At 45.1% G+C, this 72,089-nt stretch overlaps 2 protein-coding genes across 2 annotated transcripts; one reads left to right on the plus strand and one right to left on the minus strand.

Moving 5' to 3' along the window:
• Positions 1-10,949: 10,949 nt before the first annotated feature.
• Positions 10,950-12,375, minus strand: LOC124699660 (zinc finger MYM-type protein 1-like). Its single transcript, XM_047231924.1, has 2 exons — positions 11,529-12,375; positions 10,950-11,020 (listed from the first exon to the last, which is right to left on the minus strand). The coding sequence occupies exons 1-2, from the start codon at positions 12,344-12,346 to the stop codon at positions 11,017-11,019; spliced, it is 822 nt and encodes a 273-aa protein (XP_047087880.1). The 5' UTR covers positions 12,347-12,375; the 3' UTR covers positions 10,950-11,016.
• Positions 12,376-28,977: 16,602 nt separating this feature from the next.
• LOC124699661 (putative F-box/FBD/LRR-repeat protein At2g05300) lies at positions 28,978-33,763 on the plus strand. The gene is made up of 5 exons (XM_047231925.1): positions 28,978-29,160; positions 29,254-30,172; positions 32,318-32,479; positions 32,570-32,765; positions 33,348-33,763. The coding sequence occupies exons 2-5, from the start codon at positions 29,282-29,284 to the stop codon at positions 33,374-33,376; spliced, it is 1,278 nt and encodes a 425-aa protein (XP_047087881.1). The 5' UTR covers positions 28,978-29,160; positions 29,254-29,281; the 3' UTR covers positions 33,377-33,763.
• The last annotated feature ends 38,326 nt before the right edge of the window (positions 33,764-72,089 follow it).

Consider the following 72,089-nt stretch of genomic DNA (forward strand, 5'->3'; position numbering starts at 1 on the left):
TGATAAACTTGTTAAGGATCTAGATGATCTAGACAAGGCCCACAAGGTCTTGGAGAGCGAACACTCTATCCTCACTAAGTCGCATGAGAAACTTCAAGCTTCCTATTTAAAAGAGCATGCTATGTTACCATCTCTTCTTACTATGTCTTGTGATGATGCTTGTGCTACTAACTCTACTTCTTGCGAAGCATCTATCTTGAAGGAGAATGTTGAGCTAAGGGCTCAACTTGAATTGCTAACTAGCAATTATGGGAAATTGGAAGAAAATCATGGAAAGCTTTCTAGCTCCCATGAGGATCTTCTAGCCTCTCATGATAGGCTAAAGTTAGCTCATGAGGCAATCATATCAAAGGAAACACCTTGTGAGCCTCATGTGGATACTAGCACTACTACTCAAAATGCTATATTGCAATGTGCTAGTCCTAGTAATTCATCCACTCATAGTATTGCTAAATATTGTGATGAATTATCTTCCTTGCCTTGTTGCTCTAACAATAAAGGTTCTACTTCCTCTAGTACTTGTGTTGTTACTAACCATGTAGAGGAAATCAAAGAGCTCAAGGCCCAAGTCACTTCCTTGAAGAACGACTTGGTAAAGAGTCATGAAGGGAAATGCAAACTTGACAAGATGTTGAGTGTGCAACAATCCCCCAATGACAAGAGTGGACTTGGATTCAACTCCAACAACAAGAACAAGTCCAAGAACAACAATAAGAAGAAGGGCCAAGTACAAGTCAAAGACTCGGCCAAGATTGTTTGCTTCAAGTGCAAAATTGAAGGGCATCATGTTAGATCTTGCCCTTTGAAGAAGAAGCAAAAAGGGAAGCGGCCTCAAGCTCAAACTCACATTCAACTTCAAGTTGAAGAAATGCCACTTCCCAAGAAGAATCAAGCCAATGCTCCCATTGTGGAGAAATCTAGTGAGAAGAAGGAGAGGAAAAGAACTTGCTACATATGTCGTGAGAAGGGCCACATCTCCTCTTTTTGCACTATTGGTACCTCATCCAACTCTATCTCCATTGATGATGTTTATTCTCTTCGTAAGGATGAGGGTGGCAATGTGTTTGCCAAATATGTTGGTGCTCAAAGTGGTGTCAAGAAAAGAACCATTTGGGTTGCCAAGCCTATTGTGACTAACCTCTTAGGACCCAACTTAGTTGGGGACCAACAATCCAAAACTTGATCAATAGGTGCTTGTTGGAGGGCATTGGAGACTTGGCTACATCATGAAGAATTAAGGGATCTTCATCATTTATATTATCTCAAGCCAAGTCTTTTGGTTATCTTACTTCTATCATACACCCAATGTTCCTCCTTGCGGTAACATGTGCTCAACTCATTTATATTGAAAGTTACTCGCCCCTTTGCATGTGTTAGTTTTGTTCCTAACATGTGTTTGTATATGTTGTGCTTCCTAATAGTTTTGCTTGAGAAATCAAGTCTATGCTTGTTGGGTTTCACACCATGTATTTGTGTTTGTGTTGGAGCCTCTTTGCATCTTGTTGTATCTTATATGGCTCTTATGAGCGATTAATGGACAATCCCATTTTGGGGGAGTGATATTCCTTTGGGAATTTCATGATCCTAAACAATGTGTGTACATGAGGAATATCACTTAGAATTGATATTGCGAGATTATCTAGTCGCTATGTGGTATGTCATCTTCATGAGAAATTCAAATTCTAATGTCCATTAATATCTCTAGTTGGATCTTATTTGCCTCTTGTGAAAATATATTCCTTATCACATTATGGGGGAGTAATAAGCTTTGTGCATATTACAAGCCTAGAAAATGTGAACATTTGAGGTTGTGTCACATAGAATTGATACCGTAAATTATCTCTCTCCTATGTGGCATGTTTGCTCAAACAAGCTCCAATTTGCTTAAATGGCTTCATTGCTAATATCTTTATGGATCTTATTTGTGAAAGTTTTTCTTGGCATGGTTTTTCACAACGTGTCCCTCAATACATTTTTGGAAAACCATGTGCTTCAAGTCATACTATTAATTGCTTTGCATGTTGGTATGAATACTATTAATTGCTTTGCATGTTGGTATGAATACTATTAATTGCCTTGCATGTTGGTATGACTAAATGAAGCTATCAAGAAACTATCTTTGCATGATGGTTAACTCTTATCTTTTACCATATGCTTTGTTCGTTGTAAATATGATCTTATGTATACTTACAAACTACCACCGGAAATATTTCCTAATACCTCTTGTCCTAGGACAATTGGTAATCAATTATGAGGTAGATATTTATTGATCATATCTACATTGGCTCTTGTGTTTAAATTGCCTTACTCATTGCCATGAATTTGTTGTGCTTTGACTCCCATGTGTCTTCCTTGCATCTCATGGATCTAATTTGTCTATTCAAACTTTCTTAGCATTTTTAGTAGATACGAGTAGCGTGATGATCCTAGTTTTGTGCATTTTGTATCCATATTCTAAATCCTAGATAATGCACTAATCTTGGGGGAGCTCTCCTATATTTTTTATAATGCTTAAACTTCTCTTGATCATTATCAAAAATTTGGTTTTGGGAGACATAAATTTTCTTTTTGGTACTTTGTGCCATCATAAAAAGTGTCGAGGGTTTGGTTTATTTGTTGGAACCTTGCTCTCTTGGGAGTTGGTTATCTCATTCCTTTGTGTTTAGGCTTAATTAGCTTCTTATTATGAGATAAGTCTTTGGAGTAAATCTTGTGTTGATTTGATCCTTTGATATAATTTGGGCAACCATTGTCTCTTGATTTATTTGGTGTTTTGTCCAAATTGTATCTTCCTTTGGTTCTTGAAAGTATTGTGCATGCATATTTAATATATGTATATCTTATGACATGTGTTACTTTCTTTGATCCAATATATAGGGTAAACTCCATCAAATCCTAATTTGATTAAGATGTGCATGAAATTCAATTTCATATCTATATGCACATAGTATTGTGGAGTTTGTCCTATATGTTGTAGTGTGTCTAACTACTTCGGACCCAATTAGTTTGGGGACCATTTTGTACTTACCTTTGTGTTAGGTACAATGGATATGCATTGGATGCTTGTCTCACTCTTGGAAAGAAGTGGTGACTGAATGGTAACTTGAGGCAAGCTAGGATGGTCAACGAACACATATCTACTACATCCACACCAATGCTATTTTGGTAACAAGTATCTTCTCATGCATACTTTTCTTGTATCCAACCTTATGGTTGCATCTTGGCATGAATCTCTTGATTTGCAAATGTTGTGCTTCTTGCAAAAGTCTTTATGAAACCTCTTTATTGTGAATGTGAGTAATTTGAGATGAGTGCATTTGTTGGGAAGTATTTTAAATCATGCTCATGATTCATCCATCCCAACTATGTCTATCTAGCAATTTTGTTGCATATCAATTCCTCAAGGCTCTCACATGTGCAATATAGATGAAAGTGCAAATTTAGTTACTTCTTTTGGTATCCCCGTTTGTGATACTTGTTGCCTTTCTCAAATGCATCCCAACTATCTTCTATCCCTTGTTGATATTTGTGATGTATTTTAGTTGTTTGTGGTTGAAGTTCATGAATAAGATAAAATTGAGCCTTTGGCCATGCTATTAAGCAAAAATTCTTATTGGTATATTGCATGACTTTGTCTTGGATATCATGCTATATTTCTTGTGTATCTATTTTATGTGTGCATGTTTCTTTGTGGATAAATATCTTTGTGATATTGCTCACTTAGAGAAACTTATACACATAAGAGATGATACATCTCCATTCGATATCTTATTTATTTGTTGCGTGTTGATTGGTCATGCTAAGCAATATAATTCATTGAAGACTATGATGATGCTTTTTGCTCATCCTTGTAATAGTCTTATAATATGCTTTATCATGCCTTTCACATATCCTCTTGGTTGAGCCTTTTATTATGGTGCCTCTTACTTGTTGCTCAACCACTTGTTTGTTGCAAGTGGTAAGCTTAATTTTCTATCTATGATCTATTGCAAATGTTTGTGTTTTAAATGAGGGAGTGAGGATTCCATGTTATGCATATTGTATTCAAATGCAACATTTTATTTTATGCATGTACATTGGGGAGCTTCCTCATTTGATTTAGAACACTATCTTGTGGTGATCATTAGAGTTTGATTCACTTGGTATCTTTTGTTTTTGAATGATATTATGGGAGTGATGATTCCATGTTTGTGCACTTTATACTCCAATGCAAATTGTCTAGTTTTGTGCACAAACCTTGGGAAGCTTCCTCATATTATTTAGAGCAATCTTCTTGATCTTATCATAATATCTATCTTTCTTTTGGTATCCTCTTTGTGGTTCATTTGGTTGCTTGCTTCATTTGTTGAAGCTTCTAGACTTTGTTATCTTTTTGCAATCTTTGATCCTATCTATAGTGTGATTCCTTCCAAATATTCATCATTGGATATGTGCATTTGATTCCACTCAAATTATGAGAAATGCACACGCTATGGAGGAACTCTCACTATATTGGCCTTCTAAATTTTTCACCCATTTCGGCAATTGGTGCCAATGGGGGAGAAGTTTGGAGGGTTTAAGGGAATTTGGTTATGTCTTTGCTTTGTGCTTAAGCATGTGCCTTTACTGCATTGCATCTTGTTGCTTTGCATAGTTGAATATTTAGAGGAAACTCCACTAGGCTTTAAATGCCAATATATGCAATGAAAGTCAAGATCATTCACACATGCATATATTATGGGGGAGTTTGCTCTATATATTCAACTTATTTGTTACTTAAATTCCTTATATAAACCCTCTCAAAGAGATTGTCATCAATTACCAAAATGGGGGAGATTGAAAGTGCATGGAGCCCCCATGTGTGGTTTTGGTAATTAATGACAATCCCTATGGACTAATGTTTGCATTGAGTTATATTTGTAGGAGTTGTCCATAGGCAATTCTTGAACCATATGTTGGCTTCAAGGTTGCAATAAGAAGAAATTGATGAAGGATATCAAGTGTCAAGTATGTCTTGAAGATGAAGATGAAGTGAGCCCTCAAGTTACTTCAAGACATCAACATGATGAAGAATGAAGAAATGAAGTGCAAGTTCAAGATGATCCATCTCGAAGAGATCCTTTCCTTGAGTCTTGCCATCCATATGGTGATCATGGATATGTGAAGATGCGCCGAAGAAGAAGCTCTCCCATGGTAGATTATGGGGGAGCAATCCACATGGTGGTCATGGTTATGTGAAGATGCGCCGAAGAAGAAGCTCTCCCATGGTGGATTATGGGGGAGCAATCCACAAGACTTCGTCAAGCAAGCACAAGCAAGAAAGGCGTTCCATCTTGTTGAGGTCAAGATCGTCGTCATCGAGCTCAAGTGGAATGCGCAAGTATAAGGTTTGCTCTTGATAGGGTTTGTTTCTCACCGGTCTCATAGTGTAGTTGGAGACCGGTTTATAGTTTAGTTGCCGTACTATCAAGAGGGCTCTCGAGTGAGTAACTCGATCGTATCGTTCGGAGAGAGCTCAAACCTTTGCATCCTTGCATCATCTTTCTTGGTTGTTATTTGGACCTTATCCATGTGATGTTTTAGAGCTTGTGCTTATTCTCATGACAAGCTTCTAGTTCATCGAAACGGATTTCGCATAGATCACTTGTTGCGTTTTCGAGTTTGGTTCATCATCTTTCTTGGTTTTATTTGGATCTTATCCATGTGATGTTTTATAGCTTGTGCTTATTCTCATGACAAGCTCTAGTTCATTGAGAATGGTTTTTGCATGGGCAACTTGTTGCATTTTCGAGATTGGAGGTTTTACCGGTATGTCTTTTTTAGATAGGTCAAACCTTTCATCATTTGTTTCTATACTCCCTTGTTGGACTATGATGGTTTCCTGCATGGTCTTGTAGAGCTTGTTCCTAGCTTTAAAACAAGCCCAAGATCATTAAAATCGGAGTCCGGATGCTAAAGTTATGCCCGTTTCAGTTTGATGTTTCTGCCAGTTTTCAGGGGGGGCGGATATTCCGGCCCAAGTTTGGGGCGGATAATCCGGCCCCCGGAAAAATCCGGTTTTTGGACAAATCCGGGCAAATATCCGGCCAAATGTCCGGCCCCCATCCAGGGGCATGTTTTCTCATGGTCCTTAGCCGTTTTTCGGGCCCCGGATATTTTGCAAATATCCGGCCCGGAAAATCCGGCCTGAGCTGACCCAAACGGTCATATTTCGATGGGAGGGGGTTTTAAGCCCCCTTCTTCCTCCTTGGGCAGCTACCTCTTCCCCCAAGTGCTCTCCACCATTGTTGACCTTGAGAGCTTCCCTTTCCCTCTACTCCTCCTATGCTTCTTGAATCTTTTTGAGGGAAAAGGAAGAGGAGATCTAGATCTACATTCCTACCAATCAAATCCCTCTCTTTGTGAGGGGAATCCACTAGATCTAGATCTTGGAGAAATTTGGTGTTCCTCCTCTTATTTGTTCTTCCTCTCTTATTCCCCCAATAGCTTTTGTAGCTTTGTTGGAATTTGAGAGAGAAGGACTTGAGCATCTTTGTGGTGTTCTTGCCATTGCATTTGGTGCATCGGTTTGAGTTCTCCACGGTGATTCGTGGTGGTGAAAGCAAGAAGGTTGTTACTCTTGGGTTCTTGGAACCCTAGACGGATTCTAGGCCTTTGTGGCGATTTGTTGGGAGCCTCCAATTAAGTTGTGGATGTGTGCCCCAATCTTTGTGTAAGGCCCGGTTTCCGCCTCGAAGGAAATCCCTTAGTGGAACCGTGACCTAGGCCTTTGTGGCGAGGGTCACCGGAGATTTAGGTGAGGCGCCTTCGTGGCGTTCGGTGTGTGGTGTGAGTACCGCATCTTGGGGTGAGGCCTTTGTGGCATTGGTGTGCATCGAGCAACCACACCTCAAGGTGAGCCTCTTGTGGCGTTCGGGAGCACTAAGCAACCGCACCTCTCCACCGGAGATTAGCACTCGCAAGAGTGTGAACTCCGGGATAAATCATCGTCTCCCGCGTGCCTCGGTTATCTCTATACCCGAGCTCTTTACTTATGCACTTTACCTTGTGATAGCCATCGTGCTTGAAGTTATATATATCTTGCTATCACATACTTGCTTGTATTGCTTAGCATAAGTTGTTGGTGCACATAGGTGAACTCTTGCTTAGAATAAGTTGTTGGTGCACATAGGTGAACCATAGTATATAGTCTTTGGGCTTGGCAAAGTAAACGCTAGTTTTATTCCGCATTTGTTAAGCCCATCTCGTAAAAGTTTTAAATCGCCTATTCACCCCCCCCCCTCTAGGCGACATCTGTGTCCTTTCAACGACAAAGGTCCATTTCTCTCTTCTTCCCCGCCATTTCTCTCTTCTTTCTACCTGTTTTTTTCCCGCCATTTTTTCCATAGAAAGGCACATGGCAAAGGTTCTTTGCCGTGTCGTTTTTCGCCGTCTGGACTTTCGTGTGTTCCGCCACACGGTAAAGGCTTTGCCATGTTCGGAAGGATCTTTGTCGTGTATTTTGCCAACACGGCAAAGCCGTGTTTTCCCGTAGTGAGAGGGAGATACAAAAATCGTGTAGGATTTACTTGGGTTCCAAATGCACGACATCCATTTGATCATCCCTTCCGACACAAGCTGACAGTCTTGTGCGGCTAAGTGCTATGTGTAGAACTACTTAATCAAAAGAAAAATCGGTCACCAGCTGCACCGACAAATTTCTATGAAATTAAAGATCTATAAGATGCAACTCGTGAAAAATTGGTCCGATGATGACACCCTCGCAGCGGCTAGCCCCGTCCTATGATGTGCTCCCGGCTAACATTGTACAACAAAATATTTTTTTAAAACCACCAGATTGGAAATCCATGGTTGATGTATGATTCTAAAAATCTACAAACAAAAAGAAGAAAGCAAGAAGCCAACTGCATTCACAAGAACATGTCGATCTGGTACCATGCTTGCTCACGCATCCCTGAAATGCACTTTAGGTATCATCCGTTTGGTTGAAACTGCTGATATGTTCAGTTTGTAGTTTAACTTTTATGTAACAGGCAGAGAAAACTCTGGACATGCACCAAGCTCTGTTCATGCAACTATGCTAGGGAAGTGCGGAGAATGCAATCAAATATTTTGGTGATAAACTGATAACAAAATTCGTCCTCCAAAAGCAAACAAATACTGAAGCAAAGTGGTAGTATCGGAATTCATTCATCCATTCAGTAAAGAGGAAGAAGCAGATGGAAAACGAATAGACAGTCAACTACAGGAGATATTGGGGAAAAAAACAACAGAACGACCATCGTCAGTTCGTCACCATCACTTGGCCGCCTCCCCATCTGACATCAGACCAGCGGAGGGTGTGCCGCGGCTGGACGGGAACGGGAAGGGAGTGCTTGGTCTTGGAGATAGGGCGGGGGGCGGGGGCGGCGGAGCTCCATCACGTCGCCCACCCTGAACCGGTTCTCCAGGTCGTGCGCCTTGTATTTTTTTTGTTGATGCGCTCCCGACGGTAGTACTTGGGTTGCTTCGCCGCGAGATCCGAGCCGGCCACCTCTGCCGCCACCACCCGCCTTGGGCATGATCAGGTGGAGGCGGAGCGGGATACTGTTTGCGGTGCGCGTACCCTTGCGTCCTGGTGCAGTCGCAGTCATGAGGGATGACCCTCTCGGCTCTCGTGGCTGCGTCGGCGACGGCATGTCCAGGCTGCCGGAGCGGTGGCGCTAGCAGCCGGGCAGCGGAAACGGCAGTGCCGTGTGATGGCACAGCGTTGTTCCCGGCGCCATCAGGATCAGGTCATCGGAGCTGGATTCACTGGTAGGAGGAAAAGACGTCCACGCCGCGGCGGCTTGTCCAGGTAGGAGTAGATTCTTTTTCAGTTGGACGGGACGGCTGAAACGTTTTTTCTCTGACTTAGGCGGTGGCAGGATTTGTAATTTCGACAGAAATAGAGGGGTATAGAAAAACGGACGACGGAAACCCTTTTTGCTTTATTATTAGGTAATAGATAGGTTTTACTTTTGCTACCATTAATTCAGAGACAAAAACGAAATTAGTTTTGGCTCCCGGGTGCATCTACACCTGCATCCTGGACCAACCTTCAGTTGACAGATGGAAGCCAGTTCGTCCGTATTCTAATGTATAGCCGATTTGTGAATAGTACAAGCAGGCCCACTGTGTATACAAGATGACGGTTGGAACAGACAGTAGGCTTCGTCTTAGACTAACGCATACTTTCCTGGACCGTGTCTGGCTTGAGGTACAATGGCTGGTGACACGCGTACAGCGGATGCGACCCAGCTGTCCAGGGATGTCTCTCCCTTTTTAATATCCTGCAACTCCATGTCCCTCGGTCGGCACCTCCTCCTTTTTCTTTTTTCTTCATCTGAATCTTGCCCAGTACTAGTTCGCAGCAGCCCATCGCCGGCGTACGGGCGCCGCTCCCGGCTCGGTCCTTGCAACTCACTGCTTCCGCCGCCCATGGAGCTTGCTGGAGCGAGCGTGTAGATGATCGTCACTGCCTCGCGCAAGTCCGAGCGCGACCGCCGGCGAGCGCAGCATGGGCGCCGCCGCCGTCGAGGCGGTGCGCATGCGCGACCACCTTCAAGGCGAGGCGCGGCGACTAGGCTCGGGCAGGGATAAAAAAAGGACAAGCCCAGAGCGTACGGGCGCGGCTTCCTACTCGCAAATCGCAATCCCATGCCCCAGTGGCGGAGCCAGGAATTGAGACGAGGGGGGTCGAACATATAAGCTATAATTTTTTTGAAGCAGAGAAAGAAGTCTGTACAACAGAATACATGGCTTCGAACATTCAGTTTTCACAATTCAGGAAATACAACTAGCAAAAACATGAAAATAATAAGAACTTAAAAACTAGGCAACTAGTATCATACCATCAAGTTGTATCTATGCCAGGAAGACGAAATTGTCGAGGTAGATGACCTCGACGTTCCTTGTAGGAATGAAAACGCAACATAATTTTCTTGTCATCAACTTTTGTAAATATCTCTTTCTCAACATAGCAAATCAGCAAGTCATTGAGCCAATCATCACCCATCCTGTTTCGAAGATCTGTCTTTATAATATTCATGGCTGAGAATACTCTCTCAACTGATGCTGTTGCCACAGGTAATGTCAATGCAAGTGTAATGAGGCGATAGACCAATGAAAATATCAAATGATGTCCATTTTGAACCAACTTGAGAGCAAGACCATTTAGACTATCACAAGCTAAGAACTCGGGGCTTCTCTTCATTACATCAATGTATATGTTCAGTTGGTCACTTAGGAGATAGCAATCATGTGAAGAGAAATCAACAGAATACATACTTGCAAGCTCAACTAGCTTGTCATGATCAAATCTGCTAAATGAGTCTCTAGGATCAAGGCAAGCAATGCACTTTAATAAGCGTGTAGAAGTCTCACCAAATCTGTTGTTCATCTCAACAATGTTTCTATCAAGCACCTCATTGAAGATTTGTATCTTGTAATGATGCAAGCAAGTAACCATCTTGCGTGAGCTCCTTGGATAACCCCTAGCATAAATGTTATCATCCATATTTGGCACTACAATATTTCTTCCACCACAAAAGTTAGTAGCGGCCATCAAGAGAGTCTCCCATCCATCATCTCTCAATTTCTGCATTAGACTTTTCACAGAGACAATCATGTTCATAGCGCAAACTATATTCTGATCTTTTGTTGCAATGCGTATGATAGATCATTTGTTAAACCAAGCACTCGAAGCATCAAATAAAAGATAATAAAAAATTCAAAGGTTTCCATATATGTTGATCATATAACCTGAAGTCAAACCTCTCTCCTCAACATCTGTCCCATCATGAGAAATGCTATCAAGCACGGAAATCACTGAATCCCACATTTGATGAATCCGGATTAGAGTTCTATGGTGTGACCCCCAACGTGTATCACCTGGTCTTGCTAAACTTGTCTCTTGATGTTGGTCTCTTCCTGGCAAGATCTCCCCATTCTCTAGCAGTGATACCATATGATCATGATGCTTTTGCAACAACGCATATTTCTTCTTACAAGAGGCACTCACCTACAAAAAAATGTCCATTTAGAAATTAGAATGCCAATTTAAGTGACCAATGACCAATCTTATTTAAATGACCAATGTACAGGGACTAACCATGCTGACAATCTTATTTAAGTGGCCAAAAAAATCACCAATAGCTAGAACACCTTTCACAACAGCCACAACCACCAACTGCAATTGGTGGGCAAAGCAATGGACATAAAAAGCTTGAGGGTTTTCAGCCAACACCAAGGTTTTTAAACCATGTAGCTCCCCGCGCATATTCGATGCACCATCATATCCCTGTCCTCTTAATCTAGACATGGATAAATTATGCTTAGCAAACATTACATCCAAAGATGCTTTCAAAGAAGCCGATCTAGTATCAACAACATGCATAACTCCAAGCAATCTTTCCAAAACCTCTCCTTTTCCATTGACAAACCTACAAGCAAGACCATATATTCAATAAACTAGCACACTAGCATTTCCATGTTGAGAAACTAGAAATGTGTAATAACAAGTAACTAACCTCACCATCACGGCCATTTGCTCTTTAACCGATACATCACGAGACTCATCAACAAGTAGAGAGAAGCTAGCATTTTCAACCTCACTCATTATGACTTCCATAGTCTCTTCCGCACATGCTTGTGATATATCTTGTTGGATTTCATGAGATGTCAATTGACAATTGCCAGGAGCATTTTCATTGATCACATCCGCTACCTCCTTGCATCTTGCGCCATACCAATCCAACAACTCACGGAAATTACCCTTGTTCCTAGAAGTGCTAGACTCATCATGCCCACGAAAAGCTAGACCTTGTTCAATAAGAAACCGTACAACACCGACAACAGCCCTCAAACGAATTTCATAATCAACATGTGATTTCTCCTCTTGAGATGTGATAGCATATGCCACACTTTGCTTCTTATTTCTGAAATCTTCACAATTACTTCTTGCATTGTTGTGAATACTAGATGGTCCTCCCACATGAGACTTGAAATTTTCCGATGCTTTCTTCCAATTTCTAAACCCCGACTTTGTGAAAACATCATGTCCAAATTGTGAACTGTTACTTGAAGATTTGAAAAGAAAACAATAAAAACAATATGCAGCATCCTTCTCCACACTATACTCTAGCCAATCGTATTTGGTATACCATGCATCTAGAAATGACCGCCAATCCGGACCAAATTTGGTTTTGCGAAAATTATGACCAAGCAAACGACTCGGACCTCTCGACAAATATGCCCATCTCATTTTATCTCTAATCTGTGGGGTACTAAATTCATCAATTGCTCTTCGCATTCCAGGATCTTTCTTTACATTTGCTAGATCAAACATTTCAGTTTCAGGAACATTTGCTTCTTGAGTGTTCTACAAACAATGAGCAAAATCATACATAATTATAACTTCCATAGTTTCATATAGGCAAAATTACAAACAATGAGCACACCGAAATCGGAACCGTAGCTAGAATTTTAACTCGTCGGTCCTCTTCTCCTTCCTCGGCCTCCCTCCAGATTCTTCTTCCGCAGCCTCTATCTCTTCTTGCTCCAGTATCCAGGCCGCCAGTGCCACCTCGTCCTCGGCGTCCATCAGTCTGCGACGTCCGAACCGAGAACAGGGCGGGACGGAAGAGGACGCGCGGCGGCCTGGCGAAGGGAGAGGAGCTGCAGCGGTCGAGCGGACGGAGAGGAGGAGCGGCGGCCGGCCGAGGGACAGGAGGCGCGGCGGCTGGGCCGAGCCGCCGATGGGCAGGACGACAGGACCGCAGGACGGCAGGAGGCGCGGCGCCGGGAGCTGAGAGCACGCGCGGCGGCTTGGCGGAGGGAGAGGAGAGCACGCGGCGGCCGGGCGGACGGAGAGGACGAGCGACGGCCGTGCCGAGGGGCAGGAGGCGCGGCCGCGGGAGCAGAGAGGACGCGCAGCTGCGGGTGCGGCCTGCGGGAGACGGGGAGAGGACTTAGGGATTGCTCCCGATGCTAGTTCTTTTTTTCTTTCTAACTGACCGATGCGGTCATGCAGGCTGCCTGGCTGGTCGACCTGGGCCTTGGTATCTGAAGTGTGTATCCTGGCGAGCCGGGTCGGCCGACCAGGCTCGACCCCCTGGTGGCGCCGCCGTTGGATGGAGATGTGCAGAGGAGAGAGGACGCGCTGGGGATGGAGATGTGTGTCCTGGACCATGGTCCAGCTTAATCCTGAAGTCATGTACACCCGGTACAGTCCCTCCGTCCCCATCAATTCGGCCGCCCACCGTTGTCGCACCGTCCCGTACGCATACGGCGTTGAATGGTCCACCCTCCGTATATGCTTTTTCCAGCGAGTTGCAGTCAGATTTGTGGTCCAGCAGCACACATCTCACAGCTGCATCCAATGGTCCAGAAGGTGGGTGCAAATAGACTCGAGAGACAAAACTGCACTCCCAGACAAAAAAGGCTATACACACACAGCATAAGCACGTACCGGTAACTTTTCACTATAATCCAATTGACCGGCTATACGTGCATAATTTCATTTCCCCTAGAAAATAAAAACTTTAGTTAACAATTCAAATTCTGCTACGTATTTTTCAGTTTATTAAACAAATTTAAAGTACCAATTGGCCTGAGACCTATCGGAGGACCAAGCCATGCGATTTTAGTTGTTCCGGCGCTTGGTCGCAATGTCCAGCGGAACAATCTCACGATTGGATGGCTTATATCTACCCAATTGTATCGACACTAGTGGAAAACAGGCCTTTAGCACCACTTGGTAAGGGACTTTTTTACTGGTTGCCCAACCGGTGCTAAGTATCCGGTGCTAAAGGTCCTCCCCTTTAGCACCGATTCAGTTACGAACCGGTGCTAAAGGGGCACCACGTGGTGGCTGCCGAGCGCACGAGCGAGAGGACCTTTAGCACCGGTTGGAAAACTCTCCAAAACGCTGTAGCGGTAGAACCCCGCTACCGGTGCCTTTTTTTATATCCAATTTTTTCGAATTATTTTTTCGCTCCCTTTTTTCTTTTTTCTTCTGAATTTTTAATATTTTAGTTATTTCACAAGTTTAGTCTCTAACTGCACTTATCTCTAGTCGTGATCAAACTTCCCGCTCGTTTACCCATCCTTCCACTACTCCAGCACTAGCACGCTTAACTTTCGAGTTCCTTCCCGTCTCGCATTCAAGTGCTTCGCGCATATGTATGTGATATTAGTATCATATCAATCCTACTAACATGTTGGTCGATGTCATATTTCTTTATTGTTTGAATTTAAAATAATTCTTTTAATAAACAAAAGTAATGATGTAATAATAATGTTGAATAAATAAATAAACATTAACTTTTTAATTTTTATTAATTTTTATTAATTTTAATTATTTTTATTATTTTAATATTTCTTTGCTAAAACTAAAACCTGAAAATTTGAAAATCATATAGTTTGCTAAAAGTAATAGTAATATTTATGCAGATGCAATTATTAATTTTTAAAAAATAAAAATATAAAATCCTAAAATTTCTAGCAAAAACTAAAATCTTCCTGCTTTCATATTTTAATTTGAAATTTTCAGAATCTTAAAATTGGCTAACCGGGTAAATTTTTTCCACGATCATTTTGATATATTATACGCTTTTTTTTCGACATCGTATGCAAAAGTTAATGCTATTTTACCATTTTCTAAACTTTTTATGCAAAAAATTCAAAATTCAAAATTGTTAATTTTCCCTAATAGTAGGTTGCATGACATACAGGAATCTCGAAAGATTTTATTTTTTTTGAATTTTCTATAATTTTTCTTTTCTATTTTACATGGTTAGAAAAGGCGATCGGGGGGGGGGGGGGGGGAGGTGCGTGGGGAGCAGAAAACTTTAGCACCGATTCGTGGCACAAACCGGTGCTAAAACTCTGGTCTCTCGAACCAGTGCTAATGCACTCTTTAATCTGGCTTCGTAGCCGGTCCGGTACTAATGCTCTTTGAAGCAAAAAAAGAACCAAAACCTCTTTTTCTAGTAGTGAGAGTTCCTAGATATCCTCTTCGTGCTTGAGTAGATCGAAATCATTGGTTCTGCTGTGCAGCGTACTCGTTATGGACTCATGGAACCAGTCCAAGGGGAGGCCCACTTCCCGGGTTGACAAATCTATTGTGGACTGGACAGACAAGGAAAGGATTGGCGGATAGAAGAAATCCAGGCTCAGCCCACAAAAAACGTCTAACTAACCCGATCGATGGGGATACAGATGTACGAACCGTTTTATTAGACTTATCGTGGCATATGCTGTAATTTGGCATAAAATCAGTGGCAATAAAAAGTTGGATCAATAAGAAACTCTTTTGCTTTTATTATTAGGTATAGACTAGCACAATACCCAGCGTTGCAACGGTTTAACAAATAATAACTTTTTTTTCTTAAAAGCAAAAAATAAAAAAAATGGGAATCGGATTTTTCCGATTGGCTAGCACCATCAAAATATATGTGCGTTGCTACGAGTTGATTTTTTTTTATCATAGCATGGGCTTATGTAGTACTCCCTCCGTTCTAAAATATAAGACGTTCCAGGTGTTTTCCGACCAGGTGAAAACACTGTGAAAAGACATCCCTACCCCCGCCTAATTTTGGATCTCATCGTTCTTGATTCATCGTCGTCTTCCTCGATCCCGATCTCGGCGGCGGCGTCCTCCGCCCCCAACGCCCTAGCCAGCACCTCCTTCCCCTGCTGGATCCAGCCACGAATCGAATCCATCCGGCATGCGCCTCAAGCCTGCAGAAACGAATCCATCCCCGCGCGCGTCAAGCCAATCCATCTGCGCGCGCCGCCGAAATCCATCCGGCAGCTGCAGTCACTAAGCTGCACCTCTCGGAGGCTGGCCATGGGCCCCAAGCAGTAGCACCAGGATGGACCCCAGCCAGTAACTCGTCGGCGTCCACGCACGCCGAGCACCCACCTAGCAGAGCGCCGTACAGCCGGCAACGGTCAGCATCATAGCCAGCACCTCCATGCTCGGGGCACCTCCAGGCTTCTGCCCGGCAGCATCGTTACATCTCCTTGGAGATGTCGGCGGCTCCGTCTCAGCTCGCTGCCAGCTCCGCCCGCTCCCAAAGTCGTCAAGGCGCCCAAACCTGAAACTGAAACTGAAATTTCGGGTTACTTGATCCATACAGAAACTAAGAACATGCCAGACATACTATCTCAATTTCAATTACACAAGGTTCCCCTAAAATATTCTAGACCTCTTGTTTCCAGTAGCAGCGGCAGGTGCAGCAGCCCTCCTCTGATCACTGCTTCCCAATCCTTTCTTCTGAAAAAGAATTAACAAAGCCAGTCGTTAATCCTTCAAACACAACTAATCGTTGATGGAACTTGCAGTAAGGACCATTGAACAATAAATCTTGCAAAGAAACAGACAAACATATGCACCTTGAGAAGCAGCCAAGCAGGGGGCACCTCGCTGAGAAACTCCCACACCACTGCCGCGCCTCCAGGACAGCAGCTTCACCGTGATCTCCTGCCGGCCCTCTAGCACAGTCTGAAGCAAAAGCGAGAAGGGCAAAGGAGGTGCGGCATGTTGCGAGGTGCTTGCTTGCCTTGTAGACAGGGCGGAAGCCGCCACGGCCAAGCAGATTGTGGTCCAAGAAGCTAGCCTCCGGTGGCGGCCTCCAGCACGGATAGGTCTACGGCTTCACTGGCCTGCCCGTCGCGACGCGCCTGTGCCATACGTCGGTGTTCCCCGCAGACCGAGCGCATAAAATTTTCACCTTTGACCTTGAAAGGAAGATGGGGATTCCTGGAGGAGAAAGGGGGCGGTGGGAAGGGAGAGGAAGATGCCGGCCGAGATCGGGAAAATAGGGGCCGTGGCGAGGCGGGCCATGGAGGGCGGCGCGGGCGACGGAGAGGAAGCGGGCGATGGGGGAGAAGGGAGCGGGGGCGAAGCGAAGGACTGAGCTGTGCCACGCGACCATGGAGCGAAACCTGCGGGCTGCGGGAGGGTAGAATGGGAAACGCGGAAAAAATTTGTTCGTGACAAAATTTCAACGTGAATTCCCCAACGTCTTATATTTCAGAACGGAGGGAGTAGTTGCCTCGTAGAATGCTCGATGAGAAATAGGTCAACCCAGTTAATCCTAGGACCAGTTGGACCTTCCCCATTCTCTCCTTGAGCATACCGCGAGTAGTAGATTCTCTCTTGCTAGCTAATTTATCTCTCTATGTGTACACTTAGTACTCGTTTGGATATCAAGTTTGTAGAGAACTAGTTTCCCATAAACTCAGTTAACAGAATAACAGTCTAAAATCTTGTTTGGCTGGAGCAAATAAAGTGCGGATTAGCAAAAATTAGTTTCCCCAAAACCAGGAAAATGCGTTTTGGCAAAAACGACTATTTCACGTTTTTGTGAAAACACGATTCCAGATAACTCATCCCAACTGCCTTCTCTCATACCGCTGATTCCTCCACGAAGGTTGGGGCATAGTAGGTCTTGGCCGTCGGAGGCGGCAAACAGCCGTCGTTGCCTTTCTTGACGCTGGCGCGGTGGCCGCCTGTATGACCAGAAAACCTTCTTGCTTGCGTTGTAATGGCGTCTGCAGGTGAGCGCGCGGCCGTCGGCTTGCCGTAATACGCCTCGCCAGCCACGCCGTACTGTGGTCGTCGAACAGATTGAGGCTACCGTTGTTTTGCTCATCCTCCGAAGCTCGAGCTCGCAATGACCCAATGGATAGTATCCACGAGTCCACTCCCAAGATAGCAGCAGGAAACGAGATGGCCGCGTCCTCCTCCTTGGTTACGTCGAAGACTGCTCGCCGGCTTGGGAATCGGCGCTGGCCGCTCACCGCGAATCCCCACACCACCGCTCGCCGGACTCGTTTCCGCCCCATCTTACACGACCGACGACTCGCCGGCCGCCGTGGCAAGCACTGCACACTACCGGAGAATTCAGGTGCGCGGCGTGGACCTTGCAGCTTCTGGGAAACTGACGAAGACGGGGGTCAGCCGATTCGGCTGCTCTTGCTTACCATCCATGTCCGTCAACGAAGTAGGGCGCTAAGAACATCGGCAACGTCTGCTGCTGCGGTGGTATATACGCACCAGCAAGGGCGGCGGCTACCGCCATGACATGCAAAGGGCATGTGGCCGTCGAGCGGAAGGCCATCCTGGAAAAGCAGAGCTTCAAGAGGCATGTGAAATAGTAGTATGCATCTAATTAAGGAATCGTATTTGTTCAAAAAAAAAAAATTAAGGAATCGTATAACCCTGTTTCAGACTTTTGGAATCCGAACATGGTTTTCGATAAACTGATTCTTAACTGAATAATCCCTAAAACCGGTTTTCCAAAAAATCTGCGTAAAACTTGTTTTCCGAAAGCTGGCCGATAATCTTCTGTATCCAAACAACCAGAGTGCTTCCTTAAAACTTGCAACTAATGTTTTTACCGATATTTTGGTAGAATCTGAAATTTTCTCTATAGATATATTGCACCGATATATATATTTCTAATTTTTTAAAATACCAAACTAATAGTATAACACAACAATCCACATATCAAAAATAATAATTCATATAAAATAAAATTAGATCATGAATAATTCGAATATTTTCTAAATTGATTTATTATTAGTTGCACTATTTATTATTATCTTTTTGTTTGATCATGTCTGCACAAGAAGCATTGATGTTTCTTCGATGTACATTTTTTAGATTGGTGTCCACTGCCCGGCAGGGCCAGATGCTGTGATTGCAATTTTCCATTTACCAAAACCAAAGTCTGGATATTTAGACCGAGCCATACTATTGGAAGATACTGTTTCTGAAAAGGAAAAAAGAAAAAAAAAAGAGGCCAGGCTGAACCATTCAACAGGCTTCAATCGGTAGCACAACGCGCATATACAAACTTACAAAGCAGCTGCCAGTCTGCCATGCAGTGGAGCCTGCCAGTCGTGCGCAATCACGCCATGGCTTCTTGCTCTGCGGCTCAACCGTACCGGTGGGTAGGAACCGAGCTCTAGTATCGCGACTTTGAAGATGGTGCCAACGTTGGAGAGAGTGCCTTCGCCAAGCACCTCAACCGTCATCCTCGGCACACCGGCACAACCGCACACCGGTATGTGGAGACTGATGAAACAATACAAACTGTCGGCCTGAGCCCTGATGCACTCTCCTTTGCATCAGTCGCGACTGCCTTGCATCAAGCACCGCTAATAACAGCAGATTTCTCACGTCCAGCGAGCCGGCGAGTCGGCACTGCCCTGGAGTGATTCCTCACGTCCAGGCCCTCCCCGCCGGTGTCGCAGCGATTCCCGGCAAAGAGCGGACGCACGCAGCCGCCCTGCCGCCTGGAAAGATCGGCGTCCGATCTCCACCACCTGCCAGATTGTCCCGTCTAGCGTAAGCGTGGGCAGGGGATGAGTTGATTTCTCAATCGATTCGGACGGAGACCGGAGGACACAGCGCGTGACGACCAAAGGGAGCGTCATCGGAGCACCAAGGAAGGGGAGAGGAAAGACTTCCTCTCGGCAGAGGAGGGCTAGGAAGGGCGGCGGGCAGGGGAATAGAAGGTCGAGGAAGATGTGGTTCGTTTTGACGAGCAACAACCGAATTGTACGATGGCATCTGGTAACTTAAGCGGTGGCATTCATCGTAATTTCAATTGAAAAATAAAGGGAAATTAAAAAAAGGACGAAAATGTATAGATAAGTCATCTGTCATGGGCATGCACAATGGTAGAAAATGTTAAGAATATATTAGCTTTAAATCTAGGCTAACTAGGCAGTTAGCATATCCATTAGGGAAACTACCTAGCAGTTAGAATATAGCGTTGTCCAAACGCTGCATGTATTGAACCGTCATTGTGTCTCTCCGAAAAGACACAAGTGTTGTAACCGACTGTAAAGGCGCCTGTTCACAGCCTATATATATAGGTGAACAGTACATCAATAAAGAACACACATTTCACTTTCTATCTCTGTTTCTCTTCACGTTATCAGCACATGCTCTGCCAAAAGAGAATAGGCCAAGGAGAGAAGAAGTACAGAGAAAGGTAAGAAAGGATGGACTCCCTGCCATCCTTGGCTTTTTCCTTCGCTCGTTTTGTGGCACGAGAGGAGCGCCGCCTCCATACTCGTCGCCATCGGACCTTCGGTCTTGCTGCTCGTCGCCGGAACTTCAGCCTGAACTTCAACCGCCGCCGGAACTTCGGCCAGAACTTCAACCGTCGTCGGAACTTCGGCCGGAACTTCAACCGCCGCCAAAGCATGAACGGTGGCCTCCGCCACCACAGAGCAGTACTTGGTGTCCCTCGCCGTCGCTACGGCCCTGGTGGTGGCCTCCGCCGCCGCCACAACCATCGGCAGCATTACAACCATGTTCACCGCCGTGTGCAGGGCATCAATTTCACTGGAACACCAAGAGCATGTACCAGTGCAGTTGTGCCAAGGGAAGAGGTTCCAGCCATACCAGAGGTTGCCGCGGCGCCGGAGATCGCTACTGCGGTGCCGGAGATCGTTGCCGTCGAGCCGGAGGTTGCTGCAGAGTTCGAGAACGACGCCTCCGTCTCGTCCACAACCGCGGACGCCGACGAACTTCTACCTCCTCCGCCGGCATTCACTGTCCCGCCCATGGACTGGCTGTTGGGCGGGCCTAGTGCCGGATGGCTCGTCGACGACCCCGACCGCGACTTCAGCGACGACGAACTCGAGGCGCAGCCACCTCCGCCGGTGTACTACTACATGCGCCATGGGAACAGGCCGCGCCTCCCGTCCCCGACGCCCTCCGACGAGGAGCAGGAGCTCTTCGCTCCGCCGGGCTACGCCGACGTGACGGAGTTCTTCGAGCCGCCGGCTGCGGCTCCCGTGGACGCGCTCCCGCCGGCGCTCACCACCAACCTCCAGACGGAGATGGAGGGGAACGGGGCCGTGGCAACCGCTCGCGCCCGCGCGCTCGTCCCCGACCTCAACCTCCCCGTGCCGGAGGAGAAGGAGGAGGAGAACGAGGACGCGGCGCCGTCACCCACCCTCCCGACGCCCTCACCTGAGGCGCGCGTGCTTGTCCGCCGCCTCGCATCAGCCATGGCGGCTCGCCCTGCCGGCATCCGCGCCGGGACTTGGTCCCCGGCGAAACTTGGCCTCACAGATCGCTTGGGGGCGCTCCGCCTTCAAGACCCCTCCGAGGGAACAAGCCGCCGTTGAATCGCTGGACACGGCCGCTGGCATGAAGCTGGGCAGAACTATGTAGAAGATAAGGCGAGGAGGAGTGGACGACGACGGGATTTTATTTTCCCCAAGTCGCTCCTCCCAGACTCTCCCTATTTTTCTATTGATCAGCGATGTGGCCGTGTACTGAAAAGTCTGGAAAGCTATATGTCTAGTTTACTAGTACTGTTACGTGTAGTACTACTGTCTGGAAATCTCTGTTTGCTTTACTCAGATTAACAGTGTAGTGTGATGTAAATACATCTATTCTAGACCTTATGTGTATTAGAAATAACAAGTATGTAATGTGCCATGTTATTAATATATTTGCCCCTAGCATATTATAACATGTTATTTGGTACAGCAATTTTATCCCACGCTCTAAATTCATCCGAGTTCAAATTGTTCCTCTAGAACAAATTTGTTGCTTACCAAAATAAATTTTACTATCAAGTAAAATTAATTAAATGCATGATCATACATGCAGGAAAAATGGGTGACATCAGTAAAAAAGAATTCCAAGAACTACAACTTGATGGAAGTAACTATCTATCATGGGCTATGGATATGAAAATAAATTTAAATGGTCGTGGCCTTGGTCCCGTGATTATCACACCCCCCGAAAATGCTCCAGAAATACCCCAAGTGGCAAAGTATGCGGCATTACATTTCATAAGGCACCACCTCCATCCCGATTTAAAAAATGAATATTTGATGGAGGAGGATCCACTAGCTTTATGGAACTCCCTCAAGGAGAGATATGACCAACAAAGAGCGGTTATGTTGCCGGAAGCCGAGAGAGAATGGTCTCTCATAAGGTTCCGAGGACTTTAAGTCCGTTGCGGCATATAATTCTGCCGTGCATAAAGTTAACTCCAAACCGAGATTTTGCAACAAGCAAGTTTCGGATGAAGATTTAATCGAGAAAACCTTATGCACTTTCCATCCCTCGATGAGGATATTGCAACAGACAATATCGTCAACACAAATACACGAAGTATTCCGAGCTTATATACACATTACTTCAGAGCCGAGAAGCATGATGAACTTCTCATGAAAAATCACAATGCTCGCCCAACGGGTGCCATGCCGATCCCCGAAGCACATGCTAATGCTCATTTTACTAATAAATTCGGAAACCGTAAGAGGAACTTCCGAAAATTCAAGGGAAAGTGGAAGAATAATGGTCAAAGGACCAATGGTCAATTTAAGGGGAAAGGTCATTTCAAGAAAAATGATCAAAATGACAACTCTCAAGTTTGTCAAAGGTGTGGATGTGCGAATCATCGTACAAACAAATGTCGTATTCCCAAGCACCTAGTGGATCTATACATGAAGTATGGAGGAAAAGGGAAGCAAGTTCATGGAAACAAGGCTGAAGCTCACTTCAACGCCATTGAAGACAACCCTCAAGCTAGTCCTTCTCAAAGTGCTATTGAAGAATTCAAGCCAAAGGACAACATCATCCTCGATGAAGACATGCTTGTGGACTACACCCAAGATGTTTTTGGAGACCTCAATTGATCTCCTAAACAATTGATGTCACTTAGCTACTCACATACTACGTTGTGTTATATATTGTATAACAACAAGTAGAATAAAGTCTTTTAGACTACATGTATTGTATTATGTGAATCAGACATAATATTGTAATGTATTTATATTTCGAATTTGTAATATAAATACTATGTATGTAATTTGATGAATATATGAATAAGATAAATTTATTCTAAAATATTCTCTTTCTATTTTTAGAAATTTTACGGGAAAAATCCGATGGAAGAAGAATTATGTTTAGTGGATAGTGCTACTACTAACACAATTTTAAGGGAAACAAAATACTTCCAAACTCTTACTAAGAGAAAGGAAGATGTTATGACTATAACCGGGAGTAACAAAGCAATAATTGGTTCAGGAAGAGCCACATTCACACTCCCTATGGGTACTACTATTATAATTCAGAATGCAATCTTGTATCCCGAATCAACACGTACCCTTATAAGTTTCAAAGATATCCGATCAAATGATTTCCATCTTAAAACTGTTAAGATGGATAAGAAAGAATATTTGCTTTTAACAAAAAGCGACGGATATGAGGAACAAACTCTTGAAAAATTCCCTTCATTTTCATCCGGATTATACTTTACATACATCAAACCCGTACCTTATGTTGCGTACAAAATAATTTTTCAAAATCTTGATAAATTCAAGACTTGGCATGATCGCCTTGGTCATCCTGGAATAGGTATGATGAGAAAAATTATAAGCAATTCTATTGGTCATAATTTACCAATTAAAAGATTTCCCAAGTCATCAGATTTTGTATGCACCGCATGTGCTACCGGGAAATTAATTATTAGGCCATCCTACCTCAAAGTTAAAAATGAGTCGCTTAACTTTCTTGAAAGAATTCAAGGAGATATATGTGGTCCAATACAACCTTTATCTGGACCATTTAGGTACTTTATGGTGCTAATTGATGCATCTACTAGATGGTCACATGTGTGTTTATTATCAACACGTAATCATGCCTTCGCCAAATTAATAGCTCAAATTATCAAATTAAGAGCAAATCATCCTGAACACAGGATTAAAACAATAAGAATGGACAATGCGGCTGAATTCAGTTCACGCGCATTCAATGATTATTGTATGGCCTTAGGCATTCATCTAGAACATTCTGTACCTTATGTTCATACTCAAAATGGATTGGCTGAATCTTTAATCAAAAGAGTAAAATTAATTGCTAGACCATTATTACAGAATTGCAATTTACCAACCTCTTGTTGGGGACATGCGGTTTTACACGCCGCAGATCTGATGCAAATCAGACCAACTGCATATCATGAAACTTCCCCATTTCAAATAGTACGAGGCAATCAGCCAAGTATTTCCCACCTGCGAAAATTCGGTTGCGCTGTATACGTACCGATATCACCACCGCAGCGTACCTCCATGGGCCCCCATAGAAAAATTGGAATCTATGTGGGATATAAATCTCCGTCAATTATAAAATATTTAGAACCCCTAACAGGGGACCTGTTTACAGCCCGTACGCTGATTCAATTTTTGATGAGGATCATTTCCCGGCATTAGGGGAAGAAACAAACCACAAAGAATGCCGGGAAATAGATTGGAATGTAACAGGCATCCAATCCTTAGATCCACGTACTAAAGAATCTGAATCTGAAGTTCGAGAGAATAATAGATTTGCAACACTTTGCAAATAACTTGCCGACGCATTTACCGATCACAAAGGTGTCACTAAATCATATATCCCTGCAGTCAATGCACCGGAACGAGTAGAGGTACCAAATAAAACTACTCAACTCCCAATTGCAAATAAAAGGGGAGAAATCTGGTCTCAAGGGAAAAGGCTTCTCCAAAGCCACCGCGGAAACAAAGAAAATCTATGACGGTAAATGCAAATCAACCTGAAGTTGATAGACACCAAGATGATGTTCAACATCAAGAACCTAGCATAAATGTGCACACAAATTCTATTGCTGGGACATCGAAACAACCAGACTCCGTTGTTATGGGAAATCACACGGTGCTCGAAGAAACTAATGAAATTTCCATAAACTATATCGATTCGGGAGAATCATATAATAGAAAGACTACAATTGTCGACACATATTTCTCCTCTAAAATTGCTAAAACCCTTCAACTGGATCCAGAGCCAAAATCTATGAAAGAGTGCTCGAAGCGCTCGGATTGGCCTAATTGGAAGGAGGCAATTGAGGCGGAATTGCGCTCGCTTAATAAAAGAGAGGTATTCTCTAAAGTAATACCTACTCCTCAAAAAGTCTTCCCTGTGGGAGCTAAATGGGTTTTCGTTCGAAAAGGAACGAAAATAATGAGGTGGTGAGATATAAAGCGAGACTAGTAGCACAAGGGTTTACGCAGAGACCCGGTATCGACTACGACGATACATATTCTCCTGTAATGAGTGGAATTACGTTTCGATATTTAATATCATTGGCGGTACAAATGAATTTATCAATGCGAGTTAATGGATGTAGTGACCGCATATCTATATGGGTCACTCGATGCGGATATTTATATGAAAGTCCCCGATGGACTTAAAATCCCTAATCCAAATATAAATCGCAACATGTATTGTGTAAAATTACAAAAGTCACTCTATGGCTTAAAGCGATCGGGTAAAATGTGGTATAACCGGCTTAGTGAGTTCCTTCTTCGGAAAGGATACTCAAATAATGATGATTGCCCATGCGTTTTCATTAAGAAATCCTCAAAAGGATTTTGCATCATCTCGGCTTATGTTGATGACCTCAACATCATTGGTAACGCGCAGATATATCTGTAGCACGCAATCATTTAATGACGGAGTTTGAGATGAAGGATTTGGGAAAAACCAAATTCTGCTTAGGTTTACAACTTGAGCATCTTCCCTCAGGAATACTCGTTTATCAGCCCGCATATATCCAAAAAGTTTTGGAAAAATTCAATATGGATAAATCATATCCATCCAAAACACCCATGGTCGTTAGATCCCTTGATATGGAAAAGGATCCTTTTAGACCTAAGGATGATAACAAAGAAGTATTGGGACCTGAGTTTCCATACCTTAGTGCGATAGGAGCACTAATGTACCTTGCTAATTGTACTAGGCCAGATATTGCCTTCGCAGTAAATTTACTGGCTAGACATAGTGCAGCTCCAACAAAACGCCATTGGGCTCGGAGTGAAAAATATCTTCGGGTATTTACAAGGTACCAAAGATCTTGGTTTATTCTATAAGAAGAATCAAGATATGACTTTGATCTAGCTATACTTGATGCTCGGCTATCTTTCACGATCCCCATAATGCTAGATCACAAACTGGATTTGTATTTTTATACGGTGGAATTGCTATCTCATGGAAGTCAACTAAACAGACTTTAGTAGCAACTTCCACTAACCACTCGAAATAATTGCATTATATGAAGCTTCACGTGAGTGTGTATGGCTTGCAGAGTGATTAACCATATCCAGACCTCATGCGGCATAGGTTCATTAGAATCACCAACTATTATCTATGAAGATAATGCCGCATGTGTTGCTCAAATGCATATGGGATATATTAAAAGTAATATCACAAAACATATTGCTCCAAAACTGTTTTTTCCTCATGAACTACAGAAAAATGGAGAAATTAATATTTTGCAAACAAAATCTTGTGATAATCTTGCAGATTTATTCACTAAGTCTTTACCAACGAATCGCATTTCAAAAATGCATTCATGGCATTGGTATGAGACGACTTAGAAATTTGCAAAGTTCAGGGGGAGAAATTTCCCAAAACTGAACTTAGTATTTATCATCCGATAATAATATAATGTACTATTTCCTTATGAGTTCTCCAACGGATTTCTCATAGAGGTTTAAATGATACAATTATTATACCAACGGTATATCGGATTCCTATATTATCTTTATATTTTTTCCACAGGATTTTGGAGAACATATATTTTACAAGATCAAGTTTTAAGATCAAGGTCCATCGAGATCAAGTTTTCAAGAGACCTTATGGAGAATTTCGGACATTGAAGATTTCAAAGACATCGTTTGTCCAAGGGGGAGTGTTAAGAATATATTAGCTTTAAATCTAGGCTAACTAGGCAGTTAGCATATCCATTAGGGAAACTACCTAGCAGTTAGAATATAGCGTTGTCCAAACGCTGCATGTATTGAACCGTCATTGTGTCTCTCCGAAAAGACACAAGTGTTGTAACCGACTGTAAAGGCGCCTGTTCACAGCCTATATATAGGTGAACAGTACATCAATAAAGAACACACATTTCACTTTCTATCTCTGTTTCTCTTCAGAAAAGGCATGCCTTCCCTTACCCCGCCACATCACTAGAGAAGATATTAGATATAAGTCATACAATGTATTATCTCTTACATCCATCTCTAGCAATTAATATAAATAATTAAAATTTGGTAGAAAATTTGTTTCTAAGGAAAGATATACTAGTCTAGGTTATTATCTTCATAGTGGGTAGTAACTTATATGTGGTGTTATGCATTGTATTATTTATTATGTTGTAGACTCATCTTGATTTGAGGTGTGTGATGTTATGGTAAAAGAGTATAATAAGTCCTAGTCAGCTGGCTATAAGAATTAAAATTATATATTCATGCTTAGTTGGAGGAGAGAGAGAGGAGGAGAGAGAAAAAGAGTGAGCTCTTATGCAAGAGCCAGCTCTAGCACGTGCTCTTAGTCACTTTGTGAGAGTGAAATGTGGGCCATACATTTATAAAATAGTATATGTTTATAGCTCACTATTATACATGTTGCCTCTATGTTAGCTACAGATGACATGACACATGGCTTATAGCCAGTTGCCTATACTATTAAACTTGCTCTAACATGACTAGTTACCACATCACTCTCTTTCTTCATTTATTAGCATGCCATGTCACCAAAATGACTGCTCATAGTGGGAGTAACATAGCTATTAACATCACACATCTCAAGCATTTTGGTGACTAATAAATGAAGAAAGAGAGTGATGTGGTAACTAGCTATGTTACCATAACATCACACACCTCAAGGCAAGATGAGTCTACAACATAATAAATAATACAATGCATGACACCACATATAAGTTACTACCCACTATGAAGATAATTACCTGGACTAGTAACATGTTACTAGTTTAGGTTACTCCTCACTATGACTAGTCTTAGCTAAGGGAAGATATTTTTTTTTTATTTTCTCCTCTCTAACTAAGCAAAAATCTGACGTGTCTAAGAGAAGACTAACACATGCCCTGACACGAGTAATGCAAGGACAGCCGATGTTTTTTATACGTTTGATAAGTTGAACTGTGATCCCCTTGCAATTGCATCGTCTCGTCTTGTCTCCTCTGCTGTATCGCTTTCTCATGGCCCGAGGCGCCCAGGGCGAGTTGATGGCTGGCAGGAAGCAGCTGCGTCCTGCGTTGTGATTCAGGCCGGCAATCTTGCCCATGGGTCTGGGCGCCCATGGGCACCAATGGGTCGACTATTTCACCCATTGGTCATGCCCATGGGTAACCCGATTAGTTATGGGTAGGGTATGGGCATAAGGTTGTGCCCGTGGGTAACCCGATGGGTCGCCCGATTAGTATTCATAATTAAATAAATATATATTCTATATAACAATTAGTCTTTTATTTGATGTAAATACACTTGATACCAGACACAAAAGGAAACACTTGGTTGCTAGGTAGCAAGACACTAGACCTAAACATGTTTTAAGTTTATTTTGTGCCAAAGCTAGTTCTTAGTTCCTACCGGCCCATGTAAAATACGACATGGCTTCCACGCCTTTCACTGGCACAATGCCTCACTAGCTCCTGAAGTGATTTGGATCTGTAGTCTTCCAGGTAGTACCACCCCACCAAGAGAAAAATAAATGTAGGGATAGTTGCCTATGTAAGGAATCGCAAAACCAAGTACCCGGGACTTGAGTGTGATATGTTTTTGGTTGCCTGAACGGAGTGTCTCCAGCGCGCATGTATTGTAATGGAAAATGTTTTGTAAACGACCCGATGGATTTGCAAAGCTAAGATGGTGCTATTTGATGGGTTGTCTACAGACCCGATGGGTGCCCGATTGGGTCGGGTGACCCGATGGGTGTGGGCATGGGTATGCGCTTAGACCCATGGGCAGGGTCGTGGGCACGAACCTCGCCCATTTGTTAAATGGGCATGGGTCTGAGAGAGGTCGACCCGGTCAAACCCGACCCGATTGCCAGCCTTAGTTGTGATAAATGCTGGGAGAGGATTTTTCCGTTTCATCTTTGCTCGCCTCCCTCTACCAAGATCCATCTCCTCCAAAGCTTCTTGCTCCTCGAGCTGCAAAATGCTAGGTGAGCAGTGATCAAGGTGCAGTCACCGTGCCTTGCACGTTTCTAGCAGTAGCAGGAGCCCCTCCGTCGTCTTTCGTTCCCTGCGGCGGCGGGGGCTGCAGCTCCCGGATCCGGATCCAAGCTGAAGCGAGGTAAAACATCTTGGCTAGATCCTTCCGTCGATTCATTTCTTCTGTACTTGGCTGGCGTAGCGGAGTCTTCATTGCTCATCTCGTGCCTTGCAGGTCCGGCGCCGCCCGCCTCTTTGACGGAATGTCTGAGAGGCTTATGAATGCTGCGATGAGCGGCGAGGACCGGATCAGCGCCCTCCCCGACGCGCTCCTGCTGCACACGCTGTCCTTGTTGCCGTCGGATGAGACTGTGCGGACATGCGTGCTCGCCCGCCGTTGGCAGAACCTCTGGAGGTACACTCCCAGCCTGCGCCTCGTACATGGTCTCGTCAATGGCAGTGGCAGTGGCTCAAGGTTCAGGAGCGCGGAGCATTTCGACAAGTTCGCTAGCCATCTGATCGTCCTACGGGACCGCTCACCTCTTGTCAACTGTGAGATCCAACTCTACGGTACTGGTGATCGTCAGTCATGCCCATACATCCAGGCGATCCAGCTGTGGATCCAGTATGCTCTAGCCTGCCAGGTTAAGGTGCTCCATGTCACTGACTACTGTGGCGAGGGACGCTTGCTACTCAATGTGCCTTTCATCTCCGGGCACCTGATGGCCTTACATCTTCAGAATGTTATCTTGAAATCCTCTATGGATTTCGCGAGCTGTCCGGTACTAGAGAGCCTGGAGATGCATTACTGTGACATTTACATGCGCAAGCTTTCATCCAAATCACTCAAGCGTTTGTCTATTGCGGATTGTTCCTTCCCTAATCAACCCCGCACTCGGATTTCAGTCCCAGGCCTTGTTTTTCTCCTGCTAGATGACTGTGACGCATGGACTCCTTTTCTTGAATGCATGCCATTGCTAGAAACAGCATTCATTAGGCTCGAGAGGTGTCTGGACGTATGCGATGGTGACTCTGACAACTACTGTGGTCAACACGGCTGTGATGGTTGTGGTGGTTTGGGCAGTTATCAGAGTGTGCTTCTCAATGGTTTGTCCAAGGCTATCAGTTTGGAGTTGATCGCTTCAACATATACGGTACTGTTGCACTTACTATCCCGTCTTAACTCAATGCTGCTTTTACTTGCATAGTTATAGGCTTATCCAGTGCGCCTCTTGTGCATCTTCATAGGCTTATTATCCAGTGTGCCTCTTGTTGTACTTCTATCCATTATGAGCCAGTAAACACATACTTTCACATGTTATTTCATTAGTTACCACAGCTTAACACTTGTGTACTCTACGGATTCTTTTTGAATTGTAGCTTGGAAATTAACCATGCACATTTCATTTTTTACTTCTTGAGTACTAAGACCAACGGCCAATATGTAGAATGTTAGATGAAGAGAAGCTTAGTTGGCTAGTAGTCAGATTTTTCTACATCGTTTCATTGAGACCAGAGGGTCAGGATTGCATCCCCAACCCTCCATCTTGTTATTCCTCTGAGGCTCTATCCGGCGGGGCAGTCGCAGCAGCCAACGAATAATGTGTTTCCTCTGAACCCCCTCGGACCTTGGCCTCCACCCTCCGGTGAAACATCTGACCTTAAATCTAACTCCACCTTCCTGCCAGCTCTTGCTCGAAACATGTATCGCCTCTGGCTGGGGTTGCCGAGTCCATGTCGTCCCAGGCCCCAGCTAGCCTCTGGTGCTTCCTCAGGTTAGTGGAAAGCAAGATGTTCCAGTTCCACACAAAACTAAAAGAAGCCATCAGAGAAATACATCCATGCTACCATTTGCTAACTAAAATATTTTGTTGAATTGCTTGAGTTTCTCCCTTAACATCGCGACAGATTTTATAGATTCATCCTTGAGTTCCCGTGGCTTCATGAGTTGGTGGCAGGACATGTGGTCGTGTGCCTCGGTGTGGTCACCTAGTTACTGCATCCAGCCCCAGGCCATGTGTTAACGCTATTACGCTAGTGGGTCTTCGTGTAACATGTTACCTCCCCTTATTCTTATTGTCACCTCTTAGTTGGTGCAGAATGTTTTCTTGTCAACCCATGTACTCAATGACCATGATGACAAAACTAGGTAGGGCCAGTTTTACAAGCTCATAGATGTAGGACGGGCCAACGAATCAATTTTTGTCAAGTGAGCCAAACATATGGGCTGAATAGCCTAGTGAAAACACAATTTTATCTAGGAAAGACCGGGCCGTGGCCTGGGATGGTCCCCAAGACGGTCCGCCCCTGGTTGCTGAGGATCAGGAGACATGAGGTATGGCAAAGGGAAACACTAGTTTCTACAGTTTCTTGGTTGGCTGTCCGACATGGATAGCGCTTAAACATGATTCCGTTGAGACTAGCCCGATGGATATATATTACACAATAATCAAATCAATAAGATTAAACCAACAAATTCACAACAACGAGCTTGTTTGAAAAATATGTTAATGTTTAGGGGGTTAATTTCAAAAAAATCTCCTAATCACAGTTACTAAATTATTAAATATTTATACCAATATAAAAGAGAGCTATGTTGAATGATCCTTTTATACACGTCCATAAATCCCTCATCAACTTCTCACAGTTTTAAGTCGGATTCTTAGTATTGCCTCTTAATTGCGCACTTATGGTATAATTGATTCTGAATTAGCCCCTACTATGGAAGTTTCTCAAATTCTTGTTAAAAGGGAACTTGTGGAGAAGGAAGCTACTGACTGTCCTTACTATCTGATTTACCCTCTAGCCTTAAGTACAGCGTCTGCACCGAATCACTGGGAATGATTAAAGCCCCGGCTGGGGTCCGGGTAGCAGAACCAACAGAGGGCCAAGGAATCGAAGAACCGTCGGTTGTCCGAGAGGACATACTCCAACTTATGGTTTAGGGCACATTACCCTTACCGCGGACAAACAGATGTCGAGGCAGCATCTTCCCTTTCTCTCTACCTCTTTATTCACAGCTTTTGGTTCCTGAATTAACCTTGTTTAGTGCACCGTGATTACTTTCCCACACAAGTGTTTTACGAGGAAAAACTAATAATTCATGATGTATGCATTTAAATTTTATACGTGGTTTTTCCTACATAGAATATTTATATTTGTAACGCAATGTACACTTCTAGAAACTGGCATTAAACATGCTAGTCTACCCAAAAGTCCTACTTTCCTCCATTGTTTCATCTGATAACCTGAAAATTTAGAGCTTGAGAGTTTTCCTAATTCTTATGTAATTTCTTCAGTATATCTTCAGAAGGGATGTGGAATGGAGCTCCATGTTTGGCAGGTTGAAGACTCTCTTACTCAATGAGTGGTGTGCAGTTAATGACCTACATTCACTAGTTTGTATTCTCCGATGCTCACCGATGCTTGAGAAGCTCACTCTTCAGCTTTTTAACGATAGGGTACATGTTCTGGATATATATAATACAGCTGTATTGTTGAAGGTATAATGATGTTCTATCAATTTTACTAAGATGTTTTGTATCTTACAGGACACTGTTAGCGCAATAAGGATGGAAGGAAACCATGATCCAATAGAACAATCATTTGTGTGTGCGCATCTTAGGGTAGCTAAAATTGAATGTCTGGAGCTCGATGAGATGGTTCGCCAAATTTGGAATATCTTGAGGACGTGTGGCGTACATCCTGAGAATATTAGCATCAAGACCAAACAGTCAGGTTTAAAACGTAAGTTAACTATTGTCATTAGTCATGCTTGGTCCTTCAGCTCTACTTGTTCTAATTCAAATAATGAACCATTTTCTAACCTTTTTGTTCTAGGATATCTGTTGTAAGTACATACCACCTAGTATGTGTCATACCCTTTACTTGCGCATCCATATGAAAGCCTCATTATCCATTATATTATTATATAACTTGTTGCAAGCTGGTGGAGTATACCGTGGCTGTTATGCTTTCACCAAAGTTTATTTATATACAGTTATGGTGGCTATAAAGTTCGAATTATCACTTTATCAATGCCAAATCATTTGGTTTTGATCTTATTACCTCTTATCAATTTTTTAAAATAGTTTGGTTGACTACTCTTAGTCTATTAGAGAAATGGCAATACCTTAGTGTTGCCCTTCAGAGGCTACATACTCTGATAGTTAGTCAAAAGTTTTTCTTTACTCCTTGTTGGTAAGTATTCTGGTCAAGTTGCATGTAAATAAATTCGTCCTCTACCTCAAATTGCCCACCAAGAAATTCCTGTCTATATCAATGAGGATCTCAGAACCAAAATTACTATGCCATTTCATGCTTGTGCAGGCTTCACCATTGAGAAGCTTCTGTGGTAGTTGCTTCCATCCAATGCAACACCAGATGCGACTCCTTCAACCACTGGTGGGGATGAATTGTCTGGTTCACGTTGCCATCGTAAACTTCTGTGTCTGTCTAAAGTGCCTCTAATGATGGCGTAGTTGACATTTATCGCTATGTTTAATATCTCGGTTTCGTATTGTTTGGTCATCGCTGGAAAATTTGGCTGTTTAATGTTCAGTACAACTCAGCAGAACAGTTTCGAGCTTGGTTAAGTGGTAACGTGGCAGAATATAACTGAGACCTGTAGTATCTTATGTATTGTGACCTTATTTATGTTAGTTCCATTTAATAAGTTAATGGAGCTTACTACTCGAGATGCTGGACATTTCCTGATGCTAAATTGCTGAATCGTGCTTTGAACAGTCTTCCGAGGTGTTCTTCTCTCCAGACAATTTGGTCTACGTGAGCAATTTTCATGATTGGCTAATTGTTGGTTATACCATATAGCCTGTGCAGTTCGCCATTTGTAGAAACAGCAGGGATTTGAAAATGACCAAAATTTGTTTATGCTTCATGTCGTGGGAACTATGCCCATGTCAAAAGCAACATTTATCTACAATGGGATGGAGTTGTACAGCTTACTGCAAATGCACGTGGACATTGTTAGTAGGTTATCAGAACGTGAGAGGGCGTTTACAACATCTATATCCATGCAAGAAGCCCGAACCCCCTCCTCTCCCAAACCCCTCCCGAACCCTAACCGCCGCTGCCGGTAGCGCCGCCGGGGCAAAGTCCCTCGGGGCGTGGCGGGGCGGGGGCCTTTCCTCGCCGACGTGGGGGACGGCGGATGGGCTCTCCCCTCCTCGACGCACGCGGCGGCGGCCGGCGCGGATGGTGATGGGCGGCGGTGGCTCTTGCGCTGCGGCCCCCCTCCCCTCCCGTAGGCTTCCAACCGCAGCACATCGGCAGAGGCTGGTGGTGGGCGGCGGCCAGGCCCTCGGTCTGCGCCATGCTCCCCCCCGCCTCTCGTCGGTGCGTGGAGGCGATTTCGGACTTCTTCCGCGTCACGAGGGCGCCTGGGGCAGCAGCCTTGGGTTCGATGGAGGAGGTGGCTCTCTTCTACGCCGGAGAGGGTCAGCCTGTGGTTGGTGGTGGTGGATCTTTTGATCTATCACCGCGATCCGGTGGCGAGATGGAGGGGCATGGAAGCCGGCGATGTTGTCGCCGGTGGAGGGTTGGATTGGCCAGCCCGGGATGGTCGCCGACGTGGGGTTCCGACCTGTATAAAGGCGGCGGTCCTAGGGCCTCTCTTGCGTGAAGAGGAGGACCTACCGGAGGCCTGGACTCGTGATCTAGCCGGTGGGTTGAGTTCCGGAAGGCTCCGCCGGCGAATGTAACAGTGCTTTGCCTGGAGTTTGCTGGATCAGAGGTATTCGGTCGTGCGCACCCATGCTTTTATTCCGACCGATTGGTTCTGGAGGGAGCGGCGCGAAGCTCTTTTTTGTGTTGACATCAAGTGACTATGGATCCATGATGAAAGTCGGAAGAAGAGAATTTCATGAAGGCCGGAGAGGAGGACTAGCTAAGGGAGGTTCAAGTCTCCGCGATGTTGAGAGATTTGCTTGGTGTTCCGGGCTTCACAGCAGCGGTATGAAAGTGGGGGTGACAACACAGGTGAAGTGCATAGTTCTACCTTTCAGGGTGAAAACCTAAGGTCTGGCCTTAACTGGTTGTGTCTGGCAATGGTCTCGGTGGAGGTATTGTTTTGAGAGCGGGGACTATCTTCAGGGTGAAAACCTAAGATCTTTGATCGGACGACGACGGTGTTTGAGCACTGTTCCCTTCTTGGAGGCGTCGTTTTTTGGAGAGTCTGTAATTCAGGTGTTGTCTTGGCGGTGGATGTATTGCTGTTGTTAGGCCCGAGATACTGTAGCGGGATTTTTGTTTCTTAGTTTTCTTTTCTTTTTTTGGCTGTGTGCATCTGTAGTGCCATTAGGGTGGTGCGTTGTTGCAGAGGCTGGGTGTAATTGGTATCTTCTTGATATTAATATATTCCCTTTATAAAAAAATCAGACCGTGAGAAATGCCTTTTTATGATCTTAACTAGACGAAGCAGATTTGAGCGGTATAAATGCTGAAAGCTCTGGCTTTCGAAACCAAAGAGTAGAAGAGCTAAACAACAGCTGGGAATGCCCATTCGCAGTTCTGTGTTGGCAATATCTCCGCTCTCGGGGTTTATTCTAGCTAAAGGCTTCATTGTCAGTCTTAAGCAGGCAATTGCGAAGCCGTTCTGTCTGGAGATCATTATGTTGATATGGTGGGATTACCAGGATTGATTTCTGATAGGATTCGTAGCATAGAAAACAAAAAATTTCCTACCGCAAGAACGAATAACAAGCCAAGATCCAATTTAGAAGATGGTAGCACCGAGAAGATCATGAGACTAACTCTCGAAGATTTTCAAAGCCTACGAGATTAGATCTCGTTGTTGCTGTAGTCGATCACTTGCCGCTTTCGAAAGCGTGTAGAAGATCTTGACGGTGCTACAGTCGGGCAGCACCTCCGTACTCGGTCACACGTTCGGTGTCGATGACGACGTCCTTCTCCCCGTCCCAGCGGGCAGCGGAAGTAGTAGATCCTCCTCAGAATTCCGACAGCATGACGGTGTGGTGTCGGTGGTGGTGGAGATCTCCGGCAGGGCTTCGCCTAAGCGCTGTGGAAGAAGATGGAGGAGGAGAGAGGCTAGGGTTTGGGAGAGAGGGGGTGGCTAGGGGCGCCGGCCAGAGGGCCCCTTTGGTGGTGCGGCCAGGTCTAGTCTGCCCCCTCCCTATCCTCCTCATTATATAGGTGGAAGCCCTAAGGCTTTGCCCAAAAGTTCGAATAACACCCCAATTCAAAACTTCATATGGACGAAACCTAGCGGGACAGGGACTTCTCCCTTTCCCCCTTTTCTTGGCCGGCCAAGGAGGTGGAGTCCACCATGGAGTCCACCCTCCCACTTGGTTGGCTGGTTTGGGTTGGTGGAGTCCAATCGGGACTCCACCTTTCATGGTGATTTCTTCCGGAAAGTTCTAGAACATTCTAGCGCCTTCCATAAATGCACCGGATTATTTCCAAACTTGGAAAGTGACTTCCTATATATGAATCTTATTCTCCGGACCATTCCGGACATCCTCGTGATATCCTGGATCCCATCCGAGACTCCGAACAAACATTCGAACTCCATTCCATATTTCATATCTACTTAAAACGACATCAAACCTTAAGTGTGTCACCCTACGGTTCGAGAACTATGCGGACATGATCGAGACTCCTCTCTGATCAATAACTAATAGCGGGACCTTGAGATCCATAATAGCTCCCACATATTCAAAGATGACTTAGTGATCGATTGAACCATTTACATACGATACCGATTCCCTTTGTCACGCGATACTCTACTTGTCCGAGGTTCGATCATCGGTATCTCCATACCTTGTTCAACCTCGTCACCGACAAGTACTCTTTACTCGTACCTTGGCATGTCATCTCTTGTGACCTAGTCACATGCTTGCAAGCTAATCAGACGACATTCCACCGAGAGGGCCCAGAGTATATCTATCCGTCATCGGGATGGACAAATCCCACTCTTGATCCATATGCCTCAACTCACACTTTCCGAATACTTAATCCCATCTTTATAACCACCCATTTACGCAGTGGCGTTTGATGTAATCAAAGTACCCTTCCGGTATAAGTGATTTACATGATCTCATGGTCGAAGGACTAGGTAACTATGTATCGAAAGCTTATAGCAAATTGAACTTAATGACGTGATCTTTATGCTACGCTTATTTGGGTGTGTCCATTATATCATTCATCTAATGACATAACCTTGTTATTAATAACATCCAATGTTCATGATCACGAAACTATGATCATCTATTAATCAACAAGCTAGTTATACAAGAGGCTTACTAGGGACTCCTTGTTGTTTACATAACACACATGTATCAATGTTTCAGTTAATACAATTATAGCATGGTATGCAAACATTTATCATGAACACTAAGATATAACAATAACTATTTTATTATTGCCTCTAGGGCATATCTCCAACAAGGTAAAGGCTTGTCTTCCAATCTATATCGCTGTCGAAAGAAATTTAAGGAAGGTATGTCCTTGTTGTTGCACAAGGCCACTAGGTAAGCTTATGGAGGTCTCAAGCCATGGGTAGTGTTAGAGTATACGTACGGTTTATGTAATCTAGGATAGACCGTATCTTGTTTTGTACTCCAAGATGATCCCTGTACGCCTATATATACTCGTCCATCAAGCTCAATAACACATTCAACATATTCCGCCAATCTCTCCTCTCTCTATCGTTCTACATGGTATCAGAGCGGCACGCTCCTTGACCTAGCCTCCACACAAGCTTCCGTACCGCCCTCGGGGAGGTCGATCTCCATGACCAACTTCGGGGGCTGCGTAACACGTATGAGGGTTCTTTCGCCGATCGGTTGATCGGCTGCCCTCGCGTCTTTTTTTTCCGATCTTCAGATTGGTTTTCTTTTTTATCCACTGGTCGCTCGACCGGCGTTTTCTTTTTTGGTTTTACCGATCACAGAGGATTGAGTGCCCATCGCAGTCGTCCACCTGCGCCTCTACTACAACCTCGGTGTCGACTGCACCGGCCATATTCATCAACCGCGTGGCGCGGCCGCACGCGTCACACACGGGACGCTTACGTGCGATGCAGCAGGCTGTCTCGCCCGCGTGGTCTCCATCGCTGGTCCGTCTTCGCCGTCATTGCCCGGGACATCACCGACAACATCGCCAACGGCTCCGATCTACGGCACGTCGTCCACGCCATGGCACATGTAGCGCTGCCGTCGGTTGATCAACAGACCCCGCGCACGTCTCCGCCAAGCACGTCCCCGAGCACGCGCCTACCTCCGATTGAGCATCAGGCTGCCGCTGCGTTGCCCCTTCGGGCCGCAGCACCGCCGCCTTTGGTCCACGCTACCGGCCTCCGACGTGCCTTCCGAGGCGTGTACGTCGCTGGTGGTCTCCCGCCGCTGCACCGACTCGCGCCCTGGAGCTACGCCGGTCCCTCGGGCCGAGACGTCGCCGCACGCAGTCTACTTCGCCTTCCCCGCGCACCGGCATCCCATGCAACCCTCGCGGCGCCTCCCTTAGCGCGCTGCGCCACCGTCAGCGCAAGGTCTACGTCATGCCGTCGGGTTCTTCCTCACCTACTTCGAGTACCACCGCCGCAGCTCCACAGGTAACCTGCATGCCTCGCCGACCACCTCTACAGTCTAGGCATCTAGCATGGCCACTCCTGGCCGCCACTGATTTCGCCGCCTTGTACATCTCCGTCCACCACGACCTCGTCGCCATAGTCATTGTCTCGTCCTTGACTACTTCATCTACTCCGACAACCGCGGACTGCATCGGCACCTCTCCCTCTTGGCCGCTCTGCGTCTCGCCACCGCTCTGGAGGCCTCCTCTACTGGTCCCCCTGACACTGGCGCACGGCCCATGATGGTCCCTGCCCTCGCACGCCCGGTATTGGCAACACCGGTATGTGCCTTCGTCCCCGGCGCGTCACCGGGCCTGGCAAGCTCGGATCGGCGCCTCGTCCTCATCGGCTTCGTCTTGCGTACTCGGTTCTGGGAAAACCGGAGTATGCCTTCGTCTCCGACGTGCACCCAGTTCTGGCAAAACTAGGGCAGCACCTCGTCCTCGATGGCTCCGACTGCATCGACTTCGGCATCGACACCCTCTTCGACGATTGCCTCGACGTGTCTCCGTCACTCTCCTCGCGCACTATGCGCTTGCGGCTTCATGTGCGGCTACCTCGACACCGGCACCCGACCACGACATCGACCACGGCATCCCCTCGCGCGGCCACCCGGAACAAGGCTGCAGCACCCACGCTCTTGGCTACCTCGACATCGGCACAAAGGGCTATCACCTCGCATGAGCACCTCGGCTTCTTCTACAGTCCAAGCATCCGCGACGCGACACCGTCCACGATGTTCCCGCTACGACTGCGGGGGAGTGTCATCCTTCTGGGGTCCACTTCGGTTTATCTCCAGTCTGACCGTCCACGTCATTCATATTGTTCACGATGCACCCGCTACGACTGCGGGGGAATGTTAGAGTATACGTACGGTTTAGGTAATCTAGGATAGAGATAGATCTCGTGTCTTATCTTGCACTCCAAGATGATCCCTGTACGGCTATATATACTCGCCTATGAGGCTCAATAATACATCCAACATATTCCGCCAATCTCTCCTCTCTTTATCGTTCTACAGGTAGAATTCTAGTTCTTCTGTTTTTGTTGTTCTGTTTTGCTTCAGGGCTAATCTCTCTATATTGTATCATACTCTTTTTTATGAAAAAATTATAAAAATAGCAGTTGGGAAACCTAGTGTACAACTTAAAAAAAAAGCTCTTCAGGGCTTGTTCATGATACAATATAGTGAGTTTTCTATAAAAAAAAATTGAGGTTGTACAGTAGGTTTCCCAACTGCTATTTTTATAAATTTCATAAAATGAGTATGATACAATATAGAGAGATTAGCCCTGAAGCAAAACAGAACAACAAAAACGGAAGAACTAGAATTCTACCCATTCCTTGAGACCTCCATAAGCTTTCCTAGTGGCCCTGTGCAACATCAAGGACCTATCTTCCTTAAATATCTTTCGTCAGCGATATATATTGGAAGACAAGCCTATATTATAAATTTTAGAAGAAAATTATAAGGGGTAGTTCATGCCTTCAGGGTTAATCTCTATATTGTATCATACTCTTTTTTATGAAAAAATTTAGGCATGAAACTTAAGGGAATTTAGGTATGGTCTTGTTTTGAGATGGTCTAAAATTGTACAATAAAGAGTTGAAAATTATAAAATTGTACAATAAACCTAAATTTGGCACCATCCCTTCGCCCTCGATGGACGACAATGGCGGCGGGAGATGCTCCGGTCATGCCCGGGGAGGCTGTGGAGGAGACCAAAAACAGAGGTTTCGAGAGAGACCTAGGAAAGAAACAAGAATAGGAGCTCACAACCAGTTTGAAAGTAATGTATACTGTATTTTTCAATCCAAGACTCTTTTGCAAGGTGAGAGCATCTCTGACACATGATAGAATCGGACCTGACAACCAGTTTGAAAGTAATGTATACTGTATTTTTTTAATCCAAGACTCTTTTGCAAGGTGAGAGCATCTCTGACACATGATGCAAAACACGAACGTATAGGAAACGGAGGAAGAAAAAAGACAGCACCAACACATGCCCTATAACAAAATTGTGGGCTTCATTTCGCCTTCCCGAGTGACAAGGTATCGACTTGTCAATGCCTACAAGTTATATACTAGGGTTTCGTGAAAAGTAGAGGGCAAGTAAATCTTGAGGGTTTCAGCCGGAAAAGTACTCGACTGCTAGAAAACTAGGGTTACGTTGACAATGAATCGATCCTGTCTTTCTCCCTCGACTCCCCTTTATATAGGAGGCGGAGCCGAGGGTTTCGTGATGTACAAGTTACAAACATCGGGATACACTTTGAGTTCATCCCGTAATAGTTACAAGTCCTTATTCCTAATACAACTCTATCTTTCCAAACCGACACTTAATTGGGCTTCTGGGCTTCATATTCTTCGAGTCATGGGCCTTCAGTAAACCCCGGGTACCTTCTTCGGCAGGCCCATTGGGGATGCCTATGTCAGTAGCCCCCGAGATTTTACTTGAATTGAAGAATCAAGTAAAATCTCCATCATTACAATTAACACATGATTTCTTCGAGTCACTAAGTAATTTTCATAATAAAATAATCATGTATTGTACATGGATAATGGTAGATGGGGCTGGTTCATCTTACGGATCAGGTACCAGTTAACTGCTCTCGTGGCAATCCAGCAAAAACCTACTTCAAGATCACGTCCCTGGACATGATCTCGGTATACTGGCGTAATTCAACATGTGCCGCTTAAGGTCTTACCATATGCCGAACTCCAGTCGTATTTTATCGGGTACCTAACACGTCCGTTAGGATTTTTCTTCGCATCTGTTGATACGAAAAAAAGTAGCAGAGCGCATTCGTGTGCGATACCACGCCACGCAGGACGGATCCCGGGGTCTTACCTTCGTAAAGTATTACGACATTCAGAGATTTAACCGCGATTGAGGCGCTCTGAGAATATATTGTCGAGTGCCTTTTTCAGCTGCTGGAATAGCACATTTATTCGAGTCATATGATGATTTTTTTTATCTTGACCTCCCGATGGGAGTATATGAAGAGTTATATCATAACTCGAAATATATTCACTTTGACTCCTTCAGTTTCATCGGGTACGCGACCAGTGTTCCCGATGGGAGTAGCCCCCGAGGCTACAGCCAAGTGCTTGTACTTGTTTGTAGGCTCACCCTTTTATCATCCTGTCGCTATATTCTCAATTCTCCTACTTTTTCCATCTTTATCGGGTGCGCGACCAGCGCTCCCGATGGGAGTAGCCCCCGAGGCTACAGTCAAGTATTTTATTCTTGGTTGTAGGCTCAATTTTGTAACCTCTCCGAACCACCATTTATTTTTTTCCTTTATGCCATCCTCTTATCAGAAGAAAAAACTTCGGGTAAGAGTAGCCCCCGAGCGTTTGAACAAATATAAGTATTTTATCAAAGGCTCTCAAAGTTTCTCCTATTTGAATCTTCAACAGTTCTTCTACCGCTATTTTGAAATACTTATTCGAGATTTTCCAATGATTACGTCAATACTGACGATAGCCACGAACTCTGTATTGGGAAGGCGTGAATCCTGTCACTTCGCTGACATATGGGCCCAAAACTCTGCGTCGTTGGACACGTTATGCAAGTGGGGGACACACGTCCTCCGCTTTTTCCAGCACGCCTGTCCAGTAACTTCACAGTAAATATACGATTATACCCTCAATAACATGTGTCAGGCATTGAATTCATTTCCTTTTTATCCAACGGTGCGACGGATCGCTTTCTTGGTATAAATAATCTTCCTCTTCCTCAATATTTCCCTTCGCTGCGCTGTTCAACTTTTCCCCCTCTCTGCAAAAGCTCCATTGCCGTCCCCCAAGCTCGTTGTGCTTCTTCTCATCTCCATTCTCCTCCACCACCTATTTGAATGCCACCGCGCACCAAGCTCCTCAGGCACACCGCTCCAGGAACCACCATGTTGACAGAGGAGGCGGAGATCTCTGGATGGGAGAGATCCAAGATCTCAAACCAAGACGTGAGCGCCCTCAAGAAGCTTGGGCTAATGAAGAAAGAAGGGGCGCTGATCTTTCCTGGGGATGAAAGCTTCCCTACTCCTCGCATCGGATACCGGGTAACATTCATCGACCACCTCATCAGCGGCCTTTCCACCCCCATTCATGAGTTCCTTCGTGGATTGCTATTCATTTATGGGATTCAACTTCATCATCTGACTCCCAACGCCATCCTCCACATTTCCATCTTCATCACCCTGTGTGAATGCTTTCTCGGGACCCATCCTCATTGGGGCCTGTGGAAACGCATCTTCTATCTTCGCCGCAACAGCTCTCGCAACATCGCCTACAATGTCGGCGGTGTTGTTATCTGCATCCGTTCCGACATCGACTACTTCGACGTTAAATTCCCCGACTCCGTCCAGGGGTGGCGCAAGAGATGGATATACATCCAAGAGGAGCAAAACAACTCTCAAGAATACAACATTTCTCCCTTTGATGGTACCGCAAAAATCCTCCGACGCCGTTCTTGGGACGCTGAAGTCACTGCCGAACAAAAATTGGCTACCGATGCTCTGATGAAGCGCATTCATGAACTTCAGAACACCCACGGTAAGGAACTGTCAGGTGTTCAAATTACCGCGCACTTCCTTAGGATCAGGGTGCAGCCTCTGCAGGCTCGCAAAAACCCCCTCTGGATGTATACTGGTGAGGAAGATGTTGATCGCTTTTCCAAGGATCTCTCTGTGAAAGATCTGGAAAAGCTGGTCCGACGCTTTACCTCGTTGAGCAAAAAACATAGTGTTCCATCCTCCTGCCGCGTGACGCCGTACAGCAGCAACCACGTGCTCCCCGAAGTAAGTGGTTTCTCTCTCGAGTTGTACTACTATTTTTCGACTTGCTATCTTATTACCTTACACCTTGGTTTTTATTTGTGTTTTGTTCGACAGAACCATCAAACTTTCACTTCTCTTCCTCCCTCCCTGAAGGTGGCGAGGTAGAGGAGCGAGCCGTCGTTACCGACGATTCTTAGGAACCCTCTCGTCCTGAGAGTGAAGTCGCAGGATCTCACAAATCCGCGGCTTCCTCCGAAAAAGAGACTAACTCAGAAGCTTCTGAATCAACACACTCTCCTTCCTCTGGTGTTTCTCCAAACAACAAGAGGAAGCGGGATGAAGTCGAAGATTCTGGCACTTCTAAACCCATTGGGTCACCTGCCAAGGAAACTCCTCCCGAAGGAGAGGGTGGCTTCTGCTCTTATGATGACGCTATCATTAGCTCGTAAGTTACGCTGCTTCCTATTTTTTGTACATTTCTTGTGAATGTTCTCATGTTTATTTGTTGACAGTGGCGAAGAAGAAGAAGAACCCGCTGCCAATGTGACGGCTCCAACGAGCACATCAAATACCGTAGCTCTTTCGGAAGCACGCCGTGCTGCTGAGGAAACCTCGCCTCCTCATCATCAAGATTTGGAAATGTCGACTCCTGTTGCCAGCCCCCGAGCCTCTTCGCCGAAAAGACCAAGGATTGGGCTTGGATAGAGCCACGACTTTGTCGCCGGGAGTTCCACGACTCCTCCATTGGATGATGTAAGTATTTTTGCGGCTATCTTTTTTTTACCACTTGCCGAGTTTTTCACTTCTGAACCTATCTCCCGACTTTCTTTTTACAACCTCTAATGAAACATTTCATCAATCTCGGTACTCAATTCATTGGGTACCGTGATACTGTCGAAGATTTGAAAGGTGAACCTTGCTTGCTACGGATGAACTATATTTATTTTTCCTGCGATAGCCTATATTGTACTTTGACTTTAAATTCCTGCATCGTCTCCTTCTGTCAGAGGCTCTCGACCAAGGCAACAAACATGTTGATGATTTTTCTCTTAAGCTTGAGCAATGTGAGAAAAATCGCAAGAAGGCTGAGCAAGACGCTGCTTCTGTTGGGGATCTTCGCAAGAGGCTCCACCATGCTGAAAATGCTTTAAGCGAGAAGATGACTCAACAGATTGCGCGTGAAGAGGCCATCATAGGTCGCTTAGAGTCGCAGAACCGACGCTTTGTCAGTAAGTTCCCTGTCCTCAATTTTTTTAAACATCTTCTAAGATCGATTGTCTCCCGTGCATATTTGGACGAACCCGAATCTTGCTCCAGCAGGAAAGATGGGTGAAGATTTCACCATTCATGAAGCCGAGGAAGACCATCTTCTCGACACCCTCTAGATCCTCGAGCTTCATGGGGATTTGGCGCGCAAAAACATTTCCGATGCGCGAGGTGCGTTCACACGCCTCTTCCCCTATTTCTTCCCGAAACAGACGCAGCCGATGATTTTTTCCGAGCTTACCAGGCGCTTCCTGCCTAAGGAGGATCTTGGATTGGCTTTTCGGCAAGAAAATTTGAAGGTTGGAGTCGAAGGGACCATAGCCCTGGTTGCCGAGAGTCAGCAAAATTTCGACTGGGCGAAGCCTGGCGAAACAAAGGCAATCAACAAGGAGAAGTGGAAGTCCTTGGTGAAGGCTGCCAAGCCGCACTCGAAGAAGATTCTTTCCTTCCTGGGATACAAGCCAGCTGCTTCAGCCAGTACCGCCAAGCTGGAGGTCAAGTAGACCAACTTATCCCTCCGTTCTTTTTTCTCTTGTGGTAGTTGTCGATATCTATATGATATGCGACTGCTTTTGCTGACTCAATAGGAGTCGACCTTTTGTAATGGCCCCCGACTTATGTAAATATTTCAATTTATGAATGAAAAGGAAGGAATCCTTGTGTGGTAATTGATATCGACCTTTTCTTTTCTTCCAGTTGGTGTTTGATAATTACTCTAAAACTGCTGGACCGTCATCTGCTTCTCCTGCCACTTCTCGCTCTAAACGGACAGCTGGCGATGTTTTGCTGGATGACTCCTCATCTTTGAACCCGGATCAACTAGAATTAGTCGAACTTCGACAACAACTCCAGGCCATGAAGAAGCAATCCATTATTGTCATGGACCAATCCCGCAAATCTTCCGAGCAGGAGAAAATAGCTCTTCAGCAGGCTCAAGAAGCCTTAGACTTGAAAGAATCTACGGTTGCCGAAGCTTTACAGGCTACTTCTCGAGAAAATTATATGCTTGACCTACTGAATGATGCAAACCTGGATATGGCGGGTAAGTCTCATCTCTTGTATTCTTCTGTTTGCTATCCGTATGTACTCTTTTGCAAACCTAATTGTATCCTTTGACATGTTTAGGCTCCTTTTTGGATGCTGCTGCCGAGGATCAACGTGTTGATGCGAGGTCCGAGGTTCTTATTCGACTTGCTCTGCAGAACAACGCCAATTTTTGGGCTACCCCAGACCGAACCCAACAAATTGTGCGATTCCAAAATCGTGCTGCTCAGGTTCGAGAATATCTCGACTTCTGCACAATGACTTTGGCCATGTTTTACAATGCCATGTTTCCTCGGAACATTCGGCCCAAAACTCTTCCTGACTTGATGGATAAATTCAAGAGTGTTCATCGAATCCATGGTTTTGTGAAGGCCCAGTTAATGGCTGGTGCTAGATTTGCTATGATCATGCTGCAGATCTGCTACCCGAAATTGGACATGTCCAACATTGTTGATCTTTGTCATGCCAGATTGAGGAAACGGAGAAGGAACATCGACATGATCAATGACGTGGTGACTCCCGTGGCTGAAAAGATGATTGAAGATCTTCTTCGGATGGACGCTGCTTACTTTACTGAGAACCATTATGCCGATTCCATGGGTGCTTCTGTAGAGGATGAAAGGATAAACATAGACGACCTGAGAAAAGATGATTGGAGATTTTTTCCCTTCTGCCGAGTTTTTTCCTGAAATAAAGGCGAGATCTTGTATATATTGCGAGAACTATGTATAGTCAAAACAAGTTGTGTTTATTTTTTCTCCTCCTTTAGCCCCCGAGTATTTCGGTAGGCATATGTATGTTTGTTGCTTGCGACTTGTTTAGACCAAAACAGATGAGTTGTAAGTTATATGTTGTAAGGATCGAGTATTATATTGTTCAATCTGCGGGTTGTAAGCCCCCGAGCCTGTCGAAGAAAAAGATGTATATCACCAATATCTTTACTATATTGCAGCATCGCGAGCCCACCTCATTAAAAACCTTTCAGCCCCACTCGGTGCCCTGAAAGGAAAAGAGTGCGTCTGAAAACTCGCGAGCTTTTCAGTACATTGTATGTTTACATGTATAACTCTATTTTGAGTTATGCGTAAAAAGGCCGAAGCCGCGCCACGTTCCAGGGGTTTGGTTTTGCGACCCCTGTCTTCTTGTCCTTTATTCTGTATGCTCCTCATGCGATCACTTTGGTGACGATGTATGGGCCTACCCATGGTGACTCGAATTTTTCATGGCTATCCTACGTAAGCCGAAGAACCAGGTCGCCAACTTGGAAAGACCTTGGTCGCAAACATCGACTGTGGTAGTTTTTCAAGTCCTGCTGATACTTGGTGAATCTTGACAATACCTCATCTCTAGCTTTGTCGAGTGCATCAACATCGTCTTCCAGTGCTTTTCTCGAAGTTTCTTCATCATATTCCGCCACTCTCGGAGAATTGTGTTCTATTTCTATCGGGAGCACCGCCTCAGCTCCATGGACCAGGAAGAATGGAGTTTCTTGTGTTGCTGTATTGGGTGTCGTTCGTATACTCCATAGCACGCTAGGCAACTCTTCTGGCCAGGTGTGTCGAGCTTTTTCTAGTGGTGTTAGCAGCCGTTTCTTGATACCGTTGCAGATGATGCCGTTTGCTTTTTCGACTTGGCCATTGGTTTGCGGGTGCGCCACCGATGCGAAGTGTAATTTGATGCCTACCTCCGCACAATATGCTTTGAATTCCTTGGAGGTGAAGTTGCTGCCGTTGTCCGTGATGATGCTATGAGGAACACCGAATCGAAAAACTATGCCCTTGATGAAGCTTGCCACCGATGCTGCATCAGCCGATGTTACTGGTGCTGCCTCAATCCACTTGTTAAATTTGGCGACAGCCACGAGCATATACACGTATCCTCCTAGCCAAGCCTTATGCAACTTCCCCACCATGTCGAGACCCCATTATGCGAAAGGCCACGACAAAGGTATTGGCATCAACTCGGCTGCCGGAGAATGAGGTTTTGCCGCAAACCTTTGGCAAGCATCACAAGTACGCACTTTATCTTTCGCGTCTTCTACTGCAGTTAGCCAATAAAAACCAGCCCTGAACACTTTGGCTGCTATTGCTCGGCTGCTCGCGTGGTGGCCACATACTCCTTCGTGTACATCCTTCAGTATTACTCTTCCTTCTTCGGGTGTTACGCACCTTTGCAAAACTCTCGATATACTTCGTTTGTACAGCTCTCCCTTGATCACAGTGAATGCTTTAGATCGTCGAATAACTCGCCTTGCTTCTAACGGATCTTCGGGTATCTCTTTCCTTAAGATATATGCTACGTAAACTTGCATCCAATGAATTTGTACCATCATAACCTCATGTGATTCTTCGTCATCTTCAGATGTGTTCGTTTCTGGGGCTGCTGGAGCCCCCGAGTCCTTCTCAAGCTTTTCCTTGTTCTTCGACTGCTTTGGTGCTTTCTTCGCCTTGGTTGATCTCTCAGTTATTTCCTCCCAAAATACGCCCGGTGGTATTGCTAAGCATTGTGACCCAATGTTTGCCAAAACACCGGCTTCATCGTTGCCGAGTCTGCTAATATGGTTCACTTCGCATCCATCAAAGAGTTTGTCGAGTTCATTGTATACCTCTTTGTATGCTATCATGCTATCGTTGACTGCATCACACTGGTTCATCACCTGTTGAGCCACCAGTTGGGAATCGCCAAAGATTTTTAGTCGGGTTGCACCACACGCCTTCGCCATCTTCATTCCGTGTATGAGCGCTTCATACTCTGCCTCATTATTAGATGCATTAGGGAACATCATCCGCAAAACATACTTCAGTTTGTCACCTTGGGGTGATACTAATACCACGCCTGCTCCAGCTCCTTCTACTCTTTTGGATCCGTCGAAATTCATGGTCCAAGTACTCGACAAATCAGGGGGTCCCGTATTTTGTAACTCCATCCACTCTGCGACAAATTCTGGCAAGATTTGTGACTTTATTGCTTTTCTTTTTTCATACGTGATGTCCCGAGGGGAAAGCTCTATTCCCCAAAGGGAGACACGCCCCGTGGCTTCTGTATTGTTCAAAATATTGGAGAAAGGTGCCTCGTTGACAACTACTATCGGGTGTGCCAAAAAGTAATGTCGCAACTTTCTTGCCGTTGTAAACATGCCATATGCCAGCTTCTCATATTGCGGGTAACGTTGCTTAGATGGTGATAAAACTTCACTGATGAAGTACACCGGACGTTGAACTCCATGGATTTTCCCTTCTTCTTCTCTTTCCACCACAAGGACCCTGCTCACCACCTGGGGTGTGGCTGCAATATATAATAGGAGAGGTGCTTTGTCTTTTGGAGCCACCAGTATTGGGGGTGTCGAAATTGTTCGCTTGAGATCCTCAAAAGCTCTGTCTGCTTCTTCGTTCCACTCAAACTTTTCCCCTTGCTTGATCCTAGCCTGGCGACGAATCTGCTTAAAGCCGCGACTCACCCAGTTAGCTGGTGTATTTCCTTGAGCTTGGTTGGCTTCCTCATCGTTATGATGGCCTGAATTTTCTTCAGGTTAGCCTCAATTTCTCTTGCTGACACCAGAAACCCGAGAAGCTCTCCTGCAGGGACACCGAAAGAGCATTTTGTCGGGTTCAGCTTGAGGCAGAACTTGTCGAGGTTGTCGAAAGTTTCCTTGAGATCGTCGATCAAGGATGATCCCTGCTTTGTTGTTATGACAACATCGTCGATGTACACTTGAACATTTTTGCCAATCTGTGTGACAAGGCATTTCTGCATCATCCGTTGATATGTTGCTCCCGCGTTTTTCAGCCCAAAAGGCATTGTTCTCTAACAAAACACGCCATAAGGGACCAGAATACGCGTCCAGGAAGGAAAGACGTTCGCATCCCGCTGTGGAGTCGATAATTTGATCGATCCTCGGGAGGGGAAAGTGATCCTTTGGACAATGTTTATTGAGACACGTGAAGTCGACGCACATGCGAAGGACATTCATGTTTTTTCTTCGGGACCAACACTGGGTTAGCTACCCATGTGGCTTCTGTGTGTAGTTCCTTGATAAATCCTGCTTCTCTAAGTCGATTAATCTCAGATAGCATAGCTTTGCGGTTTGGCTCAGAGAAATGCCACAAAGGTTGTCGAATCGGCCTAGCCATTGGATCCAAATTAAGAGGGTGCTCGGCAAGTTCCCTGGGTACTCCTGGCATGTCAGCTGGACCTGGACACCATGCAAAGATTTCCCAGCGCTCACGGAGGAACTCGACGAGCGTGTTTCCTATGCGCTATCCATGTTTTTTGCAATAGCTGTCGTCTTGTTAGGATATGTCGGGTGAATCTGCACTTCCTTCGAATTTTTCGTGGTGTCGAAGGTTTGCTCCTTCAATGGCCTCCCTCCATCAGGCAGCACATCGTAATCAGTTGTTAGCCTCGACGCCATGTAATCCGCCTGCATCCCGAAAGTTTCTGACAGCCGATGAAAATCCTTGTCGCACTTATCTGCTAGGGCAAAACTACCCTTTACTGTGATTGGGCCCTTGGGTCCAGGGAGCCTCCATAACAAGTACGTATAATGCGGTACCGCCATAAATCTGGCATAAGCGGGTCATCCTAGCAGAGCATGATATTTCGACGGGAAGTCTACAACTTCGAATTCCAGCTTCTCCCTTCTGTAATTCTCTCGGGTTCCAAACTGAACGTCGAGATTGATCTTTCCCAATGGATAGCTTGGCTTCTTAGGAGTAATACCGTGGAAACGTGTGTCAGTTGGTTTCAAGTTCGCCAATGATATGTTCATCTTCCGCAATGTATTTGCATACATAAGGTTCAAACTGCTGCCGCCATCTATGAACACACGTGAAACGTCGAATCCTTCGATTACCGCTGGTAGAATCAAAGCTGATTGCCCTGGTCGTGTGATGGCGTGTAAGACACACGTCCGTTGGGAACCCCAAGAGGAAGGTGTGATGCGCACAGCAGCAAGTTTTCCCTCAGTAAGAAACCAAGGTTATCGAACCAGTAGGAGTCAAGGAACACGTGAAGGTTGTTGGTGGCGGAGTGTAGTGCGGCGCAACACCGGGGATTCCGACGCCAACGTGGAACCTGCACAACACAATCAAAGTACTTTGCCCCAACGTAACAGTGAGGTTGTCAATCTCACCGGCTTGCTGTAAACAAAGGATTAAATGTATAGTTTGGAAGATGATGTAAAGAACAGAGTTTGCAGTAGATTGTATTTCAGATGTAAAGAATGGACCGGTGTCCACAGTTCACTAGTGGTGTCTCTCCCATAAGATAAATCGCATGTTGGGTGAACAAATTACAGTTGGGAAATTGACAAATAGAGAGGGTATAACAATGCACATACATATCACGATGACTACTATGAGATTTAATCAGGGCATTACGACAAAGTACATAGACCGCTATCCAGCATGCATATCTATGCCTAAAAAGTCCACCTTGAGGTTATCATCCGAACCCCTTCCAGTATTAAGTTGCAAATGATACGTCCAATTTGCATCACTATTTTATATCATAATTTGCTGTTATTCATTGATATATTTCATATTGGGACACAATACTTATGTTATTTCATCTATTTTGCATGTTTCATGATTATTTGGGGATCGAGCACCGGAGCCGGGATTCTCGCTGGAAAAAGCACCGTCGGGATGCAATATTTCGGAAGATCAACTGTGGAAGGGAGTTTTACCAAAAATCCTATTTTTCCGGATGACGGAGGAAGCCGGAAGGGGAGCCAGCTGGACCCGGGGTGGGCCCACACCATAGGGTGGCGCGGCCCATGGCTCCGGCCGCGCCACCATGTGGTGTGGAGCCCCCTCGGCCCCTTTCGCCTCCTTTTCTTCGCGAAACCCTTCGTCCCGAAGACCAAAGCCACGGAGGAATCCTCACGAAGGGTTACAGCCCGCCTCGCGGGGCGGAGAACACCAGAGAGAAAAGAGCTCTCCGGCGGGCAGGAATCCGCCGGGGAAATTCCCTCCCGGAGGGGGAAATCGACGCCATCGTCACCGCCATCGAGCTAGACATCATCTCCATCACCATCATCATCATCTCCACCATCATCACCACCATCTCCACCGCTGGACATCGTCACCGCTGTAGCAATTTGGGTTTGATCTTGATTGTTTGATAGGGGAAACTCTCCCGGTAGTGATTTATACTTGTTATTGATGCTATTGAGTGAAACCATTGAACCAAGGTCTATGTTCAGATTGTTATTCATCATCATATCACCTCTGATCATGTTCCATATGATGTCTCGTGAGTAGTTCGTTTAGTTCTTGAGGACATGGGTGAAGTCTAATTGTTAGTAGTGAACTATGGTTGAGTAATATTCAATGTTATGATATTTAAGTTGTGGTGTTATTCTTCTAGTGGTGTCGTGTGAACGTCGACTACACGACACTTGACCATTTATGGGCCTAGGGGAATGCATCTTGTATTCGTTTGCCAATTGCGGGGTTGCCGGAGTGACGAAACCTAAACCCCGTTGGTATATCGATGCAGGAGGGATCGCAGGATCTCGAGTTTAAGGCTCGTGGTTAGATTTATCTTAATTACTTTCTTGTAGTTGCGGATGCTTGCAAGGGGTATAATCACAAGTATGTATTAGTCCTAGGAAGGGCGGTACATTAGCACAGGTTCACCCACACAACACTTATCAAAACAATGAAGATTAATCAGTCTGTATGTAGCGAAAGCACTAGACTAAAATCCCGTGTGTCCTCGAGAACGTTTGGTCATTATAAGTAAACAAACCGGCTTGTCCTTTGTGCTAAAAAGGATTGGGCCACTCGCTGCAATTATTTCTCTCGCATTTTACTTACTTGTACTTTATTCATCCGTTACATCAAAACCCCCGAATACTTGTCTCGTGAGCATTTACGGTGAAACCTTCATCAAAACTGCTCGTCAACACCTTCTGCTCCTCGTTGGGATCGACATTCTTACTTATCGAAGATACTACGATACACCCCCTATACTTGTGGGTCATCAGCAAACAACAGACAATTGCATTAAGTATGGTGCGTAATGTAATCAACACAAATATCCTTAGACAAAGCATTGATGTTTTATCCCTAGTGGCAACAACACATCCACAACCTTAGAACTTTCCATCACTCGTCCAGCATTCAATGGAGGCATGAACCCACTATCAAGCATAAATACTCCCTCTTGGAGTTACAAGTATCAACTTGGCCAGAACCTCTACTAGCAACGGAGAGCATGCAAGAACATAAACAACATATATATGATAGATTGATAATCAACTTGACATAGTATTCCATATTCATCGGATCCCAACAAACACAACATGTAGCATTACAAATAGATGATCTTGATCATGATAGGCAGCTCACAAGATCTAACATGCTAGCACAATGAGGAGAAGACAACCATCTAGCTACTGCTATGGACCCATAGTCCAGGGGGTGAACTACTCACGCATCAATCCGGAGGCGATCATGGTGATGAAGAGTCCTCCGGGAGATGACTCCCCTCTCCGACAGGGTGCCGGAGGCGATCTCCTGAATCCCCCGAGATGGGATTGGCAGCGGCGGCGTCTCTGGAACTATTTCCGTATCGTGGCTCTCGGTACTGGGGTTTTCGCGACGAAGGCTTTAAGTACGCGGAAGGGCAGGGTTGGAGGGCTGGCGAGGGGCCCACACCATAGGGCGGCGCGGGCCCCCCTCTGGCCGCGCGGCCCTATGGTGGCGGCGCCTCGTCGCCCCACTTCGTATCCCTTTCGGTCTTCTGGAAGCTTTGTGGAAAAATAAGACCCTGGGCGTTGATTTCGTCCAATTCCGAGAATATTTCCTTTGTAGGATTTCTGAAACCAAAAACAGCAGAAAACAGTAACTAGCTCTTCGGCATCTCGTCAATAGGTTAGTGCTGGAAAATGCATAATAATGACATAAAGTGTGTATAAAACATGTGAGTATCATCATAAAAGTAGCATGGAACATAAGAAATTATAGATACGTTTGAGACGTATCAACCATCCCCAAGCTTAGTTCCTACTCGCCCTCGAGTAGGTAAACGATAACAAGGATAATTTCTGAAGTGACATGCTATCATAATCTTGATCAATACTATTGTAAAGCATATGAGATGAATGCAGCGATTCGAAGTAATGGTAAAGACAATGATTAAACAACTGAATCATATAGTAAAGACTTTTCATGAATAGTACTTTCGAGACAAGCATCAATAAGACTTGCATAAGAGTTAACTCATAAAGCAATAAATTCTTAGTAGAAAGCTTTGAAACAACACAAAGGAAGATATAAGTTTCAGCAGTTGCTTTCAACTTCAACATGTTTATCTCATGGATAATTGTCAACACAGAGTAATATAACAAGTGCAATAGGTAAACATGTAAGAATCAATGCACACAGTTCACACAAGTGTTTGCTTCTAAGATAGAAAGAAGTAGGTAAACTGACTCAACAATAAAGTAGAAGATAGGCCCTTCGCAGAGGGAAGCATGGATTACTATTTTTGTGCTAGAGCTTTTTATTTTGAAAACATAGAAACAATTTTGTCAACGGTAGTAATAAATCATATGTGTTATTCATAAGATATCTTATAAGTTGCAAGCCTCATGCATAGATTACCAATAGTGCTCGCACCTTGTCCTAATTAGCTTGGATTTACATGGATTATCATTGCATAACATATGTTTCAACCAAGTGTCACAAAGGGGTACCTCTATACCGCCTGTACAAAGGTCTAAGGAGAAAGATCGCATTTGATTTCTCGTTTTTGATTATTCTCAAATTAGACATCCATACCGGGACAACATAGACAACAGATAATGGACTCCTCTTTAATGCATAAGCATTCAACAAGAGATAATATTCTCATAAGAGATTGATGATTAATTGTCCAAACTGAAACTTCCACCATGGATCATGGATTTAGTAAGCGGCCCAATGTTCTTCTCTAACAATATGCATACTCAAACCGTTTGATCATGATAAATCACCCTTACTTCAGACAAGACGAACATGCATAGAAACTCACATGATATTCAACAAAGGTGTAATAGTTGGTGGCGTCCCCAGAAACATGGTTACCGCTCAACAAGCAACTTATAAGAAATAAGATACATAGCTACATATTCTTCACCACAATAGTTTTTAAGGCTATTTTCCCATGAGCTATATATTGGAAAGATAAAGAATATAATTTTAAAGGTAGCACTCAAGTAATTTACTTTGGAATGGCAGAGAAATACCATGTAGTAGGTAGGTATGGTGGACACAAATGGCATAGTTTTTGGCTCAAGGATTTGGATGCACGAGAAGAATTCCTCTCAATACAAGGCTAGGCTAGCAAGGTTGTTTGAAGCAAACTCAAGTATAAAACGGTACATCAAAACTTACATAAGAACATATTGCAAGCATTATAAGACTCTACATTGTCTCCTTGTTGTTCAAACACCTTAACCAGAAAATATTTAGACTCTAGAGAGACCAATCATGCAAACCAAAATTTAACAAGCTCTATGTAGTTATTCATTAATAGGTGCAAAGTACATGATGCAAGAGCTTAAACATGATATATATGAGCACAACAATTGCCAAGTATCGAATTATTCAAGACATTATACCAATTACCACATGAAGCATTTTCTGTTTCCAACCATATAACAATGAACGAAGCAGTTTCAACCTTCGCCATGAACATTAAAAGTAAAGCTAAGAACACATGTGTTCATATGCAACAGAGCGTGTCTCTCTCCCACACAAAGAATGCTAGGATCCGATTTTATTCAAACAAAAACAAAAACAAAAACATACAGACGCTCCAAGTAAAGCACATAAGATGTGACAGAATAAAAAATAGGGATTTCTAGTTTCGTGCCCCTGGTTCGTTAGTTGTACTCAGTTTTCCCCAGTCCCTTAGTTTTTCCTCAGTTTTCCCCTCCTCTAGTTTGAAACACGCACAAGTGCTGGAACGGCCGGTAGCCGTCGGGTCGGAGGCCTTGACCGTTAGTCCGACCGGGTGGGGCCGCACAGGGGCAGCTCCTCCCCGACCGTCTCGTGCCGACGGGTAGGGTCGGGAGACACGTCGGAGCAGCCATCCATCTATCGGCCGACGTGTGGGCCGTTTTATTTCATGATTTTATACGCGGTGCTGCCAATGACAAATGGGGCCGCTCTATAGGGCTGCCGCAGCCAATGACCAGTGGGGTCGTATATTTTTCAGTAAAAGACATATATTGCCGCTCTGTGGGGCTGCCGCAGCCAATGACCAGTGGGGTCGTCTATTTATTTAGGGAAACTCATATATTGCCGCTCCGTGGGGCCTCCGCAGCCAATGACCGGTGGGGTCGTCTATTTTTCAGGAAAAGACATATATTACCGCTTCGTGGGGCTGCCGCAGCCAATGACCGGTGGGGTCGTCTATTTATTTAGAGAAACTCATATATTGCCGCTCCGTGGGGCCTCCGCAGCCAATGACCGGTGGGGTCGTCTATTTTTCAGGAAAAGACATATATTGCCGCTCCGTGGGGCTGCCGCAGCCAATGACCGATGGGGTCGTCTATTTATTTAGAGAAACTCATATATTGCCGCTCCGTGGGGCCTCCGCAGCCAATGACCGGTGGGGTCGTCTATTTTTCGAGGAAAAGACATATATTGCCGCTCCGTGGGGCTGCCGCAGCCAATGACCAGTGGGGTCGTCTATTTATTTAGAGAGAAAAAATCATATCTTGCCGCTGATATATGTCTTTAGAGAATATCATAGAGAGAAGCAACAAGTTCGCTAATTAATTATTCTTAAGCTAGACCGGAGAACCGCTGGCAGCTCGTTCCCCACCGTCGGACGGAGCAGCCATCGCCGGCGGCGCGCCGGCGCCTCGTCGCGCCGCCGGCTCTGTCCCCGGCGGCGTCGGACGAGCTGCGGCGCTGCACGTCAACCACGGCTCCAGCACTTGTTTCGTCCGCACGCATTGTACCCACCGCAGGAAAGTCCGCCGCAAGCAGATCCGCCGCCCACGACGACCGGGATTTGTTCCGCGCACCAATTGGTAGACCTCCGCTTCTGCCTCCCCCGCCCCCTAATCGATTCGGTTCCCGTGATTTCAGTTGTTCTTTTTTCCATTATTGTTACAGTTAGCCAGGCAAGCCGATGATCCATGGTACATTGCATACCAATATGAATCAACCCAGTGGTGTAGCCAGAGGATGGATTTGGAGGAGAAGGTGGCCAATTTAGGTGATGAATTGGCCCGTAAAAACCTGATGATATTCGAGCTGAAGCGTATTGTGGAGGAAGAAAAGAAGAATTCAGAGCTTATTCGCAAGGAGAAGTTGAGAGTTGAGACAGATCTTGCCGTATTTGATCAAGTGGTAGAAAATCTAGAACATGAACTTAAAGTGATGGGAGAGGAGAAAAGTAGATTCATCTGTGCAGTTTTATTAGGTGCCATCCCTGTCCTAGCAGTTATGTGGTTCTGGTAGACGATTTAGTATAGAATTGTTATTCAGTAGATGGCTCTAACCACTGTATTTTGTTGTGGCTCTAAGCACTGTATTTCGGTGTACAATTTCCTACTTGTGCTAAGTAATGTGCACGATAATTTTAGCATGCATGAACATTTTATAAAAGTGAAGGGATCCCAAAAGTGAAAGCATGTACCAGCCTCGGATCAAATACATATCAATATCTTCCCAATCAAGTTGGGATAGAATTCAAATCATACATACGGATGTACATGGACACATCAAGAACGTGAAGAAGCTTTTTTTTGAGACGGAGGTAGTAGTTCGAACAATTTTATCCCATTTGGAAATTGAAAAATACAAATTTACAATAATTTATCCCAATTTGCGTTGTCGAACACGGTCGCGCAGCGATGGGCAAGAAAGGCCGGGACGACGGGCGGCTGAGGGGTGGTCATCTGCGCCATCAAACGTTGAAGCGATGTTATCGGCGATGGCTTCAATGTTCGTGGCATCGATGACCGGTGTCGGAACCGCCGCTGTCTTGGTGTACTTCATCAGCGACGGATCTGCGGAGGGCTGGATCGGCGGCTTTGCAGCGCGGTTGTAGACGATGGCTTCAATCGTCTTGGCATCGATTCGCACAAGTGAGACATCAACAGGCTCCGACATTGAAGGCTGGGTCTGCGCCGTCGAAGCGATGTTGTAGGCGATGGCTTCAATGTTCGTGGCATCGATGACCACTGTCGGCACGGCCGCCGTCTTGGTGTTCTTCATCATTCAACAGATCTGAGAATAGAATCGAAAGTGAGACAGAGAGAGACATTTCAACTATTTCTGACGGTTAGATCCTCACCGGCACTCTTAGATCCACGGCGCACGCACGGTTAGATGCTAGCCGCCGCACGCACGGTTAGATCCGCGCCGCCGCACGCCGACGCACGCACGGTTAGATCCGCGCCGCCGCACGCCGCCGCACGCCGCCGCACGCACGGTTAGATACGCGCCGCCGCACGCCGCCGCACGCACGGTTAGATCCGCGCCGCCGCACGCCGCCGCACGCAAGGTTAGATCCGCGTCGCCGCGACCGCCGTAGTAAGAGAGGAAATACGAGAGAGGAGGATGCGACTGGAATATGCGACTGCCAGGGTTGGTAGGTATGTGCTCTGCTCTTGTCTCCGTATGCGTCCATCGTGGTAGAGAGAGATACGAGCCGTCCGATCATAAATGATCGAACGGTGCAAGCGTTCGTTGAGCTTTCATCCAACCAAGATCCGTGTGACATACATCTCGACCAATCGAGAGATCAGCCGGTGAGTACAAGTTAGGAAAACTGAGTAGAACTAAGAGGGGGAAAAGTGAGGAAATGTTTATCGGAAGGGCAAAGCCGAGTATGACTGAGTAAAACAAGTGGGCCCGGAGGGGAAAACTGAGTAACACTAAGTAAAACAGGGGCACCCAAATAATAAACGGACTAAGGGAAATTGAAGCTTTTGGCATAAAAATTGTAAAATTGTGTTATTTGAACAATATATTACATTTTGGCCGACTAGATATTGTTTGCAACTCAAAGATACACAAGTGTGACGAATTTGGACTCATTTGGACAAAGTTTGTAAGCATAGTGGGTATTTGGGAGGTGTATTGAGCAGAAAGCCCTGCTTCTTCATATCTAGTAGCTCATGGACTAGGAAGTGGTTTTGAAGCTTTTGGCATAAAAACTTCATATCTCTATATTTCCTTTTCCATTATTATTTCTCTAGGTTGTAGGTAACATAACAAGGCTCCATGGGAAGGTTCCACCATGTTTTGAATTATTTTGAATTGAACCCTAAAACCCTAAAACCCTAAAACCCTAAAACCCTAAACCCTAAACCCTAGAGAAAATGATAAATGTGGCTTAAATGTGGCATACAAATTGTTCATACAAATTCAAATTGTTGAACACAAAGGCATCCCCAATACAAATTGTTCATACAAATTCAAATTGTTCATACAAATTCAAATTGTTCAACACAAAGGCATCCCCAATACAAAGGGAACCCCAATACAAATTGTTCAACACAAAGGGATCGCCAATACAAAGGGAATCCCAATACAAATTGTTCATACAAATTCAAATTAGTTGTTCAGAATAAAATCTTTCTCTTGCTCCTGGTGTGACTCGCCGGGGCCACCACCTTACTCCGGGTAACCCTACCAGGGATATTACCGGTTTCTACCTTCCTTTTGCCCTCTTTCTTGTTCTTCTTCTTCTGCAAAGCTTGTGCTTTTTCTTCTGCCATGTACTCTTCGAAGTAAGCATCTGTCATGGCCTTACAACTTTCGAGGCATTCTCGACTATACTGTTCCCTCTCCTCTAGACTCATCGGTTGAAGCCATTCTACATCCATCTGTTCCCTCTGCCCTTGATCCATCGGTTCAATCTCCTCATGTTGAACTGCTGCTTCAATCTCCTCTGCATTTGCTGCTTCAATCTCAACATGTTGAACTGCTGCTTCAATCTCCTCTGCATTTGCTGCTTCAATCTCCTCATGTTGAACTGCTGCTTCAATCTCCTCTGCATTTGCTGCTTCATTTTGAACTGCTGCTTCAATCTCAAGTTGAATTGCTGCTTCATTCTCCTCTGCATTTTCTGCTCCCGCCTGATCTTCCATTCCAAAAGCCGGATCAACATCATTTTTACAAAGCCTAGCAATGTGTCCAGGGATTCCACAACGTTTGCACTTACGTTTTCGAATCGGTGCACCACCCTCTGCACTAGCTCTGATCCTATTCTTCCTCGGCCTACCTGCCGGTCTAGTCAATACTCGGAGAATACGGTTTGAAGCCTGGATCGACTTTCATCCATTGGTCTTTTCCCAACAAGGTAGGAACATTCATAGCATATGCAGCCCTAAATTTGGCAACAGAGAAATACTCGACACATACCGATCAACTTCACCATCTGCACCCCCTATAACACTCATGAAAAACAATGCGTGTATGCAGGGTATCCCACGGATCTGCCATCCCCTACAATGGCATGTCCTATCAACCAAGCTCACTGGATACCTCCACTGCCTGTTTTTACTGTCAGTGTAGGTTACCTCAGCCTCCATTCCTTTTCTGACGCATTGCATCTTCAATTGTTTTGCCCTCTCATGCAAAGACTTAATCAAAGATGGGAGCATGAGATGGCCAACATAATTTGTGGATGCAATTCTTTGACGCAGATCGATCTTTATCATGATCATCTGCCTAATCTTATCAAATATTTGCCACAGCATAAGCCCTTTCAATGACTTGACCTTTGAATTGAAACTCTCCGCAAGGTTACTTGTTACATAGTCTACCTTGCAAATTTCATTGAATTGGCTTCTTGACCACACCCTACCATGATGTTCATCCAAGTACTCCTTCACCCCAGGTTTTTGTTTATACAACACATCCAAATGAAACATATGCTTCCTAGAGCTGCATGTGTATGAAGCTGGCCATAGGTTGTCAGTAAAAACTTTACCCTTGAATTTCTTTGTAAAATTCTGTACCAAGTGTCGCATACATTCCCTATGCTCCACTCCAGGGAATACTTGCTTCTACCGCACTCTCCAAACCTTTGCAAGCGTCACGTGTGGATAACAAGTCCTGGTGGATGACCTATAAGGTCGCGCAAATTCTGCAGAAACCAAGTCCAACTTTCCTCCGACTCAACCTCCAAAACCCCATAAGCAACAGGGAACATCCAATTATGTCCATCAAGCTGCAGTAGCGGCAACTAGCTGTCCTTTAAACCTGCCATGAAGAGCTGATGCATCCACGGCCAAATAAGGCCTGCAACCGTCCAAAAAGCCTTTCCAGCAAGCTTTGAAACAAACAAAAGCCCTTCTAAAACATTCCTTGTGCATTACCTTCCCGCTTTTCAATTTGTAGGGAACTGTATGCTTGTCTATTGCTACAACACTGCCGGACTAGCCATCTCCACTTCAGCTTTGAAAGTGTAAAGCAACTGAAAGCTTTCATTCCATGGACCATTGATCTTGTCAAGAGCCATTTCCTTTGCATAGAACATCCTCATGTAAGGTACTTTCATCCCTTTATACTTCTCAGCCACCTTTTTCAGGAGTGCTGTTGGACCAAGTGAAGGAGTTTCTCTCAGCCAATCTAGGATTATATCTGCCAACCACCTTGTCTTCGCTAGCTTTGTGTTCAGGTCAGGCTCTCCCCCTAGAGGTGGACACCTATGGATCTCGTTATTATTCTTTATCTGAAACATAATGATAAGGGATGTCAGTAATAGATAACAAATTTTACACCGTGATCTAAATACACAACTGGTTGGCGTAGTACCTGAACCAAGCTGCTTCTGCGCATTGTGGATGCATGCAGCCTAAACCTACACCTTGGGTATGGGCATTTAATTGTGAACCTACCTGGCTCACTTTTAATAACCTCATAATTATTCTTAGTGAGAATGTGATATGTAGTAATTGCATTACGGCAGTCCATCATCGTTTGAAACACGGTGCCTTTTGCAAGCTGAGGATTCTCCCTGTTCCACTCAATTGTTGGCAAGTCTTCACCTTCGTAATCGGCTAAAACGAGGCTGTCATCGTTCTCATTCTTCTCTTCATCATCAGTCTCATCAAATCTGGCACCAAAAGCAATATCTTCCATGTATTGATCCTCCATTGCCTGCTTACTGCATCGATCTACCAATTCAGGAAACATTAACTCATCCTCATCATCTTCAGGACACTGATCCCCAATCTCTGCATCGTCCTCCACATTGACCACAGGAACGATCTGGCTACCACTCGCACTGGGGACAGATGGTGCTGCTGTGGACCTACAAGGAGCGCCGCGGCGCACACTATTAGCAGAGGCAGCAGCAGTAGAGAGACATGATGCCCGACCACCTGATGATGCCCCAACACCGAGATGATGCCTGGCCCATGTCCACATGGACACGAATTTTACCGAAACGGCAAGAAGCATTCAAAGCAAAAAGAATTCCCAGATCATCGTCGGAAATTAGTGGAACCAATCTTCGCTCCGTGCTGTTGAAATATTCGAAATGAACTGCATCGCGAGGGCTCCAGGAGTACTTATCGACGATGTTAGCTTTCAAATCCTCAACGAGATGGTGGTTGCAACCACCGCGAGGAAGTAAAACCCATTCATTTGGCGTTTAGAATCACGCGTAAAGCTAGAATCCAGCCTAACCACCAGCCGAAAAGCCAGTGCTGGATCAATCCTATTCGAAAAGCAACGCAGTTAGTTGAGCAACAACGATTGGCGCTCAAAAACTGCCTACTGTTAATTCACATAGGCAGACGATGCTTACCCAGATGGAATCCATGCGTTAGATCCCTCCGATTCCCAATCTTCTCCGCGGCTGACGGGAGGAGGCGGTACACCAGACGGATATACAAATTCTACCGCGACAGGGGTAGATTTAGATCTGGTGGAGGCGGACCCCTCTCCGCCTCCCGGGGGTGGTGGTGGGGGCGGGGGCGGCTCGGCGGCGGACGACGCCATAAGGTAGGAGGGCAGGACGGCGTGGCGGCGGAGGGGCGGTGTGTGAGCTCCTCCAGTATCGGGCGGAGTGGAAAGCTTTGGGTGAGCTCCTCGAGTCAACAGATCAACATAGTTCGAAAGAAACGGTCAATTCAACACCAACGCGGCTCCCTAGCCGTCACCGGTAACGGTGAAGGCCTCCGACCAGACGGCAACCCTCCCGTCTGAGCGTCTGCGACGGGTTTCAAACTAGAGGGAGGGGAAAACTGAGGAAAAACTAAGGGGCTGGGGAAAACTGAGTACAACTAACGAACCAGGGGCACGAAAATAGAAATCCCTAAAAAATATAGTTTCACTAGAGGTGACCTCATAAGTTGTCGATGAAGAAGGGATGCCTTGGGCATCCCCAAGCTTAGATGCTTGAGTCTTCTTAAAATATGCAGGGATGAACCACGGGGGCATCCCCAAGCTTAGACTTTTCACTCTTCTTGATCATGTTGTATCATCCTCCTCTCTTGACCCTTGAAAACTTCCTCCACACCAAACTCAAAACAAACTCATTAGAGGGTTAGTGCATAATTGAAAATTCATATATTTAGAGGTGACATAATCATTCTTAACATTTCTGGACATTGCACAAAGCTACTGAAAGTTAATGGAACAAAGAAATCCATCAAACATAGCAAAACAGGCAATGCGAAATAAAAGGCAGAATCTGTCAAAACAGAACAGTCCGTAAAGACGAATTTTTCTGCGGCACTTAACTTGCTCAAATGAAAATGCTCAAATTGAATGAAAGTTGCGTACATGTCTGAGGATCACGCACGTAAATTGGCAGATTTTTCTGAGTTATTTGCAGACAGGGCTGCTAAATTTCGTGACAGCAAGAAATCTGTTTCTGTGCAGTAATCCAAATCTAGTATTAACCTTACTATCAAAGACTTTACTTGGCACAACAATGCAATAAAATAAAGATAAGGAGAGTTTGCTATAGTAGTAACAACTTCCAAGACTCAAATATAAAATAAAAGTGCAGAAGTAAAATAATGGGTTGTCTCCCATAAGCGCTTTTCTTTAACGCCTTTCAGCTAGGCGCAGAAAGTGTGAATCAAGTATTATCGAGAGATGAAGCATCAACATCATAACTTTCACAATTTGTCACAATAGGTATCTTAGTTGCTCCATCATCCATAGTGGTGCTAAGGGCTTTGTCAATTTTTGGCCTATAATAGTTTTTTGGCTTAGGCACTTTAGAAACATACATGAACTTTTGCTCCTTACCCACATAATTAAGCTTTCTCCTTAAACTTAAGAGAAGAAAAAGTTGAACCCAAGGTTTCCATAGCTTCTTCAAGTTCACTAATCCTATGGGTTCGATTATCATGAGTAGCACAAGTTTCTAAAACGGCAATTCTCTCATTGATTCCACTTATAGTTTTATCAAGTTTATCAGTGTTATTAAGTAATATTCCCAATTTAGTCTCAACACTTGGAAGATTTTTCTCTATGGCCTCCAAATTTTTCATGACATCTTCAAGAGAGATTTCAATTTTAGCTTCATTAACATGTGATATTCCAACTAGACTCTCAATGATGCAACTAGCTTCTAAAGTAGGAGTGCCTAGGAAATTACCTCCCGCAAGAGTATCAAGAACATACCTATTCCAGCTAGAGATACCAACATAAAAATTCCTAAGTAGGATAATAGTGGAGTGTTTCTTAGTGCACCTATGATGAGCATCACTAATTCTATACCAAGCATCTTTAAAACTTTCTCCCCCTTGTTGCTTAAATGAACGGACTTCAACTTCAGGATTACTCATTTTTAGCAGTAGTAAATAAAGCAACTAAATAAATTAAATGCAAGTAACTAATTTTTTTATGTTTTTAATATAAAGAGCAAACAAAGCAGTAAATAAAATAAAGTAAAGCAAGACAAAAACAAAGTAAAGAGATTGGATGTGGGAGACTCCCCTTGCAGCGTGTCTTGATCTCCCCGGCAACGGCGCCAGAAAAAGAGCTTGATGGCGTGTAAGACACACGTCCGTTGGGAACCCCAAGAGGAAGGTGTGATGCGCACAGCAGCAAGTTTTCCCTCAGTAAGAAACCAAGGTTATCGAACCAATAGGAGTCAAGGAACACGTGAAGGTTGTTGGTGGCGGAGTGTAGTGCGGCGCAACACCGGGGATTCCGGCGCCAACGTGGAACCTGCACAACACAATCAAAGTACTTTGCCCCAACGTAACAGTGAGGTTGTCAATCTCACCGGCTTGCTGTAAACAAAGGATTAAATGTATAGTGTGGAAGATGATGTTTGTTTGCGAAGAACAGTAAAGAACATATTTTGCAGTAGATTGTATTTCAGATGTAAAGAATGGACCGGGGTCCACAGTTCACTAGTGGTGTCTCTCCCATAAGATAAATAGCATGTTGGGTGAACAAATTAAGTTGGGCAATTGACAAATAGAGAGGGCATAAAAATGCACATACATATCACGATGACTACTATGAGATTTAATCATGGCATTACGACAAAGTACATAGACTGCTATCCAGCATGCATCTATGCCTAAGAAGTCCACCTTCAGGTTATCATCCGAACCCCTTCCAGTATAAAGTTGCAAACAACAGACAATTGCATTAAGTATGGTGCGTAATGTAATCAACACAAATATCCTTAGACAAAGCATTGATGTTTTATCCCTAGTGGCAACAACACATCCACAACCTTAGAACTTTCTGTCACTGTCCCAGATTCAATGGAGGCATGAACCCACTATCGAGCATAAATACTCCCTCTTGGAGTTACAAGTATCAACTTGGCCAGAGCCTATACTAGCAACGGAGAGCATGCAAGAACATAAACAACATATATATGATAGATTGATAATCAACTTGACATAGTATTCCATATTCATCGGATCCCAACAAACACAACATGTAGAATTACAAATAGATGATCTTGATCATGATAGGCAGCTCACAAGATCTAACATGATAGCACAATGAGGAGAAGACAACCATCTAGCTATTTCTATGGACCCATAGTCCAGGGGGTGAACTACTCACACATCAATCCGGAGGCGATCATGGTGATGAAGAGTCCTCCGGGAGATGATTCCCCTCTTCGGCAGGGTGCTGGAGGCGATCTCCTGAATCCCCCGAGATGGGATTGGCGGCGGCGGCGTCTCTGGAACTATTTCCGTATCGTGGCTCTCGGTACTGGGGTTTTCGCGATGAAGGCTTTAAGTAGGCGGAAGGGCAGGGTTGGAGGGCTGGCGAGGGGCCCACACCATAGGGCGGCGCGGGCCCCCCTCTGGCCGCACGGCCCTATGGTGGCGGCACCTCGTTGCCCCACTTCGTGTCTCTTTCGGTCTTCTGGAAGCTTCGTGGATAAATAAGACCCTGGGCGTTGCTTTCGTCCAATTCCGAGAATATTTCCTTTGTAGGATTTCTGAAACCAAAAACAGCAGAAAACAACAACTGGCTCTTCGGCATCTCGTCAATAGGTTAGTGCCGGAAAATGCATAATAATGACATAAAGTGTGTATAAAACATGTGAGTATCATCATAAAAGTAGCATGGAACATAAGAAATTATAGATACGTTTGAGACGTATCATCGTGGCACTTGCTGCGGGTGGTCTGCTATGGTGAAACCGATGTCCTGCCCCGACTAGTTTAGGTACTCAACCGTTGGTGGAGGCATTTTCTGTGCCATGTAAACTTGTCGCAAAATCACTTTTTGAGTCCTATTTGAGGGTCTGCCTTTCTGAATCATTGAGACTGCCCCATTGGTATCGATATAAGGACCGTTGGTTGGGGCTGCCGCCAATTGTAACGGATGTCGATTTTCATCTGTAATTGCGGGTGGAGGTGGGAGGTGGATCTCACTCCTTGGCCCCTGGGGGTTTCTGTTTGCTGCCTGCGCGTTCGCATGCCCTGCGTACCTATGCAGTGCCTGGAAAGTTCGACAATCCTTCTGCAGATGCACCGACTGCCTCTTTCCATTGTCATCGAGAAAGAAGTGCATTTGGTATGGTTCGTTCAGGAAATCTTCGGGTGATACATACGGCCTTTGGAACCTTCGTCTATTATTTTGCCTGCTGGGACGGGGACCGTCCCTGTAATCACTACGCTTCTCACCATTCTTCTGATAATCATCTCGATTATTACCTCCACTAGTTCCTCGGAAGCCAGCCGATATTTGGCCAGGACCATCATAATTTGAGAACTGGCGAGAAAAGCGTCGTCTATTTTGAATGTTTCGGTTACGATCATCCTCAGGCGACCTATGCCGTTTGTTGTGAACAACATCTTCTCCATCTGCCCAGCGATTCGCTATTTCCATGAGTGCTGCTATTGTTTTCGGATTAGTCCTTCCCAAATCCTCGACTAAGTCCTTCATTCGGATTCCAGCAACAAACACATCTATTGCTCTTTCGTCATATATGTTTTCTGCCGAATTTTTGATAATGTTCCACCTCTGGATGTACATCCTCATTGGCTCATCATACTTCTATCTGCAGGCCCTCAGCTGCTCTATTGACGCGGGTTTCTTGCATGTGGATAAGAAGTTTTTCACAAACATGTCCTCGAAATTTTCCCAACTGTCGATTGACCCTGGTGGTAGCTTTTTTATCCATGACCTCGCTGCTCCACTTAGGTGAACCTGGATGCTTTGCATAGAAGTTGCTTTGGTTCCACCCGTCAATTTTACTGTCTCCAGGTAGTCGACTAACCAGTCCTCAGGATCTTGCAAACCATCGAACTTCTTATAGTTGTCGGGCAATTTAAACCCAGACGGGACCCGAGTTTTAAGAACTCGTCGAGTAAAGCAAGGGAGTCCACACATGTCTTCCTCGTCTACTTCTGGTGAAAGCTGACGTTCTCTCCTTTCTTTCCGTGCTCTATCGACCCGCGCTTGCGTCGCAGCATCTCTTGCACCACCCGTTCTTGGAGGGTCTTGTATTGTCACAGCTGGTCGTGGGCTATTTTGCCTCGGAGTACCTTCGGGAGGCACACTTGTACTTGCGAACACTGTCCCCATGCCTCCAACTCCTGCCATAGCCATGTTGTACAATGCTTCTCTTGGATATCCGGGAGGTGGCCTGGATGCCAGTATAAAGGCCTGAGTCGCCATATATCCAACTTCCGGTGTTTTGGGGATAATGTTCCCTCTTGTGTCTATTGACATAAAAGACATGTCGAGATTTTGGATCAGATGTTCCCTCTCGCCTTCAGATATATGCTGCAGCCGAGATCTTCCCCTATTGCGGGCTTCTCTATGGTTATCTCCCGAATTTCCTGATTGTCGACTCTGTTCAGCTCTTCGCCTACTTGACGCAGAAGCTGCGGCTTTTCTCTGCTCGAGTATCACCCTTTGTTTTTCCAATTCTCGGCCAGCACGCGCGAGTCTATATTGGTATGCTTGCAACTCCTCCACCGTAGCCGTGGTGGTCATTGGATCTGTACCGTTCAAGGCTCTTGATGCTCTGTCCCAAGCTGCTTGCGAAAGTTGCACCCTCTGGCGCGGTGTAGGCCCGACATACTTGGTGCCTAAACCTCGCGTAAGATCAGCGGGATCGATGTATGGAATTTCCAAATCATCGAAAGCCTCTGATGTCTCCTCCTCTGGGCGACTCGTCTCTCCGATTACATAGACTTGACGATATTTTGTCGGGTTGGTCCTCCTAAAGCTGGTGACACCGTCGCGCGGATTGGTAATACCCGCTCGAACTGAGGTGGATCTGTCGATGAAGTCGAAGCTGTCGATGCTCTCCGAGTCGCTGGTCAGATCTGAATATGCAGGCGACCCGAAGGACATGTTAACGAAGATGTCGGCGAGTTTTTCGCTTGACGCAGACTTGACGAAGCGTGGCGGCGAGATCTCCTCGGCGGCTGTCTCGAACGATGATGCTGATCCCGAGAAATCAGAGTCGACCGCCGACGAACCCGATACAACCGGTGTCGCGAGGCGGTGCGATCCTTCCTTCCCGACGCGGAAGTGGAAACCTCCGAACGTCATCTCCATTGACTCCTCCAGATACGCATATGCATCCACACGGGCGGGAGGGTGAGGTACTAATAAAATCAACGAGATCAGTTTCGATCTGTTTACCTCCGTCCATCGCGTTGCTTGCCACCGAAGATGTCGACGATGTTGAACGTGCCATCGAGATCAGCTCCCTGTTGCCTCTAATTCCCACAGACGGCGCCAATTGACAAGGTATCGACTTGTCAATGCCTACAAGTTGTAGACTAGGGTTTCGTGGAAAGTAGAGGGCAAGTAGATCTCGAGGGTTTCAGCCGGAAAAGTACTCGACTGCTAGAAAACTAGGGTTATGTTGACAATGAATCGATCCTCTCTTTCTCCCTCGACTCCCCCTTATATAGGAGGCGGAGCCGAGGGTTTCGCGATGTACAAGTTAGAAAAATCGGGATACTCTTTGAGTTCGTCCCGTAATAGTTACAAGTCCTTATTCCTAATACAACTCTATCTTTCCAAACCGACACTTGATTGGGCTTCCGGGCTTCATATTATTCGAGTCATGGGCCTTCAGTAAACCCCGGGTACCTTCTTCGGCAGGCCCATTGGGGATGCCTATGTCACCGAGTGACCACCCTCTGCCGGCAAAATCGTCTGCGGATTGCTCCGCCACTGCTCCACGCCTCCTCCGGTAGCCTGAGATGGCCAGCCCTGCCCCTACTGTGAAAATATACCCGTGGCCGAGTTGAATTCGGTCCCCGCCGCCCTCTGCTAGCCGTCTGCAGGGCCACGCCATCTCGAGGAGCATCAATTTGGCGACTGGGAGGTGTCGTGCGCCCCGCACGTGACCCGCCTCTGAACACCTCGACGGGTGCCATCGACCGCCTCCACCGCAAGACCTCGACGCCTCGGCCACCTACTGCATGCGTTCGTTGACACTGCTGAGAGCCTCCTGCCAGCGTTGTTTCTCTACCGTGTCACCGACGTAGCCACCTACTGCCACTAGCCGACGAGCACACAGTAGTAGGAAACTAGCTATAGATGGGATGCTATTATGTGGCGCACCGGTTTTGCGTGTTCTGTGGCGCACCAGTCGCGGTGCGCCACAGAAGTAACTTATTTTTGTTGCGCACTAAATAAGCATGCACCACAGAAATAAGGTGGACCCGACAACCGGCCAGCCCCAATCATTGGTTACCCTATTTCTGTGGCGCACAGGACAACGTGCACCACAGAAATAAGACATTCTATGGCGCACCAAGGTTGATGCGCCACAAAAATAGAGCTTTTTGTGGCACACCAGGAGGTTGTGCCACAAAAATAAGGTCCTCCCAGTCCTTATATCTCTGCCTGTACGCAAATCACCCACCCCACCAAGGAGGATGGCGACGCGGACGGCGCGGGAAGGAGGAGGCCAATGTCGGGCTCCGACGCCGCTCCGATTTCCATCACCGATCCCCACCTTGATGTCCTCTGCGCCACCGTCGGTGATCTTCCTCTTCCCCTCTCTCCCTTTCCCCTGTGGACCCCTCCCTCTTCGGCCACCGTCGGTGAGATCCCCTGCCTCTCCCCTGTGGCCCCTTCCCTCTTTGGCCACCGTCGGTGAGGTTTTTCTAATGCTGCTGCTTGTCATGCTATATAAATGATTCTTACAGTAGCAGTGATTAGTGAAGATAGTATTAGATGTTGTTGTCCATCTGATGAAAAATAAAAGAGCACATATATTAAAAAAAGCATGATGATCTTGGAACATTTACAGTAGCTTGTTTTTACTGATGATGCAGTGCTTGTGTTGAGCTTGTGTTTACTGATACATCAGTAGCTTAGCCTAGGTACAATCAGATGATTTCTTTTTATTTATCTCTGTTGGAGAATGATGCTGAATGTATGGTGCTGGTACAAGGATATGATTTCTGGAGAATATTATATGCTCCAGATTTTGATAATATATGCTCCATGTTTTGAAAAACTGCTATAGTGCTAGCAGTATATGTGCATTTCCAAGTTCTTTTCATTTCTTCTGCGAGCATTTCATTTCTTCTGATATATACATTTTAGTGGTGCTGTATTAAGAAATAGTCTGGATCTATATGATGAAATGCTACAGGTTTAATATCTACCAGTACTTCGAATATATGATGATGAATGTGTGGTGATGATGAATTTGTGGTGGTTATGATGAATATATGATGATGAATGTGTGGTGATGATGCTACTGCCTACTATTTGATGTTGGACAATTACACTGATAAGAACATATATAGGCTTGTTATCTTAGCCTAGACAATGATGCATAGGCTGAGGCACAAATTTGTAAACTAAGAACAAATAATATGACTTGGCTTTTAATTCTCTGTGATGATTGTGAATAGCACCTTTGTTCAAGACTGGGAGAAATAATCGTTCAAATCCTCCTAGGCAATGTCTAGTTGAAGGGTAGATGGATTTGAGTACTTTTATTTATTCCCTGATGTGAGCTTGCTGGTTTGCTAGATGTGGCTTTGTTGTGATTATGTACTACTTGGTTGGCTTTCTCTATAAGCTTGTATGTTTTTTTATGGTGGCCTAGCTGTTGGATATAGATGATCATTGATCATGTGACTTTTATTTATGTGTGGTGCAAGGTGATGATATCTAGCCCATGCATGGTTAGAATTGATGTTGGACAATTACACTGATAAGAACGTATATAGGCTTGTTATCTTAGACTAAGTCAATGATGCATAGACTAAGACAAAAATTTGTAAACTAAGAACAAATACTATGAATTGGTTTTTAATTCTCTGTGATGATTGTGAATAGAACCTCTGTTCAAGACTGAGACAAATAATCCTTCAAATCCTTCTTGCTGATGATTAGAATGTTTTGTCACCCGTACACTCTGGGGTGGGACCAGTGAACCTGGTGTGATGGCACAAACATCAATCTCTTGTGCATCCTACTTGGCTTCGCTGACCCCATCCCTGAATGTTAATATTTATTTCGACCAACAAAGTATGAGGCATGCTATTTAGTTGATACTACTTGGCTCGTATTTTAGTTGGCATTCTTCGTTTATTTTGTTCTTTCTTCCATTTTAGTGCCGATGATTAGAATATTTGGTCACCTGTACACTCGGGGGTGGTGCAAGCGAGCCTGGTGTGATTACATAAATATCAATCTCTTGTGCATCCTACCCGGTCTCGCTTACACCATCCCTGAATGTTAATATTTATTTAGACCAACAAACTATGAGCCATATGCTATCTAGTTGATACTACTTGGCTCGTATTTGAGTTGGCATTCTTCCTTAACTTTGTTCTTTCTTCCATTTTAGTGACGATGATTAAAATGCTTGGTCACTCGTACACTCGGGGTGGAGCCAGTGAGCCTGGTGTGCTGTCACATATATCAATCTCTTGTGCATCCTACCTGGCCTCACTAACTCCATCACTGAAT

Source organism: Lolium rigidum, chromosome 3 (genome assembly GCF_022539505.1).
Source record: "Lolium rigidum isolate FL_2022 chromosome 3, APGP_CSIRO_Lrig_0.1, whole genome shotgun sequence".
Taxonomy (NCBI): domain Eukaryota; kingdom Viridiplantae; phylum Streptophyta; class Magnoliopsida; order Poales; family Poaceae; genus Lolium; species Lolium rigidum.

Excerpts from the sequence above, each read along its gene's own strand:
- LOC124699660 (XM_047231924.1), bottom strand. The coding sequence starts at position 12,346 with ATGTTTGATCTAGCAAATGTAAAGAAAGATCCTGGAATGCGAAGAGCA.
- LOC124699661 (XM_047231925.1), top strand. The coding sequence starts at position 29,282 with ATGTCTGAGAGGCTTATGAATGCTGCGATGAGCGGCGAGGACCGGATC. Across the intron at positions 32,480-32,569 it reads TTCAGCTTTTTAACGATAGG|GACACTGTTAGCGCAATAAG; the intron begins GTACATGTTCTG and ends TGTATCTTACAG. Across the intron at positions 32,766-33,347 it reads CAAACAGTCAGGTTTAAAAC|GCTTCACCATTGAGAAGCTT; the intron begins GTAAGTTAACTA and ends ATGCTTGTGCAG.